Genomic DNA, 72,089 nt, shown 5'->3' with positions numbered 1-72,089 from the left:
TGACCCCAGTCTGCATATCGTTGTTTGATTCTCTGCTGCCTGCCCCGACCTGAGCCCGTGAAACCGTATTGTGATCGTTAGCCGCCTGCCCAGACCTTAGCCTGTCCCTGTTTACCGCTCTGTTTTGCCTCCTCTTCCTCTTCTGCTTTGTCTCTACCCTTTACTGTTCCTACTGAAATAATAAATAAATGGATCCTCACTCGGCTGAGTCCTCTTTACAATAATATGGATTAGTATAATATACTAATCACCATTTTAGAATAATATCGATGTATAATTGCAATTCAAGTCTCTATCCTTTAAGCATAATTGACTCAGAATTAATGTTAGTGCACACTGCACACAGGATGCCCTTTTTCATCCTCAGCTGTATGCAATGCTTGTGAAAGCAGCACTGTGGTTTCCTGCACCCTTATATGTCGCCACACAATATCCGTTTTAACGCTTGGGGTGCAAAGAAAAAGCCAACAATAAGAATCAGATGCATTAGAAACTAAACTTTAAAAAAAATAAGTAAATGCCTGGCAAGGTATGACATTGAAATTTACTAACTACAAGATATGGTGTTAACACTGAAAATAACCATACGAATGATCAAAGCCAAATAAGACAAAACAGAGAAATCCCACATTGCTAAATGTCACAAAATGAAACACCTTTGGCCTCATAAACCTGTCAAGACACAATAGTGTTGTTTTTTCCAGGTAAATACTCATGAATGGCTATATACTGTATGTGTATTTATGCTTTTGGGGTTTCTCAGATGTTTCTTTTTGTCTTCATATTTCGGCAGTCCATAGTATACAGATTTTTCTTTTCCTCATAGAGCTTCATGTCCGCCTGTCAGTTTGTGAAACAGCTCCTCGTTCAGGATTTCGCTCTGCTCTCGACCTCGTGTGGACATGAAGATGTAGCCGCCGATGTACTCGTGGACAATCTTACAGTCTGCAGTTACACAGCTAAATGCGATGTTCACATTGCCATCAAACTCAATGGCAACCTGGTAAAGATGGAAGGGATTTATTATTCGACAGTGATATTTATATAAATCAGAGAGATGTTGCACTTCAAAAATGGATCTCATAAAGACAGATTACCTGTTTGATGTCCCAGTTGACATTCCATTGCCTCATGGTGTTGTATCTCCAGGTTTTCACGACATCTCCAACACTCAGGTCAATACGGATTAAACGATTATTGGCAATCCCAAGCACCTCATCTTTGCGGCAACCCTTAAACCTGCATTTATGTGGACAGAAATTGTACATTTTGTTTCTGGTGTCACTTACAGTCTAATTGTAATTCATTATTTTGCTTAGATTCTTTTAGTCAGCAACATCATTAAAACATATGTGTGTAGTATATTAGATCCTAAAGCATTCGGGTGAATGCATTAAAGTGACAGCTGCCTAAAATACCTGTGTCATTAATGTTAATAAAACAACAAAAGACGATAAATAAATGTATACAAAATGATGTACCTGAATTTGTAACAATCATATTTGCCCTATAACTATATGATATATGTTGTTATAATGAAATAAACAGAATAGAGAATATTTGATCTGGCTGTAAAAGTTTCTTTGATTTTCTCAAAATGAGAAATACAATTTTAAACGGTTCACCCCAAAATTCTGTCATTAATTACTCTCATGTCGTTCCACCTGTAAGACTTTCAGTCTTCAGAACACAAATGAAGATATTTTTGATGAAATCTGAGAGCTTTCTGTCCCTTCATTGACAGCTATCCAAAGCAAGTGCTTTGCACAAAAAAATACTATTTACCACTTTATTGTATTAATCCCCAACGCATGTTCATGAGACCAGCACGAATCATGCATATTGTGTTGATGCGAGAGTAGACGTTGTTGCGCATGTTGGAGATTAATATTTTGTTTTAAAGAGGTAAAGAATTGTTTTGTCTTTACAATAAAGACATCATTAAAGTACTATCTTTCCAGGCCTTGAAAGTGGTAGCTGTTCAGCTTTTACTGGAGTGACAGAAAGCTCTCAGATTTCATCAAAAATATCTTCATTTGTGTTTCGAAGGTGAATGAAAGGTTTGGAACGACATGAGGGTGCGTAATTAATGACAGAAAGTTCATTTTGTGGGTGAACTATCCCTTTAAATGTTTCAAGATAGACCTACATTGAGGTTATAAATCGATGTTTCATGTTTCTGTTGAAGCCATTATTCAACGGGATTTTTTGTCATATTTTATATCATATGAGGATCTGAACCAAGCCCCCATATAAAATTACACCACTAGACTACCATAACTCACAGTCTTAAAAAGAAGTGCCTGTCACTGGTGCATGACAGGATCTGCCTACAAACAAGTTTTATTAAACTCACCTGACTACAATATAAGAGAGGCCAAAGTCAGGCAGAGCCTGCCAAATCTGAAGGAACTTCTGAATGGCGTCTGTTAATGAGAGCTGGGCTACATTCTGATAGGCCTCCAGGATTCTCGGCGTGAGCTGAACAATTAAAGAGAAACGGAGAGAGTGATAAAGATCAAGAGGAGCAAAAAAGCAGGGATGAAGTGTCACACTAAAGACTAATAATGCAATAATAAACCAGTTTGAGTGTCCAATGACCCAGAAACGTGGGTTTGTACCTGTTTGGGTTTGTACTTCTTCTGGTAGCGTGGAGAGACAAGGCTGTGTGTATTAATACTTTCATCTGTCTGAGCTGTGTTATTACTAGGTGTGGTTTTCTGCATGGCCAAGAATGACTGGATGCTCTGCACCTCACTAGAGAATGAGCTGTCAGCCAAAGTCTTGCCTTTCGAGGCCAAACGGCATGCTGCCATCCATCGACTGTACTGTTGCTCCTAAGAACAAGACAAAGTCAGATTTTTTTCTAGGTTTTTGGTACAAGAAAAAAAAAAGGATATCTTCTGATGGGATTTGGTGGAGACTTGAACCAATATTCCTGGCATGTCAGAAGTATCTAATGTTTTTGGTGCAGTTGGCAGGATCTATCAAAGCCACTGGCACCAAAGCTGTACAATCTAATAAGGCTCACAATGCTTTTAAGAAACACAGCCCTGGCAATTTTATACCGCATGTAAAGCGAGTCGACACAATTGTGGTTCACAGTTTTTTTTTAAAACAATAGAATGATGTATGTGACAACCAAAAATATCATCCACTACAGTTAAAGACATGGGTGTTATATTAGACAGCAACTTGTCTTTTGAAGATAATATTTCAGATGTTACAGCCTTCTTCCACCTCTGAAACATTGCTAAACTAAATGTTATCCATCTCTGATGCAGAAAAGTTAGCTCATGTATTCGTGACCTCTAGACTAGATTAATGCAGAGCAGAAGGCCCGATCTCCCATAGTACAGAGTTTGGTCATGGGAGTTTTAAGAAGATACATTGAAACAAAGCGAAGGTTACGTTTGTGTGGATGCTTGTGTGTGAGAAGTTCCTTTAGATAGGTGGGTGCGTCACCATGGATGCACTGGTGAGTAAGGAGGGAGATCTTACACTCGATCCTGAGCGAGACAGGAAGCCAGTGGAGTGATTTTAGAATGGGGGTAATATTCGCTGTTCAGCACTGTTCTGAATACACTGTAGCCTCTGGAGATTTTTGCCAAGGATGCCGATAAGGAACGCATTGCAGTAGTCCAGGCTGGAGGAGATAAAGGCGTGGACATGCTTCTCCGCATCTGCCAGAGTTAGTATGGGACGAAGTTTGGCAATGTTTCTGAGGTGGAAGGAGGAAGTCTTACACAGATGTTTGATGTTAGCTTCAAAAGTAAGCTGCGATTACATTCTGACCCCCAGGTTGTTGACTGAAGTGGAAAGTGGAATGTCCTGATCTGAGAAAGCAATGCTGGTGATAACGGACTTCCGGACCTGAAGTAGAGTGCTGACTAGGATAGCTGCAGTCTTGGAGCTGTTTAGCTGCAGAAAGTTTTGCTTCAGCCATACCTTTATCTCATCCAGTGATCAAAGTGGATGGTGTGATGTCAGCAGAGGTGGATGAACTTGTCCTAAGGTAAATTTCAGTATCATCAGCATAGTGAAAAGAAATCCCATGCTGGCTGATGACACGGCCAATGAGGAGCATGTAGAGGATGAACAGGGTGGGGCCGAGCCCTGAGCACTGAGGGCACTGACGCCGCAGGTGTTGTTGTGTGACTGGGATGTAGCTTCTCCTAACGTAACATATTCAGTTCTCCCAGTGAGATAAGAAGAGAACCAGTTGTGGACCGAGTCAGAGAGACAGACGGTGGAACGTTTGTTTAATTGTGCATTGTTAAAAGGTACACAAATCCCAGCTTGAGGAACATATTTCACTGGAAACTAAGAAATTTACATTAAAAAATGTTTTTTTAATTTTTATATTGAATATGTATATTTTGGAGTTACACTTAATTTGAAGATTTACATATAGAATTTGGATTTTAAATTTAGAATTAAATTGATTATTTAGATATAAGTCAAGACACTACAGGCAAAACTGTTGTTTTTTACAAGCACTGGTCAACAGTGTTGGGCAAAGTTACTTTTTAAATAATACATTACAATATCGCGTTACTCCCTAAAAAGTAACTAATTACGTTACTTGGTTACTTTTATGGAAAGTAATGCATTACGTTACTTTTTGCATTATTTGCATTACTCGGCTTATATATATATATATATATATATATATATATATATATATATATATATATATATATATATATATATATATATATATATATATATATATTTTAGGCAAATGTAAAGGTTCTTTCACACCAAAAGTGAAATGAATAAGTCTCAGGCTGAAGGAAATGCAAATTCACGGCAGTACAGTGGAGGGTTCCGCTCAAATCAGCTGTGCTGCCATTCTGTATTGCAGACGAATAGGACACAGGAGAAGCAAGTTCAGGACTTTTCAGCAATTAAAATAAATCAATAATATTTGTAATAATATTCATTTTGAGGAATATTTAATCTGTTTTTGGGCAAGTGAGATGAGTAAATGCCTGCTCACATTTAGTCTAGAACCACAATAAGCATCATGTTTACACAAGCACAATGCCTCTGGCTCTAAATTACAATTTCTCTCAACATGGGAACAGGACAGGTGTTACTCAATCAATGGGAAAACACAGTAACTTGCATTACTAATTTGAAAAAGTAACTCAAATATTGTAAATTTAAAAGTAATGTGTCCTTTACTAGTTCCTTTCTAAAAAAGAAATCTGAATACATAACTTGGGCTACATTACTCCCAACACCGCTGGTCAATTTTAAGATTTTGGGCTATGTTCAACAACTTCTTCATCTTTCACAACAGTGGAAAGAAAACCTTAAATTTACATTACATTGTTGTTGTTTTTTGATAACACTTTATTTTACAGTGTCCTTGTTACACAAGTTACATGTAGTTACTGTCGTAATAACTATAAATTATGCATAATTACACACAACTAACCCTGAACCAAACCCCAATCCTAACCATTAAGTAAGTACATGTAGTAAAAGGAAGTGTATGTAAGTGTGTTGCCAAAACTGGTACTGCAATCCCTATCCCCTCTCCTCCTCCCCCTGCCTCGAGGTTGCCAGATTGGCTGCAGGAACGTTTGTATCTGCAGCTGTGGTAACTAAAGCAGATCTGGCAACCAAGATGCCGAAACACTACTGACTTTGTGATTGGTCGATAGGTGGAGGGTGGAGCTTCAGGCCAAAACACAACATGTCAACATCAACATCAGTTGAGGACAATATCCCAGCCGGACTATGTTGTCAGTGATATATGTGTTTGAATTTACATGATTTCTTAATGTCTAGTGACATATAAGGGCCCTTTTATGATTAATTGAAATACATTTCTTACATACAGTTCCTTTAATTATTATTACTCAGTACTTGTATGCATACACAGTATGCATAATTACACCTTAAAACAAAGTGTTTTGTTTTTTTTCCCTGCACTGAGCCAGAAATCTCAACTTCAATACAAACACTTTTAGAAAAGGTTTCAGAACTATATAGAACCCTAGAGTTGTTAACTTCATTGAAAAGAACCCTTTTATGTTCAAAGGTTCTATTTAAGGAGAAATATTTCATGGTTATTTCAAATTTTCTAGTGTTAAAGTATGTTTACGAGCTTCTTAATTCATAAAGAAAATCGAAACACCATTAATGAATTAAAACTAAATCCATAAAAATCATCCCATGATGTGAACCCCTAAAAGATTCTATATCTGAAGCTCCTGATAGAACCCTTTAGGTTTCTATATATAGAACCTTTACTTTACATTTACATTACACTTAAGATCATCAAGGCTGAATGCCATGATGTGATGAGTTGCTGCCATCTAGTTGGCTCATTAGATTAGATAAACAGGACTAAATTGGCCATTCCCTAGCTGCTCCAGCCATAGGGAAAAAAACTACATTGGACAAATACTAAATACTGCTATCATAGATGAGCAGTAGTACACAGATTCTCATTGACTTACCTGTTCACAGCGCAAGTAGACCTCATTCATGCCCTCTGGCCCGGGTATCAGCAACCTGATACAAAACTTCTGCCCAGCAACACTTACATCAGGGGCCACCTCACAACCTGTTGATGAAAGACTTGTTGTGCGTCTGTGTGATGTCTACATACATGTTTTAATAGATGAGAGTGTGTGTGTGTGTGATCACCTTTAAGGTTCATCTGTTGAATTGGTTCCTTACAGCTTTCCTCTTTACTCTTGTAGTAGGAGATGGTCGTATCCTTAAATGTAAACCAGTATTGTTTATATCCTTTCAGTGTCAGCCTCTTCGGTCTGAGAGGAGGTAAAACCACAGGGATATTAGTCATAAAATGTGAGGGGAAAATTTCCATGGATGCAGGAGGAGAGAAAAAATTCTCTGGCTACACAGTTTAAGCATAATATCACAAGTATCTAGCTATGTTACTATATTGGGACCCACTTTATATTAGGTGGCCTTAACTACTATGTACTAACATTGTAATTAATCATTTGATACAATGCACTTGTTGTGTACATACATGTTTTTACATTGTACTTACATTTTTAAAAATACCTGCATGTAATTACGTCTGTAAATCATTTCTGTAGTTACATTTGTAATTACACCGTTGGCACATCCCTCACACCTAACCATACCCTTAAACTGACCCATACCACCACACCTGTCCCTAACTCTACCCTTATCCACCTCAATATCAGCAAAGGTGTTTTGCAATTCAATTGGAACACAGTTAGTACATTGTACTTATTTTTTGATGTAAGTACATAGTACTTAAGGCCACCTAATATAAAGTGGGGCCCCATATTGTTAGAACTGTAAAAATTGTGTGTCTTTGAATTGAATTGAATTGAGTTTCTCAATGTATGTATGTTAGCGGGGGGCTGGGATTTGTGTTTTACCTGAATATTTTCAAGTAGTCATGTAGTTCTGGTGCTGTCATTGTTTCCTGTATGGACATTTGAAATGTTAGAGATAACCATGTAAGTGACTATCACAAAAATAGTGATTTTGGGCTGGTTTAAAATTTTCAACTCAAATACCATCTTATTTTATGATAATATTTCTTGGGTAAACAAAAAATAAATTAAACCACACTGGTGAAGCAAGTCAACCATTAAATACAGTACACGTAGATTTTACCTAAAGTTTGTGTTCTTACTACGAGTATTCAAAAATATTTGATTGGGTCAAGTTTTCATTTTTCCTGATTTTTTTTTTCATTGTAGTTGTTTCATATATGTTTATTTGTTTGTTTTCATATTGGTTGTATGCTTAAATTATGTTCTTATTTTTTGTTAAGTTATTGTAAGGACTTGGGGTTTTTGTTCCTATCCGCTTGTTAAAGGGGTACTTCAGCACTGGGATGATGAATCTGTATTTAAACTGGGCCATCAATGTAGTAAAAATGTGATTTTTTTTTTAATTTGGTGCCTTCTAGACTGAGAAAAGACAGAAAATGTATTTTTGTCTCATGGGGATGAAAGACTACAATTCCCAGAATGCTTCGCTGCCCTGTGAGGCCATGCCCAAAGCCACCAACTTGATTACTGTGACTGAGTTAGAGAAGACACTACAATTAAAAACTGAACGTGTCTGTTCAATATAATGAGTGAGTCACCGCGCGAGTATCACAGCACTGAGCACTAACTGCAGGAGTCAGATAAATGAGCTGAATGAGCTCTCGTGATGAGAGCTGAGGTAATCGCGACTACACTCGCGGCATACATTCACAACGCGAGTTCAGTCTGGCGCGTTTCAGTTCATGCCTTTGCAAGCTTAACTTTCATAGAAATTAATTTGAGAAGTTAAAAGACTTACATTGCACACCATAGCTCCGTTTAAATGAGTGCCTGTAGCCGAGCTGAGCTCTGAGTGTGATCTCCATCCCCCATGCGCGGGTTCAAAACATGCGGAAATGGCTCCCTCTGCTGGCTGTAGTCTTTAGCCTTTGGCCAAACATTCCTCCTATGATGCAAATATCGTCAATTTGCATCATAGGAGGAATTTTTTCAGAAACAAAATGCATAAATCTCTTGTCTCAGGGGGATATGAAGGGGGAAAGCACAATAATTTGAATATACTAGGGTTTCTACTGATACAAAGCCATATGCTAATCGCTGAAGTAACCCTTTAAGACGTGACGTAAGGAACGCCGTTTCTGGGTCCAAGCCTCAACTTGTTTCACTTGAGAATGCCATCGACGCTGTTTATGAGCGCCATTTTTTCATATTAAACATCAAACATTAAAAAAAGTTAAACATTTTAAATACTTACAGTCTACACAACAGTCTTTATGGTCACAGCGTTACAGACATTAATATTTTAACGATTTATAAAAGATGAATCATTGTCTGGCCATCTGGAACTTTGATATGGAGAAAAAGGTCATGATTATAACTTTTTTTTCGTATTACACCACATTGTGTGTGTATATTAGCACCGTTTGTAGTTTTTCTTGTGGTGTAAGATAGAGCGTTTGGACCCATGAGCGCTGCCGCACGATGTCAGCCTTAACAACCGGATTTCTTAGCTTTGTTTTTGTTTTCCTTTCTCTCGTGGAGGCATAACACAGCTGATTCTCAGCCCCTGTTCTTCCTTCTCTTATTATTAGTTGCTCAATATCTATGACTGCTCTGTGTTTCTCCAGTGCTAGTTTTTCTCTGGTGCTTATCCTGAGTCTGCCTGTCCTCTCATTGTTTATGACCTGTTCACTCCTGGTATTGAGATGCATTTTGGTCGATCAGATCACAAGTAGATGAGGGAGACACAAAACCATTTACATCTGGTGTTTAAATCCGTCTCTTTTGTCCACTTTCAATCACTTCTGTCCTGATTTTTTTGAGGGGAGGGTCTATAGGTGGGTAAATGTATGGGCTTTTGGGACAAAATCAGCTTGCGCAATTTACATAAGACCAAGACAGGAGACGACGGAAAAACGCACAGAGAGCATCAGCTTTAGTTTCTGTTGTGACAACTGTGAGACCACACCGAATCCAGTGTGTGTTAGAAATCAGGAATGGTTAGAGAAAATTGTGCTTGGGACATCTCGTCTGGCTAGTGCGCTTCCCAAATGTTTTCGCATTAAGTCAGTATAGGCGGAGAGTAAGCGGTCTTGTCTGTCTGTTTGAACACATTTGACCACATGAGGGTTTACACAACGAAAGCAATCCGGTCGAATGCTTTTTCGACTACCTCTGGAAATGGTCGAAAGTGGACAAGCTCAAAACATTTTATACTCCGTTTACACATGTATTTAGCATCATCCACATGTGATTATATTGACCAAACCTCAGAAGTAAACAGGGCCTCAGTCTGTTATAACAAGCTTGTGCTTTGTCTCTGCTCAGTTTGCTGGTGGTATCCTAGTCTCCTGCCTGTCCTGATGTCATCATCTGATCATCCCTTGGATTCGGTCGGACTGGTGGACTGTTTTCTGGTATGGCTCTCTCTGTAATGAGGAGGCGATTGCTTCTGCACACCTGACTGTTAATACTCTAGTTTCTGTGTGTGCCGAGCTCTCTGGCCAGCCCCTCCGACTCCATCCTGAGCAGGATTTTGGGCCACCAAATGCCACCGCCAATCTTCACTCCCACGAGTCTTGGATTAACAGCTCCTGTTAATTCTGGAGAGCCTGCTAATCAGTGCTATCTTATTATCTGCAGATGGTCTTCAGTCAGTCCCAAGCTGCCTCTCTTGCCCCCCACATGACTGTGCAATCTATCTTCTCTCAGGCACTTGAGTGCACATCTTTTCCATATTTGTTCCATATAGTCTCTAGCCAGGATTATCTGTCACTCAGTTCCCAGATGGGTTCTTCTTTGTGTAGCTGGATGATATTCTCATACTTCTCCCTATCACCAGGTGCACATCCAGCACGTCAGGTGTGTGTTCCAGAGGCTGCTGGAAGTAATCATTCTGTTCAAGGGTGAATCACTTCTCCGAGATGGCCAACTTCATTACTTTTCTCAAACTCCCTTATGCCACAGCAGTGGTTCTTAAGTCTGGTCCTGTGGACCCACAGAACTACACAGAACTATCACAAAGCTTTTTAACGTTTCCTTAGTAATTGCCCAAGAAATGCAAATATAGTTAATTTAACACACACAATGTTACTGGTATACCCCCTAGGGTTTATACAGAATCTCTGGATGAAAACACATGAAAAAAAGAAACAGAAACACGCAATAAAAGCATTGCTTTTGCAAATTGCATTCTTTAAATAAATAAAAAATAATTCTCAGCTTTCGTTTGCTATAGTGTATGTTCAGATATTCATACAACAAAATATCCTGAGAGCCATCAAAACTGTTGCCGTTGGCTGGCAACTTTTATAAATAAATAAAAAACTCTGGAAAGAGTTAAAATATTAAAATAAAAGTTTTATTTTAGCTATTGTGTATAGAAGCCAGTAGAAGATTGTAGAAAAAAATGTTAGCATGCAATTGGTTTGGTGCAGTCTTGTCTTTTTGGTTTGCATTTATTTTATATATATATATATATATATATATATATATATATATATATATATATATATATACAGTCTTGTTCAAAATAATAGCAGTACAATGTGACTAACCAGAATAATCAAGGTTTTTAGTATATTTTTTATTGCTACATGGCAAACAAGTTACCAGTAGGTTCAGTAGATTGTCAGAAAACAAACAAGACCCAGCATTCATGATATGCACGCTCTTAAGGCTGTGCAATTGGGCAATTAGTTGAAAGGGGTGTGTTCAAAAAAATAGCAGTGTCTACCTTTGACTGTACAAACTCAAAACTATTTTGTACAAACATTTTTTTTTCTGGGATTTAGCAATCCTGTGAATCACTAAACTAATATTTAGTTGTATGACCACAGTTTTTTAAAACTGCTTGACATCTGTGTGGCATGGAGTCAACCAACTTGTGGCACCTCTCAGCTGTTATTCCACTCCATGATTCTTTAACAACATTCCACAATTCATTCACATTTCTTGGTTTTGCTTCAGAAACAGCATTTTTGATATCACCCCACAAGTTCTCAATTGGATTAAGGTCTGGAGATTGGGCTGGCCACTCCATAACATTAATTTTATTGGTTTGGAACCAAGACTTTGCCCGTTTACTAGTGTGTTTTGGGTCATTGTCTTGTTGAAACAACCGTTTCAAGGGCATGTCCTCTTCAGCATAGGGCAACATGACCTCTTCAAGTATTTTAACATATGCAAACTGATCCATGATCCCTGGTATGCGATAAATAGGCCCAACACCATAGTAGGAGAAACATGCCCATATCATGATGCTTGCACCTCCATGCTTCACTGTCTTCACTGTGTACTGTGGCTTGAATTCAGAGTTTGGGGGTCGTCTCACAAACTGCCTGTGGCCCTTGGACCCAAAAAGAACAATTTTACTCTCATCAGTCCACAAAATGTTCCTCCATTTCTCTTTAGGCCAGTTGATGTGTTCTTTGGCAAATTGTAACCTCTTCTGCACATGCCTTTTTTTTAACAGAGGGACTTTGCGGGGGATTCTTGAAAATAGATTAGCTTCACACAGACGTCTTCTAACTGTCACAGTACTTACAGGTAACTCCAGACTGTCTTTGATCATCCTGGAGGTGATCATTGGCTGAGCCTTTGCCATTCTGGTTATTCTTCTATCCATTTTAATGGTTCTCTTCCGTTTTCTTCCACGTCTCTCTGGTTTTGCTCTCCATTTTAAGGCATTGAAGATCATTTTAGCTGAACAGCCTATCATTTTTTGCACCTCTTTATAGGTTTTCCCCTCTCTAATCAACTTTTTAATCAAAGTACGCTGTTCTTCTGAACAATGTCTTGAACGACCCATTTTCCTCAGCTTTCAAATGCATGTTCAACAAGTGTTGGCTTCATCCTTAAATAGGGGCCACCTGATTCACACCTGTTTCTTCACAAAATTGATGACCTCAGTGATTGAATGCCACACTGCTATTTTTTTGAACACACCCCTTTCAACTAATTCAACTAATTGCCCAATTGCACAGCCTTAAGAGCGTGCATATCATGAATGCTGGGTCTCATTTGTTTTCTGAGAATCTACTGAACCTACTGGTAACTTGTTTGCCACGTAGCAATAAAAAAATATACTAAAAACCTTGATTATTCTGGTTAGTCACATTGTACTGCTATTACTTTGAACAAGACTGTATATATATATATATATATATATATCCTGTAGGTAGACGTGATCAGTTGACAGTTGATATTATATATATATATATATATATATATATATATATATATATCCTGAAGGTTTTGTTGAAAGAGTGAGTGTATCTCATGAAACTGACCAGCATGTCATCTGCACTGCTCTCTCCTTCCATTTTCACCTCCAGGCACTGTAGAGCTGAATCTAGATCGTCCATTGCCGGACAAGAAGCTGCCACCACAAACTGCTCTGTTAGAGACACTTTCCCAATGTGGTACTGATGTCATCACACACACACAAATCACAAAAACATAACTTTTACTTAAGCTTCAGTTGTTTTTAGATAGATAATTGTTCATGTATACGATGAATGTATATCTGCTCTCCATCACCTATACCTGTAAGGCAGCGAAGACCATCATCTCCTCTTCAGTGCATTCAATGTCCTCCAGCAGGATGGCCCACCTCGCCTGCTCATACAGCTGTGTCAGACGCACCGCATCAGCCTGACAGGCACATTCATTTTTTATTTTTATGGGGAAGAAAGATAAGACAAAAGAAGCATTATTTAGATTTTACTATTTATAAAAAAAATTGCTGATTGTACTGTCTAAATGCAATTTTTAAAATACTGTTCATATAAGGTAGTGACATTAAAGTCTGACCCCTGTAAGTTCAAACAAAAGTAAGTCTCTCAGTTTAAGTTTATTTGGTAACACTTTATTTTACAGTATCATTGTTACATGTAGTTACTATAGTTATAACTATACATTATGCATTATTACATGCAGCTAACCCAAAACCAAACACTAATCCTAACCTTATAGTAAGTAAATGTAGTTATTTAATATTAGGATGTACTTAAATGTGTAATTACAGTGTAACAACGAAACCATAAAATAAAGTGTAAATGTTTATTCTTATATTTTAATTAGTTGGTGACAAATGTGAGTGATCACTGTTTTACAGATTATTGTGCAAACATATTTCATGTAAATAATGTGATCAGTTGTAATGATATTTACTGGTTAAAGGGATAGTTCACCCAAAAATGAAAATTACCTCATAATTTACTCACCTTCAAACCATCCTAGGTGTATATGACATTCTGCTTTCACATGAATACAATCGGAGTTATATTAAAAAATGTCCTGGCCACTTTCTTCGTAAGTTGAATACAGAAGGCGGTCTGGTGGAAGCTAGATATTTTACTTTGTATAGTTTTAAATATGGATAATTTTCTTAAAGAAGCGCATCGATTCGCTTCAGAAGGCCTTTATTAACCCCCCCAGAGCCATGTGGAGTACTTTTATAATGGATGGATGCACTTTTTTGGGATTCAAATTTTGGGATTCATTATAAAGCTTTTGTTTTTTAAAATATAACTGGGCTTGTATTCGTCTGAAAGAAGAAAGTCTTATGCACCTAGGATGGCTTGAGGATGAGTAAATTATGTGATAATTTTCATTTTTGGGTGAACTATTTTCTCATTTTGCACTTACAGTATTTGCACATTTTTGAACAAACACCAGACTAAACAACAAATGCAAAAAAAGAAAAACCTTAAATACTACAAACATAAATCTGCTTTCGAATTGAGAAACACATCAAGAACAGACTGATGGCGTCATGCTTACCTGTGGCATAATGTCGTGAAAGCTGTAGTATTTGAAACGCAGTTGGAGTTTATCATTTTCTTTGAGTCCCTGTTGTAGAAGGGAACGGGACGAATCCAACCACCTGAGCAGAGATTATATTACCATTACAGCATCTTCTCAGTGATTTTTACAGCAGACTCAATGCATTGTTTGCAACCGTAGCTGGGGTCATTTATGTACTGATAAAACCCAACTGTCTAACTGGTACTGTGTGGTGATATCACACTGATGGCATCACATTGATGAATGGAATGAATAAATACCAAATTCATGTACCATGGTATGTACATGTTACCAATAATACCTTAAAAAAGAACTGCCATGGTAAATGTATGAGAATTATTATATTACCAATGGACCAGCTGGACTGAGTGGCAGAAGAGCTGCGGCATGACAGTATTTAATAGGAGAAACTGCGAAAACCCGAGTAAAGCTAACGATTGTCAGTTTAAACTAAATGTTAGACTCGATATAGTGTTCCTTACAACTTACCAAAGATCCAGTGATTCATGGATATGTGCCTATTTTGACACCGGGGAAATATATAAAGCAAAATTGCCTGTGAACTTTTTATATAAATACAATATAGGTGGGTCTAAATCCAGAAGATTACTTATATCAATGTTATTGTAATTTTGTCCAGACCTAAAACATTTAGTCAGTGTTTACTTATAAACACCCAGTTTTGCAGAATATACGATGGTAAATATTTAATTGATGAGTTGTCAATACAATATATACAATACAAAATATAGGATATAATTTTACCCCACAATTCAAAATATTTAAACAAAATTATTAATGCAAATCCACATTTTGCTGCCTGTTTCTGTGTATTTTAGCGATCCATTTGCTTTTCGTTTCTGTAGCTTTCCACAATCTGTACAAGAAATCTGAAGTATAGCCACTGATCTATATGTTGATCAATGGGTATACTTCAGATTTCTTGTTAAATCTGTTAGTACAGTCAATATCAATGCATTTTCCCATTTTTCTTGTGTTTTTTTTTTCTTTTTCTTTTCTGGCATTCACGCTGGAAATCAATCCGCCACTCTGGCTGACGGTGGCGTCACACGTATATTTGCAAACCCTCTATATTAAAACAGTGAGCAGTCCAAGTCTGGAGAATCTACAGTGGATTCAGAAATTATTCAGAATAATTTTTTGTTTCACTATTTGTTATGCTGCAGCCTAATTCCATAATGTTTTCGAATAGCAATGCACAGACCTGGGCCTAAAAAAATTCTGCTGCAATAGTTTCCCAAAAACACAGTGACATCCATAAGTAATAATGTCACCCAGCCAAACTGCCAAAGGCGTTAAATAGATGTTCAGTTCATATGATATGTATTTTTTTAAAATACATTTGCAAAGTTATCACAAATCTGTTTTTGCTGTCATTATATGGTAAAGAGTGTTTTAGCACAAGGCTGCACAAAACAATATTCAGTATTTTATTGAATTTAGTGGCCCTGCACACTGCATGTTGTCTTAAGTGTATTACCCTACCTGCTGTTAATTTGTGCTTTCTCCATTACATTAGTTGGCCGGTAAATTTTAGCAATGGTCTCTGGGGCTGGGGCAGGCTGACTGACTGCCAGCATCTTGTACACAGCCTCAGTTTCAGGTGATTCAGCATAGAAAGCAGGCATGCCATTGGCAAGCTTCAGGATGGTGCCTGCAATTGTACAAATTAGCAAATATCTTTAAACGAAAAAAAAAAAAAAGTTCAATCAAATAACTAAACATGTACAAATTGTTAAATTTTAGAGCAGCTTTATATGAACTTGTGTTAATATATTATTTGTTCAGGCATTATATTGATGAAAGGTGTTTGTATTCTAAAAAGCAATATGCACATAAAATGTAATTATTTTGTCTTATTTTGACTGAAAAAACTGTTTTGGTGTAATAAAGGTCATTCTGTTTTCATTTCTGATGCTAGCAACAAATACATAGGCTAAATAAGTCCTAGCACAATGGGTCATATTTTATGTAAATTGATTTGGAATTAATATTTTATGAATAAGTATTGCTCACTTGAAGGAAGTGGTGCGCATGTGATGTCATACACCTCTGCCTCGACATCTTTATCTTTCTTTTTCTTTTTCCCTTCTGCTGGCCAAAGTAGGGATAGTTCCTCTGGGTGGCGAATGTCTAAAGGAGAGAAAATGAACAGTAATGTACAGGTGTCGTGCAGTAGTTCACAGAAATGTTGAAGCATCCTTAAAACTATTTTCTAAATAGTTTAAATAAAAGTTTGGTCTGGAACTGTTGTAAAGCTTTCATCTATTGCCTTTGCTATGTTTCACCCGTTTCAAGTGACCGAAGGGGCCACCGTCCACTTGCCATCAAAAAAGCCCCCATCACGGAAATGAATGGGGGCTTGGGAGAAAAATGCCACCCAAAAATCAATATATATAAGGCATACATTTCCCTGTATGATATAGAGTGCTGTTTTACTGAATATCAGCACAATTGTAAATGTGATAGTCTATTGATTTCATTCAACAGTTCAATAAACAAGACGTTAATGTTAGGCGACTTTCATTTTAGACTTAGAACCTTGTCTGTTTTTGCTCCATTTCACATTTCCATTAGCCTAGAAATCTAGACGCACCCTAGCGGCAGCAAATTTAATCTGCCCGCAAGTGTCGTCTAGCAACTCTAAATACCCTTCGGAGCTGTATTCCTCTCAATCTGGACGGGCCAATCACATCGTGTATAGAGTCAGCGGGCGGGGCCATAATGACGACGGCTGAGTTGCGTTTGCGTGCTTCTAGTAAACACAGAAACTGGCGAATGGCGGCGGTCTTTCGAATCAGCTTTGACCGCAACTCTGGAAGACTTGGAGTTAAGCTTTTCTCTGAGAAAAGAACAAAGAACGGCACTGAAGTCATTCTTAAAAAGGGAAGATGTGTTCGGAGTTTAGCCGACCGAATACGGCGAATGTTCAATCTATCTACAAGCTCTGTTTCACCTTCGTTGCTCTGGTTGGTGTAGCGCTATCCCATCGCGTGCAGAGGGAGTTTGAAAGAGAACCGTTAATCCCGCCCCTCGGATTGAGCCCTGTCAATGGTGATTTTCCAGACCAAACATCTTGATGTGGGTCTGGCTTGTCAGGCTACATTTCCATTGCTTGTCTCTGAAAAACTGAACGAGTCCGCATTTTGAAGGAATCGTTTGAATGGATGATTGAATGACTCCCTCGTTAACACACTGATTTGCCGCATGCCTCTTACTGACAGGTTTAGTTTCATTGCATTTTTTTCATTGTTTCATTTTCTATATTTATATCTCACACCTGCAGCTGATGAAATCACACCTGCCGTCCACCATGCACCAAAAAATACTCTCCGCACTTGCCCAGATGTAAATAGAACACATCATTTTGAGATCACTGGACACGGATAAACTTGTCAGAGCTTTTTGTGTGTGTTCAAGAATGTTTTGCAGTCACACTTTAGTTTAGGGTCCTATTAACTAAATATTAACTTTTACATTTGCCTCAGTAAACTCCTAATTACTACTTATTAATAGTTAGTAAGGTAGTAGTTAAGTTTAGGATTAAGGGATCTACCATATGATCAAGCAGAATAAGGCAATCATATGTGCTGTAAGTACAATAAACAGCCAATATCCTAGTAATATGCTGTCACGGTTTGCAGGCTTATGGATTCGTCCTTGTCGTCTGTGTGTGTGTGTGTGTGTGTGTGTTGCTGGGCAACCTATAATTGCTATTCAGCAATCATGGGTTGCCCAGCAATCAGGATTTATGGGTTGCCCAGTAACACAGTTGACAAACACACACACACACACACACACGAATCCACAGACCTGCAAACCGTGGCACATGCATGCTAATAATAACCAGCTTGTTATTAGTGTGAATCAGTCCCTAAACTAAAGTGTAACCAATAATTCTTACAAATTTGTCCAAAAATCTTTTAAGCATCCTAGATACATTTCTGTGAGAATTTAACTCTAAACTAAATTGCTACCCGCTTTGCTGTCATTCCCAGTAATGAAAACATTATTATTATGGATATTTCAATCAAAAAAACGTACATAGTGTGTATTTAACAGAAGGCTCATTTAAAGTTAGCTGGTCTTTAATAATATTCTCAAATTGTTAGCACAAAACTGATCATTGTTATAAAGCGCAACGCGGTTACTCTTATTGTTTGAATCGCTTGTTTTCTTGATTTACAACAAGTACAATGGTTTCCATGCCTCAGAGACAACACTATTTTATCAAGTGGCTAACAACTCCCATGATTCCATGCTCATTCACGGAGTCATCAAGCTATCAAGCCTTTGTTTTGAATAAACAGCAAAAATTACATATTGTGCCTTTAAAGGGTTAGTTCACCCCAAAATGACATTTCTTTCATTGATGACTCACCCCAATGTCATTCCACACCCCTAAGACCTCCGTTCATCCTCGGAACACAGTTTAAGATATTTTAGATTTAGTCCGAGAGCTTTCTGTCCTTTGAATATAAGTGCATGCCCACTTGCCGTCCACGTCCAGAAGGTAATGAAAACATCATCAAAGTAGTCCATATGTGACATCAGTTGGTTAGTTAGACTCTTTTAAAGCGTTGACAATACATTTTGGTCCAAAAATAAAAAAAAATATGACTTTATTCAGCATTGTCTTCTCTTCCACGTTTGTTTTCAAACCTCAAATAAAGAATCAAACGGCTGCGAATCAGCGGATTGATTTGCGATTCATATCACCAATGTCACGTGATTTCAGCAGTTTGCCACGCGATCCGAATCTTGAATCATGATCGTTTGAATCTTTATTTGAGGAACACAGAAGAGAAGACAATGCTGAATAAAGTCATATTTTTTGTTATTTTTGGACCAAAATGTATTGTCGACACTTCTAAAGAATCTAACTAACCAACTGATATCACATATGGACTACTTTGATGATGTTTTCATTACCTTCTGGACGTGGACGGCAAGTGGGCATACACTTACATTCAAAGGACAGAAAGCCCTCGGACTAAATCTAAAATATCTTAAACTGTGTTCCGAGGATGAACGGAGGTCTTAGGGGTGTGGAATGACATTGGGGTGAGTCATCAATGAAAGAAATTTCATTTTTGGGTGAACTAACCCTTTAAGTTGAATGTTTGTTCACAACTTTGCGGAAACCTTGCCAGAACGTTAGCCAAGGTTCTGAGAGCATTCCCTGTTAGCTGGGTAAATGACCTCAAAGCCAGGAGCTAGAAGAGCTAAAACCAATCTCAACTCATCACTCACTCAGGAGCTTGCAAATGCCCATGACAGTGCGAAACACAGGGCTGGAGAAGCAGACCCTCAGGCGGAGGGTGAGGCCGTTGGGTATTAGCAACCGCAGGGGCTTGTGCTGGGGCGTGAGACAGAGTCGGGCGTCTGCATGAATTCCACATTTATCCAGCGTCCAAGACGGTTTCAGCAACCACTGCTGCTTCTGTTCCCACCACAGAGCATGATCGGACCAATCCTGCTTTATTTCTACAGAAGAAAAGAAAAGTCTGCATCACCCTCATCTTGTTTCAAACACATATGGTTTTATTGCTTTTGTGGAACACAAACGAAGATGCAGAACGTCTCCAAAAAATGAGAGCATTTGGTGATGTCAAATGTGTGATGTTTGAATATGTGCAAACACTAATGGGTAGGGGTTATTTATTTTATTTTGGGTTAGAATTTATTTTAAGGTATACTGTATTTTTAGTACTGGGCAATATTTCTTAGCAACATACTTACACACACACATCAACCAGAGCGAGAGCAAGAGCGCATCAACGAGCTTCATTTGGGTTACGGAAGCCGTTGGCAGTGCTGCCATTTAGTTTTTAGACCACAAAATCAACAATGTCAGTAAAGAAGTGTGTTTCTGGTTGTGAGGGAAAGACAACCTTGTTCAGCTTCCTAAAGAACCCAGCATTAAAGGGTTAGTTCTCCCAAAAATGAAAATGATTTCATTAATTAATCCCCCTCATGTCGTTGGAGACCTGTAAGACCTTCGTTCATCTTCGGAACACAAATGAAAATATTTTTGTTGAAAGCTGATGGCTGAGAAAGGCCTCAGAAAGGCCTCCATTGGCATTCAGTATATTTCCACTGACAACTAATAAAGGCACTAAACACACCGATACAAAGTCCGTCTCACTACAGTGGCTTTACAATAATTTTACAAGGCGACAAAAATAGTTATTGTGTGCACAAAAATCAAAATAACGACTTTATCCACCAAGTTATTGAAGTGAACTTGACGCATGCACGAGAATATGACGTCGATCCACCGTTTCAATACATGGCGCGGAAGAGGAGGAGCGCCGCTATCACGTTAGTTCCAGGTGAGTTCATGTCCGAGACCTACACGGAAGACAATAACTTGGTGGATAAAGTCATTATTTCGATTTTTTTGCGCACAAAAACTATTCTCGTCGCTTCATAAAATTATTGTACAACCACTGTAGTGAGATGGACTTTGTAACGTAGTCTTTAGTGCCTTTTATGGGTCTTGTGAGTGGGTCAGTGGAAATATACTGAATGGCTATGGAGGCCTTTCTGAAGCCTTTCTCAGCCATCAGCTTTCAACAAAAATATCTTCATTTGTGTTCGGAAGATGAACGAAGGTCTTACAGGTGTCCAATGACATGAGGGTGAGTAATTAATGAAATAATTGAACTAACCCTTTAAGGAAACAGGGGATGCAGTTTGTTTTTCCAGAGCAGCAACGGAATTCTGCAAGTGTGTTTGTTTGTTCCCGACCATTAGTTAAAATCGCAGTTGTGTGTGTGTGTGTGTGTGTGTGTGTGTGTGTGTGTGTGTGTGTGTGTGTGTGTGAGCTCGTAACTATTTAGCTCCACCCACTGAATACCTCCATGAGTTTGGATGTCTTTCGTAAATTGATAAAACTAAAGAGTCTTTGGAGATATGAAGGATGCATTACTACTCTATGTACTCAAGATTGATATGAGACTGGCAGAAACTGTGTGTGTTATGTACACTTTAAATATATTATTTTGTGTTCCACAGAAGATAGAAGTGCATACAGGTTTGGAACAACATGATGGATGAGTAAATGCTAAATGATGGCATTTATTGGCTCAGCTGTTTCTTTAAAAATTTAATTTCTCAATCTGTTTCTCACACAAAGCTACTGTACTGCTTCAGAAGACTGGATTTAGCACAGGATGATATGGACTCTATTGTGTGTGTATATATATATATATATATATATATATATATATATATATATATATACGATAAACTTAATATATACTCTTTTGTCCATTTGCTTGAGTATTCCAATCCAGTCGTTCTGTAAAGGAGTAGCCTGAAAATTGATTTGGACTGTGTCAGAGACTTGCGTCTGGAATCAACAATCCTTAATGCCCTTAGCAATTGCAAAAACATCTTTTAATAAATCGGACATCAAAAACTCACGTGACTTTTCCACAACTTTAAGGATGACTCCACCAATATGTAAATCCGAGGTGACACTGATTTTAAGAGGTGGTGCCTCCAATCCGAGTTCTTCTACATTGATGGACAGGTCCCACACTGCCATTCTGATTTGAATAGAAATGCCATGAGATATTTTGCTTCCACAAATCTTAGCTATTTCTCTTTTCTATAGATTTCCATGTAATCTGTTTAACCAGCTTTCAGTTTAGGCTAGCTTTAATCAGCACACAATTACATACAATTCAGAAGTTGACAAATAACATGTTCATTCATCTCTAAAAGCCATCTGGGTCAAAAACTACATAATAATAAATGAATGCTCTCTGCACATAGTATAAGTTTGTCAAGTACTTTCACGTCAAACCCGTTAAATCCCAGGCTCAGCCCATTCAGAAGTACATGTACTTGAGTAGGAGTCTGACAAAAAAGACAGACGTAGAGGCTTTTGTGTATATACACACACACACACACACACACACACACACACACACACACACACACACACACACACACACACACACACACACACACACACACACACATATATATATAGTCTTGTGTGAAAGTACTTTGCATAAGGGCTTTTTTAACTTTCTCAGCATTCTTGTTCTTCTCTAAAATTTGCTTGATAGTTTTATTCTGTGTGCAAAGAAATAAAGTCAACTTTACATTATATAAAGTTACATCATTTTCAAAAACATTAATCAGTGATAAAATGTTTTTAAATAAACATGCAGTGTGGATTTAATTTGATCAGTGCCCTTTGTTAATCTTTTCAATACAAACAAGATCTACAAAAAATACATTCAAACTTTGATTAATGTAGTAGGGTGCACCACTTGACACTATATTTAAAAAGCAAAAACAAAGATACTTAAGAAACCATCATGACACAAAACAAACGTAGCACGTCTACGGAACCCATCTAGGCCTGAAGGCCCATGCGTGCCCACCCCTCTTCGTTTCTATACCTCACAACAGCCGTCCGTCACACAAAACATCCCACTTTCTCTTTGGTTTCATTTTTTTTTTTTCCTTTTCTTTCTTACCTTGTGTGGTTATGGTTCCAAAAATGTTAAACGATGGACAGGCTACACCCTTGGTCTCTTAACACTTTCTATCTCTCTGTCTCTCAAGTACTTATGAGACATGTGCTGTTACTTCCTCCCTCCTCTCTTTCTGTCTTTCGTTTTCTGCTGAAGTTTCACCCCGTCTGTGTGAGTGAATAGCGGTTCTCTTTTTTAGACTGATTTCTTAAGGGTTTAGCTGACCATAAAAAGGTTTCTCTTCCTCTTCCTGTGATGGAGACTGGAAATTATCTTCTAAAATGGAACAAAGCCCAGTATTAGTCTCCTTTCTGCCCTTATATTCATATTGATATAACGATACAATAAGGTTTCATTTCAGTCAACATGAACTATGACATACTTTTACAACATTTATTAATCTTATAGCTAATAAATATGAGCATGACTATTTTAACAAAGGTTAATAAATGCTGCAAAAAATATTCATGTCAATGCATTAACTAATGCTAACCAATGAGATCTTATTGTACAGTGTCACCAATATAACTCTAGATTCTCGGTTGAGCTCATTACATGTCAATGGGATATTGAAACGTCTGCTCCACCGACTTTCTTAAGATTATGTACTTATACATCAACAGTTCTGGTATACGGTAACTATATAGTGCTCCCTGCTGGGTAGATTTTGAAGCACTGCTATACAAATAGATGACCATAATGCGGGCTTGTGCACCATATTTTTGTACTTCAAGGGTGAGATGGCATGACAATGATTTGCAATGCCAGTTAATAAAAATCAATGGAACCATGTCAATGGCTATAAACATTACTTTTGTTGTATCTAGGGTGACCAGACGTCCCGAAAAATTTGGGACAGTCCTGAAATCTAATCCGAATCTGGCCCTAACTGTCCCGAAAATTATACTAAAGCAAAAGCTTGAGAAGTTATTGTCTGATAAACATTAAAAATAATAATTATTTAATAAACTGAATTGAAAAAAAAACTGTCTGTGGAGGTTGAGCCATCCTGCAACCATCCCCTGCCAGCTGCTCAATGGCTGCAGCATAAGTAAAAATAGTAATAAAAAAATAAAAAAATAAATTATGCGCAAATTTAGATATGCATTGATAAGGTAATTTTCATTAATTCCGTTGGCTTGTATCAGTTGTTTAGGAAGACGAACAAGCAGGGGTGGTAAGTAATCAAGTAAAAATACTTTTATACTTTACTTAAGTATTTTTTTCGGGGATCTGTACTTTACTTGAGTATATTTTATTTGCATCTACTTTTACTCTTACTCCACTACAATATTAAAGGCAAAGTTTACTTTTTACTCCAATACATTTCCCCATGCCCGCTCCAAGTATTAAGTATTTATTACACTTGATTTCCAAACCGGTCTGGTCATTCATGGATGATATCCAGTCGGGTATAGACTTGGAAAAGCTGACAAGTCAGGTTTGCCACACTAACGTTAGCTCAGTGTTTCCCCAACTTTTTTATTTTGCGGCACACAATTTACTATGAAAACATCAGTAACATTTTACAATACAGGTGCACTATTATAATTCATGCCTAACTAAAGCAGATAATCATGAGTTAATGCATTACTAATGAAGAACTAAACCATTTATTAATGATTACTGCATCAGCAACTAATGAACATTCTCTTTGATTAAAAGATTAAGTAATATATGAATTGTAATTAATTAAATATGACATCATTAATTCCCTAATAACATATTACATTAACTAATAATGTAAATTCATGCATTCAAAGCCATGCATTCCGACTCTCAGTTCTCTGTTTAATGAATCATTAATCATAACAATTGGCAAAATTATAGTATGACTTTACTTGTTGAGGCACATGACTATTAACTAATTGTTACGTAATATGTCATTGTGGTTATGGCTTTTGAATTAATTTTGAATTAGTTAATAGTATCTTGCCCCTCATCTGTTTTATGGAGCTAATGTTATGGAACATGTCTATTTTAAGTTTAACCCCTATACTGCCTTAAGGTGCTTCATTGTCTCTTATTAATTGCAAATCAAACAAATTCTTAATTGCAGTATCTAATCTTATCATTTGTTCATTTAAAGCATTGCATATCAGTCCCAAAAGATTTTATCTGCGTAATTATTGATATTTACAGTTAATTTTGATATTTACTTTTTACTTTCGGTACTTGAGTACGTTTTAAATCTGATACTTTTGTACTTTTACTCAAGTGATGTTTGAATGGAGGACTTTCTACTTTTACTGGAGTATTTTTTTATTTAGGTATATATACTTTCACTCGAGTATAACTTTTGAGTACTTTTACCACCTCTGAGGACTTTCTACTTTTACTGGAGTATTTTATTATTTAGGTATATATACTTTCACTCGAGTATAACTTTTGAGTACTTTTACCACCTCTGCGAACAAGCAACATTTAAAATAAATAAATAAATAAGTACTGTACCTTTAAAGCTCGTGCAGTTGAACACAGCCATTACCATTTATCATCACAGCGGATGGACAAATAAACAACGTGTTTTTGTTTTTTACTCCCGGTGATTCTGCGGAGGTTTGCCGTGAAGGAAAAATCTGCTTTCTCACAAGCTGTGACAACAAACCTTCAGCTATTTCTCTGTGGACTGACATGATTTGACGCACAGGCGAATGAGATTTATGCAATTTCCCGCGAAATCCTTCCCGACAGCTCTAAAATGTAAATCGCTTTTATATGAACCCTTTCATGCATGAATTATGACAAACCCAGTCATGATTTATTGCCCTGAAATGTAATATTTTTATATATATTTTTTTTTCAAAGAGATTGACATGCATGGTTTTAACTGCAGCAATAGGCCAACTCATAATAACTCAGAAATATTGTGCATTTAACAAACCAATGGATATTTTACAATTATATAAAATCATGTGAAAACTACAAAATAGCCTATATATTTTATAAACTAATAATTCGGGTTATGTTCAAGCTTGGACACATCTATTGCTCTCTGCTGAAAAATAAATAAATAAAAATAAATAAAACAGTGATTACGTGTTCTCAATTTCCGGATGTGGACAGTAAAAGTACATTTACTTGAGTACTGTACTTAACCACTTTTTGAGTATCTGTACTGTACTTGAGGATTATTTTTTTCTGGAAACTTATGACTTTTACTTCACTACATTTAAAAGACAAATATTGTAGGATTTTACTCCACTACATTTATAACTAGGTCTGAAAGTCGGTGGAAGATTTTTTCCTTCTTTTAAAGGTTTTGTTGTTGTTGTTGTTGCAGACAGTTTATCGGGAATCACTCTTATATGATTTTCCCAACTTTTTTTGAACACTGATCAGTTCAATGGAAGACGGTTCTTAGGCACAGTGTGTGCACTCATAGCCATACTTTGAAAGTATGTTTCAGTTTTTAAAAAAAATTCAAGATTAGTTTAGTTGGTATACATTTGGTGCATGCCTTATAAAATATTAAAACTATAAATGGGAGAAAGAGAAGAGTAAATCTGGGAGAATATCGGAAGAGTATCAGTGTATTGGATCCGTGCGTTCGGCCTTAAAGTGACAGCAGCTTCATAAAGAGCTTTGTAACTTGTAAACAAGTATTTAAATGAGTTTAAGTTAGTCGTATGCTAGTATGTCAGATGGAGCATCACTGACTGGCTTAAACCATGATGACAGTTTGCATTTATACAACAATAATAAAATAATGCATTGGCATAAAAAAAGGAAATTTAAGTACTTAAGTACTTTTTAAAAACAAATACTTCTGTACTTTTACTTGAGTAAAAATCTGTTTTTACAACTTGCACTTGTAACGGAGTAATATTTGACCAGTAGTACTTTTACTTTTACTCAAGTAATAGAGTTGTGTACTTTGTCCACCTCTGTCAATTTCGTATGACCTGAGCAGTTTTGGGGTAACAAGTAACATGCATAATGAAAGTAAAGATTACTTTTTGATATAAGGAGTAAAGTAACACATTACAAGCAACATGCATTACGTAATCAATTACTTTTTGAGTTAACAAGTAACATAAGTAACATACCTACAATTTGTAATCATTAAAGTACCCATTCTTTGCATGTTTTCGAAGCTTTGATTATGTTTACAGTGTGCAATATAACATGAGTTCATGTTTCGTGTGTAAAAAAACACAGTATTTTTCACACAATTGACTTATCTATACACCGCTGTTTTCTCTGCCCTAAAAACGGCCTGATGATTTCCTTGTTCTATGAAGTCCCTCCTTCAGAAACACATAACGAGTTCTGATTGGGCCAGTGGTTCCCGTGTTGTGATTGGACAGCATCTTAGCGCACTTTGCCTGGAAAGGTCCCGCCTCTTACCATAACGGGGAGATGCAAGCGCTGAATGCGCGCTCTTCTCCACGTGGGAGAGCAATGAGATCACGCCCCCTATTTTGCGTGTTCTTGTGGGCGGAGGGTTAGTCAACAAACGGTTCTAGTGACGTCATTCCTGGAGGAAGTGCAGCGGTGTAGTCCAAACCGGCCGTTCGCTGTAGGCTTTGAAAGGGAACTTCTGTTAAATAAAATATCTCGCTTGGCATTGAACTTTGAGCTTTATAATTTTACAGGTATTATTTATGCTCTAACAGTAACATCTCACACTAACTAAAGTTTAAAGATGGAATCACGAAGAACAGGACCTTTAAATGTTTTATACAAATAACATTCTAATAACACAAATACGTTTATTTACAGTCCAAAAAAAGTTACTGCAGATGAAGTATTTTCAAAAACAACAGTCACTTTAATACTATGAATTGTAGATGAACCCCATGATTGTAGGTATGAGTCCACTGTAGAGGTTGATGTTCTACTACGCTATCACAACCCAGCAAGAAAATGCTTTTTGAATAGATGTGCACTGTAGTGACCTATATGAATGAAGGGATTAATAACATTTTATAATTAAAGAACAAGTTATAGCTTTAATTGTCCTAAATGTAATTTACAAAGCATCTGTGAAATATGTTTCGTTCTACAGTCGGAAGCCATTGATTACTTCCTTTTCAAGTAAACCAATGCCCAGATTGTCTAGAATGTTGTTTCGGTTTTGCTGGTCAAAAGTTTGAAATCATTAAGATTGCGTTTTTTTTTAAAAAAAAGTTTCTTATGCTCACGAAGTCTGAATTTATTTATTTTTGATGATGAAAATTACAGTAAAAACATCTTTTTTTTATTTTTATTTTTTTTATTAATTAAGTGCACTTGTACTTGAAAAAGTATACACTATATCAACACTATAGATATTTTTTTTTTAAATGAACAAAAATCTTTTTCATCTGTTTGTTGTGTTTATTTCCTAACAGAAAAAGTATGTTAACCCGCTTGCAAAATATGTGAAATATGAATAATAGCTGTTCATAATAAAAGTAAATAATAAAAATTAAATATTTTTATCTAGTGCTGTCCTGAATAAGATATTTATTAAAAACAATTTTATATATATATATATATATATATATATATATATATACAGTGCCTTGCGAAAGTATTCGGCCCCCTTTAACTTTGCGACCTTTTGCAACATTTCAGTGAAGAATCAAGTGGGACACAATCGTGAAGTGGAATGAAATTTATTGGATATTTCAAACTTTTTTAACAAATTAAAAACTGAAAAATTGGGCGTGCAAAATATTCGGCCCCCTTAAGTTAATACTTTGTAGTGCCACCTTTTGCTGCGATTACAGCTGTAAGTCGCTTGGGTTATGTCTCTATCAGTTTTGCACATCGAGAAACTGAAATTTTTGCCCATTCCTCCTTGCAGAACAGCTCGAGCTCAGTGAGGTTGGATGGAGAGCGTTTGTGAACAGCAGTTTTCAGTTCTTTCCACAGATTCTCGATTGGATTCAGGTCTGGACTTTGACTTGGTCATTCTAACACCTGGATATGTTTATTTTTGAACCATTCCATTGTAGATTTTGCTTTATGTTTTGGATCATTGTCTTGTTGGAAGACAAATCTCCGTCCCAGTCTCAGGTCTTTTGCAGACTCCATCAGGTTTTCTTCCAGAATGGTCCTGTATTTGGCTCCATCCATCTTCCCATCAATTTTAACCATCTTCCCGGTTCCTGCTGAAGAAAAGCAGGTCCAAACCATGATGCTGCCGCCACCACGTTTGACAGTGGGGTTGGTGTGTTCAGGGTGATGAGCTGTGATGCTTTTACACCAAACATAACGTTGTGCATTGTTGCCAAAAAGTTCAATTTTGGTTTCATCTGACCAGAGCACCTTCTTCCACGTTTGGTGTGTCTCCCAGGTGGCTGGTGGCAAACTTTAAACAACACTTTTTATGGATATCTTTAAGAAATGGCTTCCTTCTTGCCATTCTTCCAGAAAGACCAGATTTGTGCAGTATACAACTGATTGTTGTCCTATGGACAGAGTCTCCCACCTCAGCTGTAGATCTCTGCAGTTCATCCAGAGTGATCATGGGCCTCTTCGCTGCATCTCTGATCAGTCTTCTCCTTGTATGAGCTGAAAGTTTAGAGGGACAGCCAGGTCTTGGTAGATTTGCAGTGGTCTGATACTCCTTGCACAGTGCTCCTTGGGATGTTTAAAGCTTGGGAAATATTTTTGTATCTAAATCCAGCTTTAAACTTCTCCACAACAGTATCTCGGACCTGCCTGGTGTGTTCCTTGTTCTTCATGATGCTCTCTCCTCTGAGACTTTCACAGTGCAGGTGCATTTATACGGAGACTTGATTACACACAGGTGGATTCTATTTATCATCATTAGTCATTTAGGTCAACATTGGATCACTCAGAGATCCTCACTGAACTTCTGGAGAGAGTTTGCTGCACTGAAAGTAAAGGGGACGAATAATTTGCACGCCCAGTTTTTCAGTTTTTGATTTGTTAAAAAAGTTTAAAATATCCAATAAATTTCGTTCCACTTCATGATTGTGTCCCACTTGTTGATTCTTCACAAAAATTTACAGTTTCATATCATTATGTTAGAAGCCTGAAATGTGGCAAAAGGTTGTAAAGTTCAAGGGGGCCGAATACTTTGCCAAGGCACTGTATGTTGGTCATATCTGGGCGCAGGTCCACCATCCGATCCGGACACGGCCTGGATCCGGCCGAATGCAGTAAACCTCGGGATAAACAGAGAGACTAACATTAGCATAGATGCCACTCTTTTTTATGATGTAACGAGTACATCAGGTGTTATGGAAAGTGTTCCCAGTTTCCGCTGACCTAGTTAATGCAGCCTAACAATCAGTTAATTGATTTGAATAATGTAAGTAAAAAAAAAAAAAACTATGTGTATGCCATAGTAAAGAGATGCATTTTTAGTCTAGATTTAAACTGACAGAGTGTGTCTGCTTCACGAACAATACCAGGAAGAATGTTCTAGAGTTCAGGTGCTAAATAGGAAAGGATCGACCGCCTGCAGATGATTTAGATATTCTTGATATATATATGTATGTATATATATATAATTGTTTTTAATAAATATGCGCTTGTACATATATATACAAACAAAAATAAAAAAGCTGAATTTATTAAAAGACCCGTTTAAAAGTTTACAAACGCGGTTCTTAATACCGTGTGTCGTTCCCTGGATGATCCATGGTGCGTGTTTTGTGATGTTTGCTCTCAAGGCTCTTCCCCTCGTTTGTCCTGAGGAGTTAAACTGTCCAACGTTCTTCAGAAAAATCATCCAGGTCCTGCTGGAGAGGGTTCAAATATGCAAAAGATGCTGGAAAACTGAAGAATGTGCCGGACCTGGAAGATTTTTCTGAAGAACGTTGGCTAGTGTAACTGCTCAGGACAAACAAGAGACTCAAGAACAACCATCACACAACATGGCCCATCCAGGGAACAACACAGTATTGAGAATCAATGATTCATAAACTTTTGAATGGGGAAATTTGAATAAATTCAGCTATTTGTTTTCTCGTAGACAATATGTAAAAAAGGGTTTATGTAAAATATCTTCTTCAATGCAGTACACCTTTAGGCGTCTTTATAGAGTCCATGCCTCTGAACGGATTTGGCAGGACGAGGACAAACAGCATATTACCCATTGTTTAGGCATGGTTTTGGCATGGTTTTTGGTTCAAATAATGTGCACAATATGCATACTAAAAAAAAAATCATGCAAGTCATATGGTAGCGTACAATTCCAAACAAACACATTGAATGCATGTTGAGTTACACAAACATCACACAACTTCGTGGATCCAGAACTTTATTAAACTGATGTTGCATTTCAATATGGTGATGCTGTAATCACAGTCAGTTAATCGATCGCAAAGTATGAACTGAAGCGAAGCAGGTGGGAGGCAGTTTACCTTGAACAAGCCCTCAGAGCTATAAACCTCTCCCCCTCAGATAGAAGTGCATTATATAATACAGTAATAGCAAAGCATTCGGATTCAGAGACAGACAGATTTCTAACAGGCCTACTATGTGAAAATTAATCACTGATGGCAAGCTAATGTCATATCGCTCCCCTCTCTCCTCTTCTCCTCCAAAGCAGAGAAAAAAAACCCCACATACAAAAATCATAAGAGGACAGATTCAGAATGACATATCTGCATTAAACATTACAAAACAATACTCAGGAAAAAAAAAGAAAAGCAAAAAAAAAAAGACTAATATTAAGATGTAAAAAATAAATAGCAAAAAAAGGGCTTTTTAATATGAAGGCTCAAATCCACTCCTTTAACACTCTGACGTCACTAAGGCTAGATCTTTCTGTTCCATGAATACTGTAATACCTGAAAACCACGACACTAATGCATGAAGTGTGGAGGAAAGACTGTTGCATTTTCAATCCAATTAAGGCTTTAAAAAAAAAATACATTCCTTTTGGAAAGAGTGGGAGGAGAAGGGGTAGGGTGCCTGTTAAATTTGGTGTTAAGTAGTAAATAATTTGTTTGGAATGCCGCCATCCTTCGTATTCTTCTGTTGTTGTCCTGTAGATGAAAAATGTCCTGGTTTTCTTCTGGTTCCTTGGATCACCGAATAGCTATTAGCCCAACATCTATCAGTTTCTGAATTTTCTGAGCGATGACAGGGTTCTTTAGATGACTGGATAGACAGAAGAAATTGCAGAAGAAATATGATTTAATTTTTATAAACAATTATATTTGTGCAAATTCCACAAAATCAAGAACATGTCTGGTATGTATAACATTTTTATTTTTGTACATTAATTTGAATGTTTATAAGTACAGACTTCTGGAAAGCTTTTTTTAAATAACAGGGAAAAAAGCACCTCAAAAGTAAAACTTCTGTGCAGCGGATCTATATCTGTAAAATTCTCAAAGTTAGATATAGACCGAGAAGACTGCTTTAAATGTCTATCTGTTTCACAGTTATTCTTAAACCCTATGGTCTATATCCATAAATCTGGTCTTATTTTAAACTAGACACTTGAAATTGTGTTGTGTTACCCAAAAGTTTTAACTCAAAGTAGTATAGAAACAGAGTAAAAAAGGGAGAAATGTGCATGCAAGTGACTCACATTTTTTTTTATTCCCTTATGGAAAAACCATAGGCCCTGAAAATAACCTAATAAAACTGAATGTCTGATCATGTTTTGATTCAAAACTGGAGGACGATTCTCTCAAAAATGTATCTTCTGTAAGCTTTTAAGTAAGAAAAGTAGATTTTTATTAAAATAAATCAGCAATAAACTGCTCATTTTAATGGATATACAGTTCCTGAACAATTAAAGCAACTATTTACAGAATTAACTAAGTGTAAAAAACTACTTTAGTTGATATAAACGTATTAAAAAAGTCTGTCATAAGTACTATTCGCACAGGATTAGTATTATCTATGGACCTCTGTGATTTAGAAATGACTCCCCATCATCTGAGTTTTGCGTGGCACATTCGCACGGGATAAGCAAAGTTTGTGATTTTACTTGAATTTAATGACTTCTCCCAGATATGATGTCAAGACTTGTAAATGTTTTTTTCGTTATAGATATAGCTAGGGCTGGGCGATATGACGAAATATATCGTCTGGACGATAGAAAATGTCTATCGTTTTATATAAGGCTCTATCGCTTACGCCACGATAAGGCGTTTATGGCAGAATTTTACGTCAAGATGCACCTCACGCCACGGCTTGCCCATGCACGCTGCAATACATAAACAAACATGGAGGAAGACGGTAGTAGACGTAGTTCAGACCAGGGTAATTCTCAGAGTAATTATGCCAGAATAGTGGCATAAGCGCTCAAAACAAACTTCAGACACAGACGATGCAACGGGCTTTTACGCGTGGCACACTATAGCCATATATTGAAATATTTTAATGGCAGGTGTAGGGATGGCGAAAACTAAACATTTTCTTGACCGACCACCGAGCCTCATTAGCCGGTTGAAACCGGTTAACCCGATTAGTTTAAAATATGCTGCGCTATTTGAAATAACAGCCGCGAGCCGCGCTCCCTCTGTCTCTCTCTCGCTCTCTCACTCACAAACACACGCGCTGCCGCCTCCCTTCCACTCACGTCACTTTTTTAAAATCCCCCACAGCGCGAAACACGAGTCCCGCAAACGCGCCGCCGAGGAGCTTGTTTGTAATCTGAGGACAAATGGCTCCTTAGTTTCGAAATGGTTTGGGTACAAGGTGATCGCGTTGAAAATAAAGGCGTTTGTCCAGCGTTAGAAGCTCATTTGAAACATTGCCGCGGCTCATTTAAGAAAATGACAGCTCCGAAGAGACACCGCTTTAGTTCGAGGTAGTGCTAACAATAATAAAGAAAGAAGATCAACACCTTATGTTTTACCACTGAAATGAAGATGTAATATATTTCCAAATGTAAGCCCATCTTAAGCGAATTGCACGCTTCTTACTGTCGTCTGCTCTGGCTCTAACCTCGAGTGTTTAGTCTGTTTACTTTTTGCAAACCTTGTGAGCGCGCAAACCCAAACGCTGTGACCTCGCGCCAAATGTTTTTATTGGTTTATTAAGTACAAACAGGCGAGTTATGAAAAATTGAGTGCGAGGGATGTGTTCAATCACACAAAAAGATTTTGGAATGAGACGGCTAACTAGCGTTTAGTCCACTGTCTATAATAGCCTAATTTAGAGATCACTTTTTTATTTATTTTAACCGACAACTTTGATCGGTTAACGTTGATACGGTCAGCCATCGGTCAAACGGTCATCGGTTAACATTCCTAGGCAGGTGTTAACTTTACCAACAGTCTTGCTTTAAAAAAAGGTTCTAAATAAAATAAAAATGTAGTCCATACTACCTTTATTTGTTTTGTATATCATTTCAAACTGCATTTCCACATTGCAATTTTGTATAGACTATTCATAAACTGAATTAACAGAAACATTGCTATATCGTTATGCATATCGTTATCGGGATATGAAATTTTGGCCATATCGCCCAACCCTAGATATAGCTGTACAAAAATCATAAACAGGCATCAATGTCGTTTTGATTATTATAGTAATAATTTCGTTCAGTTAGACAACAGACGCCATGAACTGAGCACAGACCAGCGGAAGGAGTAGGATTTCATTTATCACGAGTGAGAAGCTGACAATATGGCGGAAGATTCAGTTTCAAAGCTAAATGTAAAGGCGCCCATTTAAACGAGCTTGTCATTGTAACCTACTGTTATGTTTTTCATTAAGAATATTATTGATGTTAATATTAAACGCACCATTCAAGCAATTTGCTCCTAAATTGGTACTCATTCTAAAGTGAAAGTATAATCCGTGGGGCGGCACGGGAATTCATAACGGTGCGCATTATTACGGAGCCTCCATTCTTCGTGAAAAATAAAGATAGAAATGTGCACAGGAAAAAAAAAACTTGCAAAAATGATATACGATCCGCCTAATCATGCCAATTCACAGAGATGTCAATTCACACGGGACTAATATTATCACAGGACCTCGGTGTGCGGCGAAATATGCTAGGTAATTTGCGGGGGAATTTTTACTTTACAGATTACAGACATGGCCGATTTGCACAGGATTAACATCACAGAGAATTTTAAATAAATTAATGTTTAAGTTGATATTTACAAGAAATATTGTAACTTTTACTAACTTTTAACTGCTGTAAAAAGCACCTTATTTGTTTTAAGTGTTTGCAAACCATATGTTATTGCACTTTTGTTCATATAGCAGCACTTTTGTATTCCTGATTTTTGCGCATACTGCGATTAATCGTTTTAATCGTTGACCAGCAATAAAAACTAGATCATCATATCAAGTTTGAAAAATTTTATATAGACACAGCAAATAGTAGAAAACGTGTATGGATTCAGTATCTCAGTGGATATTACTCTTGCCAAGCTCTGATTTCTGAGAGACGCATGGAGACGATAATGTGGCTATTTGGTTTGCGCTTATTAATAGTGTTTACTCATTCACTTCACACACTCATTATCGAGTAATGATTTAAGAGGTTTATGCATAATATCATGCATCCCACTGGCTCACCACCTGTTATCTACGAGTGAGTGTGCCTGGCAAATCTTTTTTTTCTATTATTCAGGCAGAATTGGTTATGCGTTTCGAAGCCATAGACTTTCCGAGTAAGATATCCGGCTTTGGGGACTTCCTTAATCTGGACAGAATGTGGAGGGAAATCCTTTTTTTTTTTTTTAACCTTAATTGGTTTTGAGATTCACCAATTTATATTTTATAAAACAAGGTTTATCAATGCACCCCCTTTCCACACTACACAGTTTATACTTCTCACTAATTGGACACACCCAGCTCAGTTCATACACAGGGATGAAGCTCCGTGGAATCAGTAGCGCTAGGACAGACTAAGCCGATCAAAAAAAAAAAAAAGATTCAAAATATGATCTTACTCGCTGAGGGCCTGTGGGTCTTTCTGCATCTGCTCTAGGATCATGCGCATGGCAGGATCACTCATGATCTGCTGCACCTCTGGGTCGGACATGGCCCTCCGTTTCACATCCTCTGGACTGTCGTTACGGCTTGCGTGGCTCATCATACATCGTTGGATACCCTCTGTGGCCTCCTGTAGCGACGGAGAAAATATTAGCTGTGTGGGGCCATCTTTACCAGAACAATCCTATTATAATTCTGAGAGATGCATTAGTTGTGCCATCACAGAACAGAGCTTGCATACCTTTGAGCTGGAATCAAGATCTAGAGCTTTCTGGTACACATCCATTGCTTTTGAGAAGTCCTTCATGGCCTCTAGTGCAGCTCCCTTGCGTGTGTAACCCTTAACTAAATAAAGGGAGTGGATAGCGTAAGGTTTTTTTGCACAAAATAACCTGTCACTGGGAAGTTAAGCAAACATAATGTAAAGCACTTACTGAAGTTGGGGTCCAGTTTGATGCACTCCTCACAGTCCTGATAAACAGACAAATGGTTGAGCGTTAAAAGAAAGAGGACAGAATGGAAAACAAGTCATCTAGTTGACTTCACTAATTCTAGAATGTATTTATTTTCTTTTTATTGACAGTGCCGGAATGCGAATGTGACTTTCTTCTTTCTGATGAACACAATTGGAGTTATGTTAATAAACGTACTGATGTTTCCAAGCATTATAATGGCAGTGAAAGGACGAGTTTGAAGGTCAAAAAAAATAAAAATAAAAATAAAGAGCATCCATCCATCATTCCATCATAAACGTACTCCACACAGCTCCGGGGGTTAGTAAAACGCTCGTCACTTCAAGAGGAGGCGTGCTTTTTTTTGCGCATGCGCCAACTGCGGTGGCAGCAAGTCTGAGTAGCTCCGTGTGTGTTTGTGTTGCGATTGTATTAATAGTTAACGCTAATAGTATGGGCGCGATAATGTATTCGCGGGAAGAGCTCCTTCACCTGCGGGGAAGTGGAAAGTCCAAAGGTATTATTCATCCTATCCCGCGTGAACTCAAGAAACCTTTCCGTGGACGCCGTGCGGGTGTCAAGTTTAGGACCAGGAAGTGGAGATATAAGCCTTTCCTACCAGCGATCATCATGGGGAATATAAACTCTCTACCCAATAAAAGCGATGAGATGGAGGCCCTGGTGAGAATGGACAGAACTTATCGTGAGTGCAGCCTGTATTGTTTTACTGAGACGTGGCTAACTGATAGCATTCCTGATACTGCTGTTAGTATACCGGGTTTTACCATGGTACGGGCGGATAGGGATCCTAGATCGAGTGGTAAAACCAAAGGAGGTGGACTCGCACTGTTTGTGAATAATAAATGGTGCTGTCCCAGTCACATAACTGTGAAATGCAAGGTTTGCTGTCGGGACATAGAGGTGTTAGTGGTGAGCTTGAGACCATATTATGTGCCACGGGAATTTTCCCACATTGTCGCCATTGTTGTTTACATCCCTCCGCGCGCTGATCCTATAGTAGCGGGTGACGTCATTCAGGACACAGTGGCAAAAAGTCAGTTGCAACATTCGGAGGCAATGTATGTTATTTCGGGGGATTTTAATCATGTGGACATCAGTACTCATCTGGGTGGCTTTATGCAGTATGTAAACTGTCCTACAAGACACAACAACACACTGGACCTGTGCTATATTAACGTTAAGGATGCTTATAATGCACTGGCCCTGCCCCCACTTGGAAAGTCAGATCATAACTTGATTTTCCTTAAATCATCGTACAGACCCTGTGTGAGGAGGCTGCCTACAACCAGCAGATCATACAGGAAATGGACTCCAGAGACTAGCGAAGCTCTGAGGGACTGTTTTCAGTCTACGGACTGGAACACACTTATGAATACACAGGGGACTGACGATAATATTGATAGGGTAGTGGACTGTGTTACTGATTACATAAATTTTTGCACGGATGTGGTAGTCCCTGTAAGAACAGTGAAGTGTTTCCCGAATAATACGCCTTGGATTACGAGTAGCATTAAGAACCTGCTGAATCAGAAAAAGGAGGCATTTAAGGCTGGTGACAGGGACAGGGCCAGGACTATTCAACATGATCTGAAAAGAAACATAAGGAAGGCCAGAGGGGAATATAAAAGGAAGTTGGAGAGGAAACTTCAGAACGGCAGTACAAGGGAAGTGTGGAAGGGCATGAGAGCCATTACTGGCTTCAAGGGGAAAGGGGATGTGATGTCAGGGGATACTTTAATGGCCAATGAGTTCAACTGCTTTTACAGCAGGTTCGATCCTGCATGCACTCCCTTACCATCTCTAACCAACAGCTGCACCATCCCTGCTGCTGTCTCTTGTTCTATCCCACCAAGCGGCTCTATCACTGATACTTCCGCCTCCTGCTCTGTTCCATCCAGCGGCTTGACCGTCTATACTGCTGCCTCCGGCTCTGTTCCATCCAGCAGCTCTGCCACCTATACTGCTGCCAACTGCTCTGTTCCATTCCGCAGCCCTACCATCTATAATGCTGCCAACTGCTCTGTCCCATCCTGCGGCTCTACCATCTCTACTGCTGCCTCCGGCTCTGTTCCATCCAGCAGCTCTACCATCTCTACTGCTGCCTCCGGCTCTGTTCCATCCAGCAGCTCTACCATCTCTACTGCTGCCTCATGCTCTGTTCCATCCAGCGGCTCTACCATCTATACTGCTGCCTCCTGCTTTGTTCCATCCTGCGGCTCTAACATCTATACTGCTGCCTCCTGCTCTGATCCACCCAGCGGCTTTACCATCTATACTGCTGCCTCCTGCTCTGATCCACCCAGCGGCTCTACCATCTCTACTGCTGCCTCCTGCTCTGTTCCATCCAGCGGCTCTACCATCTCTACTGCTGCCTCCTGCTCTGTTCCATCCAGCAGCTCTACAATCTCTACTGCCGCCTCATGCTCTGTTCCATCCAGCAGCTCTACAGTCTCTACTGCTGCCTCCTGCTCTGTGCCATCCAGCGGCTCTACCATCTATACTGCTGCCTCATGCTCTGATCCACCCAGCGGCTCTACCATCTCTACTGCTGCCTCCTGCTCTGATCCACCCAGCGGCTCTACCATCTCTACTGCTGCCTCCTGCTCTGATCCACCCAGCGGCTCTACCATCTATAATGCTGCCCCCTGCTCTGTTACACCCAGCGGCTCTACCATCTATAATGCTGCCAACTACTCTTTTCCACCCAGCAGCTCTACCATCTATACTGCTGCCTCCTGCTCTGTTCCACCCAGCAGCTCTACCATCTATACTGCTGCCTCCTGCTCTGTTACACCCAGCGGCTCTACCCTCTATACTGCTGCCTCCTGCTCTGTTCCACCTAGCGGCTCTACCATCTATAATGCTGCCAACTGCTCTGCTTTTGTTGGCTATTTCAGTGTTGATGAGGTGCGGATGGAGATGAGAAGAGTGCGCCCTTATAAATCTGCGGGCCCGGATGGAATTTTACCTCGGGTCATAAAGGATTGTGCGTCAGAGTTGGCTGTGCCGTTACACGCCATTTTTAACACGAGTCTACAAACTGGGCAGGTTCCAGTTAGGTGGAAGACATCATGCATTGTCCCGGTGCCCAAAGTAGGGAGACCGGCGGGGGTCAAGGACTATAGACCAGTGGCTCTGACATCTGTGATTATGAAGACCTTTGAGAGGCTTCTGCTACGGATATTGAAACCCCAAGTTCAGCAAGCACTTGATCCACTACAGTTCGCATATCAAGGAAATGTGGGAGTGGAGGACGCGGTCTTGTATATGCTCCATCGGACTCTGTCTTTCTTAGAAGGATCTGGGGGATATGTCAGAATAATGTTCTTTGACTTCTCAAGTGCATTTAACACTATTCAGCCCTTGATCCTTAGAGAGAAACTCGAGGGATTAGGTTTGGATTCTACATTCATTGAGTGGATATCGAATTACTTAGAAAACCGGCCACAGTATGTCAGACTGGGAAATGCTGTCTCGGGAACTGTTATGACAAACATCGGAGTTCCACAGGGAACAGTGCTTTCCCCTTTCCTCTTCACCCTATATACAACTGACTTCGCATATAAGTCTAGTTCTTGCCACATCCAAAAATATTCAGATGATACAGCAGTGGTGGCATGTGTGAAGGGAGGGGACGAGGTGGAGTACAGGAGGGTACTTGAGGATTTCACACACTGGAGCAGGTGCAATGGCCTCAACCTTGATATAACTAAAACAAAGGAGATGATTGTAGACTTTAGAAGGCAGAAGACTCATCATCCGTCTGTGTTGATCGGTGGAGAAAGCATCGAGGTGGTCCCCACCTATAAATATCTGGGTGTCCATCTCGATAACAAACTTGACTGGTCCGTTCATGCTAATGTAGCATATAAGAAAGGTCAGAGCAGACTCTTCTTTCTCAGAAGACTCAAATCATTCGATGTCTGCAATGATATGTTGTACCTTTTTTATCAGTCTGTTGTTGCCAGTGCTATATTCTTCAGTGTTGTGTGCTGGGGGAACTGCCTGACTGTCAGAGACAGTAAACGGCTAGATAAACTGGTCAAAAAATGTGGGCCGGTCCTGGGGAGAGGCGTGGACTCTGTGGGAGTTTTGGCAGAGAGAAGAATGATGAGCATGACACAGGCCATCCTCAACAACAGCAGTCATCCTTTACATGACTTTTTGGTAGCTCAGAAGAGCACACGTAGCGATCGGCTTCTCTCTCTGTGCTGTAGGACTGAACGATTCCGGAGATCTTTTGTACCGGCTGCTATAAGACTTTACAATGAATGCCGATGATTTGCTCTTTATTACTATTGATAGTAACTCTTAACTAAATTTATGTATTTATTTATTATTTGTCGTTATTTATTTATTGCTTGGGCAGAATGTGTTTTTGTTTTTATTTTTATCTGTTTTTAATTCTTGTACTTACTGTGTCTGTTTCTTATGGAATGCTACTCGACACCTGAATTTCCCCTGCTGGGGATGAATAAAGTATTTATCTATCTATCTATCTATCTATCTATCTATCTATCTATCTAAAGGCCTTCTGACGCAAAGCGATGTGTGTGCTTGAGAAAACATCCATATTTAAAGGTGCACTATGTAGTACTTAAAGGTGCACTATGCAGTAAAATATCCAAAAACCACCAGGCCAGTGTTCTACATGTTGTTCAGTTGAGCTCTTACAATATCCCAAATGTTTCCAACTATTTGTAAATTGTGAGAAAATTGCCATTTTAACCAAGGAGCCGGGATGTCTAAAGGAGTCGCCTGTCAATTGCATCATATCGTTTTCTAACCGTGCGTTCACACCGCCGCCGGCGAGAGCGTCAAAATTCGCTCTTGCCGCCCTGACAACGACGCTGTAGAAAGCTCCGTGGACGTGCTGCCGCTCTGACGTAGATCGAATGTTTTTTCTTTTTTTAAACTGTATTTAAAGAGGCCGCAGATCAAACAAGCATGTTGATGGATATACTGCCCACAAGTAGGGTATAAATTAACTTCATGAAATCGTTTAAATGTGAAAGTAAGAATTAATTGCACACCCGCTGAACAACGAGCGTTCTAGCGCCCATTTCTAGCGCCTATAAAATAGTGTTGCGCGACTTCTTAACAAATTACACATCACTATGAATGATCTTGTCATAAATGATAGGGAAACCCGCACAGCAATGATCAACCTCTCCTACAAATCGCTTGGGAACTAATGTGGTCAGAACCAAAGTTTACAAGCCTGCGTTCTCTCGATTTCTCTCAAGCGGAGCACTTCTACATTCTGACTGGTTGCCGCCTGTTGCCGCCGAACCGCGTCATAGCTCATTACCATAAAGTTGAGCTGATTTCAACTCTCCTCGACGCCCAAATCGTCCAAGACGCGCCGCACCGCGCCGCTCTCGCCGGAGCTCGCCGCCCGGCTCCCATTGAAAATGAATGACTTCCGGCCAGCTTGACGCTCTCGCCGCCGGCGGTGTGAACGCACAGTAAGGGTAACCGCTTTACTCAGGGCTCTACGCTAACTTTTTTCTTGAGGAGGACTTGTGCTCCTAATTAAAAAAATTTAGGAGCACAGTCAAAAATTTAGGAGCACGTTCTAATCGATCAAACACATTCCAATTATAACTTTCCTATTACAGGACGATATTTGTCCTTTAATGTCCAGGGTCATTTTTACCATTTTAAGAGCAATGTTTTCTAATCTTATTAAATGTATGCATCATCTGTCAATTTCTTAAATTCAACATAATTCTGACATAATATTATCATTAACTTCTGAGAGTACAGCACAAATACACACACACACACACACACACACACACACACAAAGCAGAACTGAACTTCATACAATCAAACACCTATGCATTTAATGCATGAGTTAATGTTGTATGAATGTTTTACATATACGTTTTTGAATTTAGAAATATGTATAAATTAAACTTTAAAAGTTTAATATTTTAAATAAAAAAGTCCATGCAAAGTATAAATATGAAAATAAAAACCGCCAGTAGGTGGCGGCAAGTCATTCAGTCAATAATTCAAAACACAAGATTCATTTGAATCGAATCGCTTGGAGATGCGAATCAGTTCTGGTGTGGCTTTGATTTTCACAAATAGGCAGTGACAGTGTTGTGGCTAAAACGTTTGTTACTTAATATCAACTTGTCTATTAGATTTTTGTACGAGATCAGTATCACACATGCAATCATGCCAATACTCGGAGCTTTAGCAAGCTGTAACTTTTGGCGCTCTGGCGCTTCATAAACAGAACCGCATGCGTCTCGCGGGAGAACATTGCTACCGGATCTACTTCTCTCTGTTTGTGGTGAGTCACGCAGATATTGTGCTAATCCGCAGCGGGAATAATTTATTTTGTGTGTACAATGATTCAGAATGAGACAAAAACCCGGTTTGGAAAAAATCTTCCATGATATACTCGCTCATTATATACATTGCATGAATCACAGCATGATTCACACATGCTGTTTAAAAAAAAAAAAAATACTAATGTGATAAAGATTAACTCAAGGGCTTTTTAAATGTATTAATACATTATTGTTTGATGGCATTTATGCCCCAAGCATCCGCTAATTTCTGGGCTTCTTTATGATAATCCAAATGTGGTATCTCCTGTGGTAGTTAATTTTGATTTGGCTGTAAATAAACAGCGCGAGGCGTCTGGTAAAGTGCGCATGGCTGCGTCGTCACACGTTTCACTTCAATCGTTGTAAACAATCGTTGTTCGAAGTGCTGCCTAGTCCGTCGCACACGTTTTTGCACTTCTTCTGCTGAATGAAGGCATGCAAAGCAGTTGATTGCAGTAGGAAACATAGCCTAACAGTTTCTCAGTTTTGTTGATTCACTCAGTGTTTTAGTTTTTATTCCGATTGAACACATCCATTCATGAGAATCGATCGGGTCACTCGCACCGGTGCGCCTAAATATTTTTTCACAGTCGCACGCAGTAATTTTTAGGCGTAAATGCGCCCAAAATGGGCGTTATGTAGAGCCCTGTTACTCTTAGCAGTGTGAACAAGTGTCACAGCAGCCGCTGAGCGAATGCACAGAGTAACGTCATATTTTAAACACACTTAAATGTATCTAATATGATAAACAGAGCAGCGTTACCTCATACAAATGACCAAAAATGTGGAAATGGCGCTGGCGACTGTCCCGTCATAATAAAAGTTTCTGGCAGAAGTTCTTTATTCACCCCTGGATAAGTGTGGAGTATGTTTATAATGGATGGATGCACTTTTGGAGCTTCAAACCTGTGAGCCCCATCATTGCCATGTTAAAGCTTGAAAGCATCTGGGTATTTAATAACATAACTCCGACTGTGTTCATCAGAAAGAAGAAAATCATATACACATGGGATGTTTAGAGGGTAAGTAAATCATGGGGTAATTTTCATTTTAAAGTGAACTACTCTTTTAATAAGCAGAGTTCTAACTCTAAATTTTACAGGTGTTACTGCTTTTGTTAATGAAAATAAATTTACACCCGCATCCCAACAAGCTCAAGCTACTGTCAAATGTTTATTTCCAATAGGGCTGCACGATTAATCGAAATCTAACCGTAATCGCGATTTGGCTTGTGTACGATTATGAAAGCTCAAAGGCTGCGATTTAAATAAAATAAATAAATGCCCAGTGTGTTAGCGAAGAGCGGCTCTGTGATGAACGCTGCTCCGTCTGAAAGACTGCGAGTTTGAGTCGCTTATAACGTGCGTTTGAAAAAGCAACACGAGTCAAACATCTTCACAAACTAGTGAAGCGTTCATAAACCTGTTTAACAAAAGACAACGTTTAATAACATGTTTTACCTCACTTTATATCGTCAGTCGAGTGTGTGTGAGTTGATGTGGCTTCTCATCACAGTGAGGCAGACGATGCGTTATTTTATAGTATTCTGTACAGTGATGAAGTCTATGTTAATCAGCACTACATTATAATACACTTTATTATTATGAAAATACCCTTGACGGCTTGAAGAACTGAAATACACCATATTTTGCTGCAGTCGTGTTTATTGTCGTCATGTTTAATCAAAGCGTCTCTAACTTCTGTTTACACCTCGTCAGCTTCACATCATGGTGATTTCCTGAAAACTAACGTCAATTACTTCTCTGAGGCAAATGCGGCGGTTTCCACTCGAGGGCGCCCTCTGGCTTTCAGTATGAATTAAAAACTTTTGGGTAATCAATAATAATAAAATAATACTTAATCAGGGTATATGCAGGAATCCTGAAGTTAATTTTAATACCTTTTTAAGACTTTTTAAAGACCTTCTCAAAATATTTCAAGACCTCATCGCACTTCAAGTTCTAATCGGCAACAAACCTTTAATTAACAGTTGTAGTCAAATGTAGACTTAAAATCTCTATCGTAGGCCAATTTTGTATTGTTTATATTGCTTATCTGTTTTACAACGTATGGAGGGCGACACATTACCTAACTGCGCATTCCGCAAAATACATGACGTCACCCGTAGACGGCGCGCGCCAGGGATGGAAATAAACTTTTTTTAAAGTCTACCACTCAATGTTTTTACCAGCCACTTTTTTGTTTTTAACAAATTAATACTACAAGCTCTACGATACTTGGGCAGTTTATTTAATCTCAAGTCTCAAGTCAATACTGACATTTTCACGATGATTTGTGGTCTTTTATGGCTTCCAGTTTTATGGTTTTTAGTCCCAAGAATGAAACTATTCATTCTGGCATCTTTGAAGCGTGTTGACAACACACCGAGCAGAACATGTCAGTAGGGAAGCACCGAAATCAAAATTCTTGGCCGAAACAAAAAAGAAGAAACCAAAGCCGAAAGCCAAAAAATAAAATTCAAACTAAAATGTTTAACTCGACCTCACTCATGTGTTCATTAAATAACAATGCACAGGCCTAACTGGCCTGCAGAAAGGTACAGAAATTGAATAAAGTAATCAAATGTAAAATAACTGCATATTTAACTGTTTAAATGAAAGAGTAATCCTTATCAAACTTACAAAAGCTATTCAATCAAGAGCATTGTTTAATGTCAAACTAAATATAAGGACATCACTCAGGCAGCAGTAAAGGCTACTGCCCCTTTAAGACCTGAGGCAGGGATATGCTCGTCTTTCTCGACTGTGCACACTATACAGTTCACTTAAGGCATATTCAGACTATGTCTGCTAGGATACTCATCAAGATGGACATGTTGACATACTTCTTGTGTGAGTTTGTCCGTTTAAGCGTAAGACTTGAAAGAGAACTCAATATTTGCGCGCTGTGAGACGAGTGCGCGCTCTCGGATGATGCATAGCGTCAGCTCTCACAGAGCGCGCGAGTCTCACAGCGCGTCTTCACGCGAGTGATGACGGAGAAAACGACTGGTCATATGCGCACATACGGCAGCACTCGCATGCATTGAACAAAGTTTACAAAGAGGTGAAACAGCTCGGTAGGTGAAGCTTGTTTTCCCACCACAACTCTAAATCAGCCGCATTTGGCTGGTGGCGGTGCTAATTTTTATCTCTGCCGCGCGCGCTCCGAGCCGATCTCAGACTGAGCGCACCGTTGTTTTTTAATACTTATGGGGATGAAAAGAAGTATATTCATAAATACTTTTTGGAGTCAAACTCTTTTGACAAAGCTTGAACAAAATACTTTCAAAATTTAAGACTTTATAAAGCCGTGATAAGACTTTTTAATACTTTATAAGGGTCTTAATTTTCCCAAAATTGATTTATCACCTTTTAAGACTTTTCAAGACCCCGCGGATACCCTGTTAATACATTTTAAAACTTATTAAACTTAAAAAAATTATAAATTTAAAGGACAATCCATGTTTTTCTTCAATGTACAGGAGTTTTTTCCCCCACAGTGGATGCACAAGGTTCATATTTCATATTAAAGACAGACTTTAAAGGGGGGGTGAAATGCTGTTTCATGCATACTGATCTTTTTACACTGTTAAAGACTTGGAATCCCATACTAAACATGGACAAAGTTTCAAAAGTTAAGGTGGAAGTTTGATGGGAGTATTTCTTTGTCAAAAATACTACTTCCGGTTAGTCATAAGTTTCGGCAAGTTTTTTGCGATCATGCGTCCCCTTTGACGTTAATGGGGGCGGAATTTCCTTGTATGGGCCTTACGGACAATTCTACCGGAAGAGCGTGAGAGAGAGAGAGAGGGAGAGAGCGAAAGTAACAGGCTACCCCCATCAAAGCGCTGGCTTGTAGGATGCGCTGCACAGGTGATGTGCACAATTAACAATGTCACCAAAAAAGTGCGTTTTTGGTTGCCAGACCAAGACAGTCCTGCACAGATTCCCCAAAAACCCCGCGGTAAGGCAACAGTGGATGGAATTTGCTTTTCCAGATCAGCAACTGAGTTGCGCGAATGTTTATATCTGTTCACTGCATTTCGGTGCCGACTGTTTCATAAACAAGGCCCAGCTCGACGCCGGGTTTTCCAATCGCCTAATGCTGAAGGATGGAGCAGTCCCAACGATAAAGGTCCCAACGTTAGAACCGCAGGCGGTGAGTGAGACTGCTTCAAATGTCTGTGTTTTTGCCTATGCTCATCAAGTAGCCCAAACATGATCGCGTATAGTTAATTGATCAATGGAGCATGCGATGTGTAGTGCGTGTACATTTGTTTAGCTGGCCACTATATGTGTAACTTTATGTTTGTGTATTGTAAAAGCACTCCAAACAACAATACACAAAGAGTTGGGAAATATGTTGAACTAAATAAGCGCGCTTCTTCATTCAAATGCGCTACTATTCCGTGTCTTTCTATGTAAACACTAGCCTGCCGTGCAAAACCAGTCCGCTTACTAACGTTACAATTGTCTACACAAACCACGCGTAAACACACACACACACGTGCACAACTGCACTTCCCACATGTACACCTTCAAAGACAAAAATACGACGATATAATTCAAGTATAAATATGTAAATAACACAAGTCGCTAAGCATATTATATAGTTAGTGTATAACTTGTACCACATAGAGACGTCCTGCTCTAGTCGTTTTTGCTGCTGCTCCTGTTCAAAGACTCGGAACAGCACATCTTTCTTATATAATTATGAAAAATAAAGACTTTTCGGAGATATGCAGGATGCAATGCTACTCTATAGGTACTCAAGATTGACATGACACTGACTGAAACTGAGTGTTTCACCCCCCCTTTAAGAAATTGATATCACAGATAAACAACACAACACACACACACATTTTTTATTTTTTTATTTTTTTACAATAACTACAATAACTTAGGCTTAGACCTTTCTAATGTGTTTTAGTCGTAGGCTGTCTGCATATTAATAGGTAACCCAGTAGTTTTTTTTTTTTTTTTTGTAAAATAAGTTTTCTGTAAAATAATAATAATAATTAGTATTATATTGTTATATTTATTCTGACATAGTCTTTTTTTATTTGTAATTATGAAAATGTTATTGTAATGGTAATATTTCTTATTTTTAAAAATATTTTTAGCAGTTATAATAATCATAATAATTATTATTAGTCACGTTAATATAAAAACAAAATGTTATATACACACATACACTTTTCATTTGTAAAAAATAATAATAACAATAATCGCATTTTAAATCGCAATTGCAATTTTACCCAGAATAATCGCAATTATATATTTTCCCCAAATCGTGCAGCCCTAATTTCCAAGTGACAAAACGTAATATAATTGACATTATATGTGCGGTGCTATCAAATCAGTCATGTGCTGGTGCCACTATCTGTAGAGCTTCGTGGCCCCCGTTCCTCTTAAATGTTAGCCTAGAGCCCTGATGTGTGATTGTACCTTAAGGGCCAGCTGGAACTCCAGTAGTTTAGTGTAGCACGCAGCTCTGTTGCTGAAGAGTTTTGCATCGTAAGGGTTTCTCTTGATGGCCTCGGAGTAATGTTTCATGGCCAAAGGATAGTCACCTACAAAATACACACAAACAGAACAATTCAAATCGCAACCTTCAAGATTACAAAAAAATATCTCATTTTCAAATGGGAATCTTCTGTGTGGATTCACAGCAATGTGTGTATATGGTTCATATACACACCCTTCTGGAAGGCATCATTGCCCTTGCTTTTCTCTTCCAGAGCCATATCTGGATTGATGTAGGCCTGCTTCTCCTGTTCCTTTAAAAATTTCTCAGCCTGCAAAAGACCAATAAAATATGAAAACAAATCCCAAAAGAAAATGATATTTCATGTCTAGCATAAACAAGCAACTATTGGGTGCAAATAAATGACTATTTATCTGTGATTTTTTTTTAGATCGTTTCAAAAGTTCAGAAAGAGCTTTCAAACACATACATTCACAGTCAGATATTTTGAGTTTAGGTCTCAGTTTCACTCATCTAATTTGTAATACAAAAATGTAATGCAAATTGAGGGGAATTATGACCAGGACACCAGAGTCGAAGAGGATTTTTTCAACAAATCTCAATGACCTGTTGGCATTTCTTGAGGACATCAGGTGTGCGATGCTCTGTCAGACTCTTGTTAAAGAACTGGATGGCCTCTTTGTACTTCTCCTGCTTATAGTATGAGTTACCAATCCTGGCATACACCCTGCAAAAGGACAGGAAGAAAGAGATTGTGTAAATACTGTAAAGCAACCAAAGGGGAAAGTTTCAAGTAGATGTAAAACACTTTCACAACTTCAGCATTAGACCATAAACGCAAATAAATTAACACTTATTTTCCAGGTACAGAAAACGAACTTACTTGGCAATTTGTCTGTAGTCTTCTCGGTTCTCTCTGCCCACCTCTATGGCCTTCTCACAAAGCTCTCTGCACTTATCAAAATCCCCCTTTTCAAAATGTACAGCTGAGAGAGTAAAAACAAATTTAAATCAGAAGTATCCACTTATGGCAGTGGGATGTTAGTGAGAATAGTTAAGCTGGCTTCATAGACTTTAAAATAAACTCATCACAAAACTGAACTGCACACTTGAACCAGAGCTAAATGGAAGGACAAAGGCTTACAAACACAACATGTACACCTGCTGTGCTCGCTGTTGTTCTAAAGGGGTTAAATGGTCATTCACAGATTGTGTTTTGCATTCTACTGTGCTGCTTATCCAATTTTTTGTTAGGTAAACATCAGGGTTAAGGTCCTTTCACACCGGACACATAACGTAAAAGCGTAACGAATAAGCGAATATTTCGCATGTGAATATTTCGCGTCAAAACCATTCACATCAGCCGCGACACGAATTTGCGACGTTTCAGAGCTCCAACATTCCAAAACATTCACGGCGACAGCCGAGAAAACACGGGCACTTCATCATTCAGTGAAGACGAGCTTTTCATTTTATTTAAAGGACCGAGAGGAAGGTTTTGAGTGCAGCCAGTCTTATAGAGCAGAGAGTCTGAAGGGGAGGATGCTAATCTTGTACAGGAGCTAAAACTTTATCATGGCCGGTTCAACACTTACTTTCTAAAGTCTGTGGGACAATTTGAGGATCTCCTCCAGAGACGGCAGCGCATCTGACGAGACAAACCGCGCACTTCAATCGATCCGAGCAGATGTTTCCAGTCGAGTCACATGTAAACATTTCAGTGCCACAGCATAGCCTACTGATGGCAACATGTTCACTTTCCATAATCGCGGACACAATGTTTAAAAAAAAAAAAAAAGACGTCGAAACGGAAAAAACAAATGATGTTTTTTCGCCTTAGCACATTCGCGTTCGGTGTGGAAGCGCTCATTACACAAACAGCTGATCGAAGAAAAAAAAACATCGCGCAAATTTTTCGCACGTCAAAATCGCGTCCAGTGTGAAAGGGCCTTTGTGGTTACATTTAGTCATTTAGCAAACGCTTTTATCCAAAGTGACTTACAAAAAGGGGAGAGCAACAGAAGCAACGGAACAAACAAGGGCAACAACCTGCAAGTGCTGTAAGAAGTCTCAGTAAATCGAGCACAGCACACAAACATTTTAATTTTTTTTTACAGAAAATTGAATTGGATAGTTAAGTGCTAGTCTTTATTGATCAGGTGCAGTTGGATTATTAAGTAAAACTTAACAATTCAATGATTTATTAATTGAAATATATAAAACAGAAATTAAATATAGGCAACACTTCACAATACTTATAGCATTTATTAGTCTTAGTTCATGTTAATTTCCACATTTACTAGTATGTTATTTCAATCAAAAGTTGCATTTATTAAAATTTGTACCAAATATATTGCTCATTGTTTGTTAATGTTAGTTAATAAATTAGCTAATGTCAACAAATGAGACCTTACTGTAAAGTGTTACCAAAATATATATGATACTTAAATTAAAACTTGAATTAGAAAGGTTGGCTTTGACAACTAAAAATAGTTTTAAACATAACCTCTAAAACTATAACTGAAATTAAGAAACAAAAAACAAATAATAAATGCTTAAAATCTATAATAAAAAAGACAAAAGCACATAAAAAAAGATTACACAAAAAATAAAATGAGTAATAACTATTATAAATAAAAATAAAAGCCAATTTGTTTCAAAACTATATAAATAATCCTAAAAGAACATCTGAAAACATGCAGTGTACTAAAAATGTGCCACTCAAATTAAGATATTTTACAAACACATATTGAGACCTTTTTATCATTATTTATTTATGTATTTTTGTAATCCACTGCCCTGTTTCTCATGTTTTAAATGTAAAAATACATTTTGTGAGAATGGCCTCTAAGTGCATACGAGTTAATAATTAAACACTTGGTACGAATCAGCATCCGTTTTGACATGATTGACCAATCAGAAGCAGCTAAGGGTGAGAGGAAGATGTCTTTACAGATGCAACTAAAAAATTTAGTTTCAGTTGCAAGGTTATTCCTGCACTGAAAATATTTCAGCAGCTGCCACACATATAATTTTCTTACCTGCTTGGTTTGACAGATAAGTCATGTTGCTGGGATCGTGCTTTAAAGCTTCTTCATAGTGCTTTAGAGCAGTAGCAAAATCTTTCTTCTTGTACGCCTCGTTCCCCAGCTCCTTCTCCTTCAAGGCCTGGTCAGGGTTAGGGTCAGACACAAGCATTAAGCCACTTCAGTCAGAGCACTACAAGTACAGCGATGCTACGCCAAACCATGGGCTTTGACAGAGTACCATTCTCTTGTTCTCTGGCAGGTCTTCCTCTTTAGGAGGGGGCGGAGCTGTCTCTTTGGGTTTAGGAGGAGGGGGCGGAGTCGGTTCCTCCTCTTCATCCATGCCAGACAGATCCAGCCCTAGCAGCACTGAGAGAGTGGTCATCACACGAGGGTCCTGCAGTTTCCTACAGTTCAAAACAGTTGGGAAAAAGGTGATGACCGTCACTAACGATTATTTTGGTAATCAAGTAATCTGTCAATGTTGGCAATTAATCGAGTAATCAGATATATGTTTTGGTGATAATAAAAATAGACCCAAGCAAACAATAGCCATGGATTAAAATAAATATACAATAACAACGAGGCAGTAACATTTGATATTGAAAACAAGTGATCAGGGATGGAAATTAGCACCCGCCACCAGCCAAATGCGGGTGATTTTGAGTTGTGGCGGGTAAACTCGCTTCACCTACAGGCCACCGTGGCGGGTAAATAAAAATAGCATACTATTTCCCCTCTTTGTAAACTTTGTTCAATGCATGTGAGTGCGGCCGTATGTCCGAATATGACCAGTCGTTTTCGCCGTCATTACCCGGATGTAGTACCAGAAGACGCGAATACGAACTCGCGCGCGCTGAAAGAAGATCCGTCACTGCGCATCATCCGAGAACGCGCACCCGTCTCACAGCGCGCAAATATTGAGTTCTCTTTCAAGTCTTGCGCTTAAATGGACAAACTCACACAAAAAGTATGTCAACATGTCCATCTTGATTAGTATCCAAGCAGACATAGTCTGAATATGCCTCAAGTGAACGTTATACAGTCGAGAAAGAAGAGCATATCCCTGCACTAGGTCTTAAAGGGGCAGTAGTCTTTACTGCTGTCTGTTTAATGTCAAACAAAAGGACATCACTCACTGCTCTTGAATAGCTTTTGTAAGTTTAATAAGGATTAATCTTTAATTTAAACAGTTAAAATATGCAGTTATTTTACATTTGATTACTTTATTAAATTTCTGTACCTTTCTGCAGGCCATTAGGCCTGTACATTAGCTATTATTAAATGTACACATGAGTGAGGTCAAGTTAAACATTTTAGTTTGAATTGTATTTTATACTGTGGATTGTTGCAATGTGCTAAATAAATATTTGCATAATTTGTAATTGATTAATATTTGAAACTTTAATATTAATTTATGCAATCGCAATGCCTTGATTTTTAGTAAAGTTACACAGTCACAGCATTAGCCATAAATGCAATGGTACTAATAGTTGGCATAATTTCTTTTGGTGTTTCGGTTTCGGCCAAGAATTTTTATTTCTGTGCATCCCTTCTGACAATGTTCTGCTCGGTGTGTCGTCAACACGCTTCAGAAGATGCCAAAACTAGTCGTTTCATTGTTGGGACTAAAAAACTAAAACTGGAAGCCATAAAAGATCACGAATCATCCAAATGCCACATCCAGGTAAAAAAAAAAAGCGCACAGAGCACAGAGCCCTACTCATTTAATGAAATGTATATCAGTTCATGGTTTGTGTGTGTATAAGAGAGATAGAGAAAATGTCAGTATTTCATTGAGATTTGAGATTAAATAAACTGCTTAAGTATTGTAGAGCTTGTAGTATTAATTTTTCACATGCAGTAACACATTGTCGGTTAAAAACAAGAAAGTGGCTGGTAAAAACATGTAGTGGCTGGTAGATTTTGAAATCCACCAGCCACAGTGGCCGGTGGACAAAAAAGTTAATTTCCATCCCTGCAAGTGATCATTTGGTTTTATAAAATAACACTGATAAAATACATAAGATATAATATAAACATATTCTACCTATCTATCTGTATGTGGAACAGTATTGACTGTGAACGGAGCGGCTCTGACACACACATAACCTACATGCATGTAAATAATTCAAGTGCATACCCTGCAGGGCATATATTTATTTAATTGAATCCCAGCCTTCGTGAATTCACAATAGCACTGCTATAGTATGAATTTTAAGAGGTTTTAAGATATCGTGCAGCCTTAGAAAATGGCTTTATAATGCGTTTCATGGATTCTCGTCCATGGAATGCACCACTTTCTGTATTTTCTGTATATATTTTTTCTAAATCGAGTATTCAAATTTAATGAAGGAATCATGAAAAGCCCTACAACAAATTATAAAAAAAAATGCTAGAAAAGACATATTACTCACATTTACAGGAAAATATGGTATGTACGGAGTGTGATAATTTACTACTATATAACCAGATAACATTAGATAACCTAATATTTGCCAAAAAGCATAGTACATAGGGTCACTGTGTGGGATCTTGTATCCCATAATGTAATTTATAGTCAACCACTATACAAAAGACCTTCACTTAGGTGTTGCAGATTATTCTGTGATAATGACCAGATAACTGTACAATCCACTAAAACAGATGAAGAGAAAGCGAGCAGCGGAAAGGTATATAGATCACCTACGTGCCAAGCTCTGAGGGCTTGTTCCTGAGCTGCTCCAGGAGCTCCCTGTAGCTGGGGTCAGAGAGCAGAGCTCGGGTTCGAGAGTCACCCTCCAGCTTTTCATACAAGTTGGGAATGGAAAATGGGTTCATCATCTTCCTCTCTGAAAGTGCATGATATCATCACAGTCAGCACAGTAAACATGAGGATTGATCGGTTTCTTATCAAACACCTCCACACACTACAAATGACCTTTTAATCTTATGAGAGAAAAAGAAAAAAATCCAAAAAATGGCAGCTGCCAAAATATTTCCAGTGCAGGAAAAACTCAGGTTTTGTGGCAGTTTTACTAAAACATTATTTACCTGCTAACCGTGCTTCCATGTTCTGAAGTCCCTCCTTGAGTTGCTGATTGGTCGGCTCCTGACGTAACCCCTCCTGATAGGTCGTTTTGGCATCCTCTAGTCGCCCAAGAAACTCCAAAGCAGCAGCTTTTCTTGAGTAACCCTTAAAAAAGGCAAATTACAACATGGAAAATGAAGTACAAGAAGAGAACTACAATTAAACATGGTTTTCCTTTAGGGCCAAAGAAGAACTCACCTTGCCCCAGTCCGGCTTGATCTTTATGGTTTGGCAGGCATCTTTCAGGGCATTGTCATAATCTCCCTTCTTGGCATAAGCAGCAGACCGGTTGCTGAAGAGGACGTGATTGGAAGGGTCTAACGTCAGCGCCTCCGTGTAGCACCTAACCGCCTCGTCAACATTTCCTGCGCTCAGCGCTTTGTTACCTTGATCTTTCAGTTGTGATACCTGGGACAAGGATGGATATAAACAAAAGTAAGCATTACATTTAATAAAGTTTTTCAATATGTCAGGTTAAGAACAGCAGCTACATTTTGCATTTTTCATTTAACTAGAAACATGCCAGCTGCGCTTGAGTTGCAACATAGCCTAGTTTTGTTGTTAATGAGCACTAAGTTACATCTTAAGGCTTAAGCAATACTAAATATTTTGCATTATACTTAGTTGAAATATGACACTACGTATAAACGATTACCAGGAGTAACAGCTGGAATTAAATAGCAATTGAATTGTGCTCAATCAATAAGCAATTATTTTACCTGACAGACTACAAACATGAAACATAATTAATTGTGTAATGAGACGAGAGCATTGTGAATAAATTACTTTTACTATAAGTGTGAATGTAACACTTTTAAAAAAATAATGTCTGTAAAAAAATATGATCCTTGGGTTTTTTTTTTTGTATCAGTATTTCTTTACTAATCCTTATTCATTTCAAATACAGTTTCTGAATGTTATAGAGTCTGGGAAACTAATGTGCATTGCATTATGGGCAGTCGCCGCTATGTTTTAGGACACGCTCAGGAGGTGAAAAGTACGAATGTTAGATATGTGAGGCGAAATAAGTCTGAATCAAGGATAAACTGAAGTTCATGGCATTTCAAAACTTTCTTTTTCACATTCTTTTTTAAAAGTCTGAAACAAAGTTGCAACCATCTTTTCTTCCCTATTGTGATACATTTCTGAACGTAAAAAGCTTCACGAACAAGAAACATGTAGGGACAGACTTGATGTTGTCCATCAGGAATTAATAGGATTGTTGTGGTTTGCTATTTGTTGATCTCATGCGTGACAGGTAAATAATGCAATATCCCTAGCCTGACAAGCTAGACCCACATCAAGATGTTAGGTCTGGGAACACATCTTTGGCAGGGCTCAATCCGAGAGGCGGGATAAACAGTTGTCTTTCTAATTTTCTCAACACGCAATTGGATAGCACTACGACTAGCCAGAGCAACGTGAAGCGGAGCTCGTTTATATTAAACTTTCACTGCATCCAGTTGGCAAAACTCAGAACACGTCTTCCTTTCTTAAGAATGATTTCAGTGCTGTTCTTTGTTCTTTTCTCAAATGCCACGTTTCCACCGCAGAAACTTTCCCCAGGAACTAGGAACTTTGGGGTGGTACTCGTATGTTTCGACCACATGAACTAGGGTCTAAATTAAGGTTCCGTGTAAATATTTCCCCCTCCAGACGGCCCTGCTCGGGAGGTAGTACTTTTTCAAAGATCAGGAACTTTCGAGGGCAGGACTTGGGTGCTCAACATGCTGATTGGTTGAGCTCACGCAGCATTTTATTTTCAGCATTTTTACCTCTTTAGTAAACCAATACCAGCAAAAGCAGCACAGCTTGAATCTCCTAGTTCCTGGAAAATAAAAAGTTCCTGGTGCAAATTGTTCTGGGTAATTTCGGTGGAAACAGGGCTAAAGAAAAGCTTAACTACAAGTCTTCAAGAGTAGCGGCCAAAGCCGATTCATAAGACCGCAAGTTTACAAGAAGCACGCAGAACTGTCGCAACTCTGCTGTCATTATGTTAAGCCCACCGACTCTATACACAATGGCCCTCATTTATCAAAAGTGCGTACACCAAATTTCCAGCGTACACCTTGCGTACACCCAAACCCACGGTGACTTTGAGATTTATCAATATGGACGTTGGCGTACTGCACGCTCAAATCCTACGCCAGCTCAGGAGGTGGTGTACGCACGTTTGAGTTAGTGGGAAAATGCGCAGAAAAGCAATTCCTAACACCACAAAACGCACTGACAAGATATGCTATATGACCCACTGTTAAAAACAACAACAACATTCAGTGTTTATTATTGTGCAACATGAACGTCAATGTTTAATTTGTGTGACTTTACCAAAGCGTTTGATCTGTATGCATATGTATTCCTCCAGTCGCGAGCCTGTGCGCTTTATCTGACGTTTCAGGCCCGCCTGGCCCGGCAGCTGCGCACGGACTGAGACTAAAATAATTCAGACTGACAAATAATAAAAATGACCTTCTTCTTTTAAATAATAATAAAATCAATAAAAATTACATTCTACTTCTAAATAACAAGCGTCATTAAGAATAAAAATTCATAATAATATAATAAAAATAATCTTACAAATTGTCATGTAATTATTAACCCTTTAACTGTCACCGTCCCACAGGTGGGACGCTTGGCGCACTTTTTTTGATTGCCTTTTTTTCGTATCATATATTTTAGTAATTATCATAAATTAGGTATCATTCGAAAGCTTACGAACTCAAAATTCATCCTGTGAAAACCGTTTTGAAATCAGACGTTGCGTTACCATGGAAACGGTACTCTAATTTCTTCTAGCGGGTTCCTCCCCTAGTGGGCAGTGTCATGTTTCATATTACGAAATGTATTTTAACTACTTTATAATCAAAATCTTTTCTAATCTTGACAAAACACATATCATTGGAAAGGTCTGAGTCTCAAGGTTCCATATGTGGTGACTGTTTTGTGATGGAAGTGATATTTGGACAGAAATTTACAGGAAAATGCATCAAAAAAACAATCAATGGAAATTGAATGACACCCGGTGGCTATTTTTGGTATAGCGCCTAAACAAAATCTCATGGGGACTTCAATTTTTGTGATATCAACTTCAAATTTGGAACACAACTTGGTTAGACATATGCCTTTGATTTTATAGTAATTTTATAGTAAAACATTTTTTGTAAAATATATATTTTATATAAAATAAAAAATATTTAGTACTGTATTTTTCATTTTCAGTAAATTTAAACTTCCATAACTTTTTCATTCTTTCATATTTTGAAATGCTTTCACTTCAGCAATAATCTGCTGATTGTCTTCTTTATATCAAGACCAAACTTAAGTCTATATTCCAAACCATTCTTGAATTACAGCCTTTTAAGTTTGGATAGTGCATTTTCATGACTATTCTCAAAAACGGGGGTGACAGTTAAAGGGTTAATGTGAATGAATCTTACTCCACATCACATCAGCATCACTATTGTACACCCCAATACATGTGCCATGATACGAAATTAAATGCTAATTGTTTCAAAACGTGCTGTAAAATAATGCAGTGATGGTAATTTATCATCCAAACAGCTAACTGCTGGAGTGCGCTTCTCAACCTCCACACTATTAACAGTACGTAATTTGGGTCCATATTTTGTTTTTGTAGGTGCCTTTAATTCCCCTCTTTAAACTCCCAAATAAAACAATTTCAGGGGGGTTTTTCCACTTCCCTGGTGATCTTGGTGGGCGCGTCTCAATCATCTCACTAGTTCAGAATTCAGGGCACTGATCAGGGAGTCAGCCCATTGACTTATGTCCTAATCAGTGCCCTGACTAGTGGACTAGTGAGATGATTGAGCGCGCCCGATCTCCACGTCGGAGAAGTTTCGCTTCTTTGCCGTCTTCTGTTTGTCCATGACGTAAAATGAGGGCGTGGGGGAGGCGGAGACTTGAATATATAGGGGCGTGTTATTCTAATGACGATCGTTTTCAGCCGCCGCATTTATCAAGGGCAAGTACTGCGTACACCTGGATTGCAGAGGTGCGCACAGCTTCATAAATCAGGCGATGAGAGGAGTGTAAGCATAATCTTACGCCAACATATACGCCCGTTTCTACGCAAGATTGATAAATGAGGGCCAATGTGATTGGCCTGACCAGTGTGTGTTTTTTCCAGCACGTCTATGAAGAGTTGCTAGACCACACACTGGCTGAAAAATTTGATTTCCTGCCGCTAGTGCGCATCTAGATTTCTAGGCTACAACATTCCATAAAAAAAAGTCAAACTACAGAGTTAGTTACAAACTAACTAGTAGTTCTTAAGACTGTAGTGTATATTTTAATTAATATTACCAGTTGTTATTAACAACAAATTATTCATTGTTTAGTTTATATTTGTTTCTTTCATTTTCTTCTGCTTTGATAATTCTGCAACTGTCAGTTGTTGTTATTTGACAAACATTTGTGTCTTGTAGATGTAAACAATAATAATAATAATGAATAAGCTGTGGCTCGATATGTAGGGGGAGGAGAATTAATGCTTGCGTCACATTTAGTCGATAAAGCACTTCTGCAAAGGATCTACCTGTGTATCCTCGCTCATGACTCCTCAGAAGCCTCCTCACTCCTCACGGTGCAATTAGAGAATTAAGATCTCCTACAAGATGGCTGAGCTCCATCTGTTTCCGGGTCATAGGATGGAGGACGGAGGAGTGAGGAAACGAGGAGGGATATTGAGAAGCACCTTATATTAACCCTTAAATACATGACCATTTCGCCAAACATTCTTACATATGTGGGTCGTTAGTGACCCGGATCTATACCTAACATGGATAGATCTCTACCTCGCGATAATATACAAACCTTCTCATGTTAAAGTAACAATTACACAGCAATAATAAAACGCTCACACATATTCTTCAAACTCATTTTCAACGTCTTCAAAATCAATATTTTGATCACTGACAGCTTCTTGACGACATCCATCATCAAGTGACATTGACACTAATATTTGATTGTGTTTAGTACTTGCTCTCTGCAGTAAATCACTAAGCCATTTCAAGTTTTGCAGATTATAATAATTATTAGTTTCGTTTTCTGTCTGAGGTAACCGAGTAAAACGTCACTTCATCATTGTGTTTCAGACATTGCCACCTTGTGGAATAGAGGTGAATTGCACGTTAATCATTATAGATTAATTTATCATTGTGCAACAAAAAAATATATGTACAATCTTACACACCTGGGGTCGTTAGCGACCGTATACAATTTTGATTAAAAGAAATAAAGGGAAAAACAGGCATTCAGTTATAATGCTATTTTTTTGTTTTTGTTATATTGTTTAAAATTGATTGATTGAGGAATACTAAGAAGGTTGCTGTCTAACTTTAAAAAATAAATGAGGAGGAGGGTAGTGAATGACAAGGTATGCATTTAAGGGTTAAAGTGTGTTCCCATGTTTCTACAGAAATCAAGGGTAGCGTGGATATGAAGTCATTGACAGGCGACGCAAAGACACATCCGTAACACTGGGTATAAATAATAGCTGATTTCTCTGGATTTAAACATTGTTGGAAACATTTAGGATAATTTAAGTACACTGGTACTTAATATTATATATATATATATATATATATATATATATATATATATATATATATATATATATATATATATATATATATATATATATTAGGGCGGGGACTTTAACGCGTAAATTAAGATTAATTAACTACGGGACTTTAACGCGTTAATTAATTACGCAAAAAAAATAACTAACATAATTTTAACCACACTTATTTTTGCACCGCGGAACGTTTTTCAATAAATGAGTTGACGGACCGATTATACTGGAACACCAACTAGCGCTCCGGTGTCACGACTACAAACAAACCATGAGTGAACATGAACGAAGAAGCTGATGAGACTGCTTTGCTTGGCCCCGTGTTGTTTAAAAAAAAACGAAAGGATGGAACCGTCGACAAGAGCATGGTTGTGTGCAAGCTATACAACAAGGAATTTGTGTATCACCGCAGCACATCGAGCCTCAAATATCACAAATATGCTTTTGCTACACTTAATGGCAAACATTGCACTGGTCTGCTGGACTGAAATAAATAAACAATATTATGTTGATTAAGCTTATGTATTCAGTCATTATTCAATGGTATACTAAAAATTCATGTGAAAAATTACTTCTCATTGTTCCAGGTCAAATATGTATATGCAAATAAAATGTGATTAATTTTGATTAATTAATTATAAAGCTTCTAATTAATTAGATTAATTTTTTTAATCGAGTCCCGGCCCTAATATATATATATATATATATATATATATATATATATATATATATATATATATATATATATATATATATATATATACTGTTCTAGTGGTTTTGGGATATTTGAAATTAAAATGTTTAAAGAAAGAACTTATGGTGCAACCCTAAGGAGTTTTTTTTATGATTTGAAACCAATTTGAGTGTCATTTTTGCATTAACTAAGCCTTTAATTGTAGTATAACTGATCGTGCATGAATTTGCGCTTGCATGCAGTGGTTTTTTAAGCAGAATCTCTTAGAAACGGTGAGCTGTGAGAGATGGACACATTTGGTGTGTTCAGCAGTAGAGCATCTGTTGTGGAGATTTGATACATAAACGTCAGTGACAGCTGATGCCCCCGCTTACATTCAGGCACTTCCATAAGAATTGCATAATACCAATAAAGAAGGAATAAAGAAAAAAAACTAGGGGATAAACAGAAATATTTGTACTACCCTTAAATTAGATTCCAAAATATATCCCAAAAATGACAATTGTCATCATTTGCTCACCCTCAAGTTGTTCCAAACCTCTTACCTCTGCTAAACATATATGATATTTTTAATAATTGTCAGTAACCAAACAGTTGATGGCACCCCCACTGACTTCAAATAGTATGGGGGGAAATGCAATGGGTCCCCATCAACTGAAGTTCGTTATATTATTAAATATATTATTTTGTGTTCAGCAGAGGAAAGAAATTTACACAGGCTTAAGGGTGAGTAAATGATGACAGAATATTCATCTTTGGGTGAACTAGTCCTTTAAGCACAATAAAAACATTTTAATTCGTTTTATGATAGAATCCTATAAGAAATGTCCCGTTATGATGACCATTCGGTATTAAATTATAAAGAATTCACAAACATACACATTTCCAAATAATGCCTTAATTGGAGTGCCAAATGAATAATAATCCTTTAATATAAAAGAGTTTAGTCTTCGCACGAGTAACTGAATGAAATGACGTTGCGCCCTTCACACACACAGACGTCTCTAGAAACTGACATGAGCTTAGGCTAACTTGCTAACTGATGTAAGAGATCGACCAGATGAATAAACCGGCATTATTCACACAGAAAAGCATCTGTATTTATAATGATCACCTTCTTTGAAATAACAATTGCAGAGGAATCTCGTTCGCACAGATTGCAGGTAAAGCACAGCGTGACATATCCAGCTGCTAACGCGTTGTTAGCAAACTAGCCCTTACTATCATTGATGCGGTTTATATTGAGCTACACGGAGTAACGTTACGTTTTGTTTTTTTTAAATAAATGAATACTCTTATATCACTTTTAACCTAGTTTATTTGGCACAATGGTTTAAAAAGCCAACATCTTCTTAATAATATGTAATACAAGTTACTTACTTTCTCCATAGCGTGGGCATGAGGTTCCAGAATCTACCAAGACACTAGCGTCGCCCCGCCTCTCTGTCTATTATCAATGTAGCCGAGAGATGGGTTGCCAGGTATATTAGTTTAACCCCATTAGTTTATGCTTTTTATGTAATGTCATGATGCACATAATTTAAAGGAATTTACATTATAAAACGTATGCATATGCACACATTCTTATTTATAAGTAATTGTTAATTTATTCATATTAATATATCATAAAATATTACATTTGTAATTATGAAACAAAATTAGTTTCTAGAAAATTCTGGCACGGATGTACGAATCGATGATAAATGCATGGCAACCGAATGAAAGCGACTTTTTGAAGGACCTTTTTGGTTGGACTTTTCCCACCGTAGTCGCAGCGCTGCCGTTTGTGATTGGTTCAACGGTTGATTGTTGAAGAAACGAGCGCCGGTGTTGATGAGAAAAGTAATGATGAATGTTCCAGAGCCATTCTAGAATTATCTTCGTTTCAAAATGCCATCTATCTATATATAAACATATTTTTTAATATATGTATATATATATATATATATATATATATATATATATATATATATATATATATATATATATATATATATATATATATATGAATATAAATAGTTTATAAATATGGTGGGGAAACCAGGGCTGGGTTCAGCCCCGACAAAACGTTACAAAACGTTTTTTAGACGGAAACAGTGGCGAGCATGCTTAAAGGACAACTCCGGCGAGAAATGAACCTAGGAGTCATTAACACGTTCTGCGTTCCACTCCACTTTAAGACATGCACTTGCAAACTTCCCTAAGCACTTACCCTTGGGGGAATCCCCGCCACCATTTTGAAGTGCGTTCCACTTCCTGAAGTGGACAAGGGAAGTTTATATGGACAGACCCTTGCTCCCTCGATTTTGACCGAGTGAGCAAGTCTACTTCATATGTACACTTCAGGCAGCTTCATATACCACAATGCAAAGCGATTGTGACGTCACCACATATCGCGTTTAATTTACCCCTCCACAAACAAATCTATGATATTTTTAAAAACATTTAAAACTACCAAAACACATCCATATACATATAGAATGCTGCATTAAACAATTTCGTAAAGGAAAAAAATAAATAATAAATCAACTCCTAGTGGATTCCAAGTGATCAAGGCCTTAGGGCGTTCCAGTTCAGTCCATTGCAAAGTTTCCGCCAGTAGTGGGCACTCATGCAACGTAAGTAATGACGCACATCCGAGTGAACGAGACTGAGGGAAGTTTGCAAGTGAAGGGCATGATAAAAATGAACTGGAGCAATGGTTACCGAGTAGATCGTTCTCTGGGATGCGTTTTCATGAAAATCGAATGTAAAGAGTTTTATCTCTAAAAACAGATTAGCTTATAACGCTTGTCTATGGGGCACATGTTAAGTGAAATTAAATCGCTATTTAATACAACTAACAAGGCTCAAAATAGCCTCACACTAACAAGGTAGCATAATGAGGGTCCCAACATGCAAACCAAAGCATTGAGAACTTTGTAAGTGGACAAACAGTTTAATAAGAAGATACTTTATAAACATAGTGCCTTACGCGTTCACGGACAGGCACCATCTTGGAAAACGTCTCGACTCATCGATCCACGAGCGCTGTTCTAAGTGAGCTGGTCGATAGGAATTAAGTTTAAGTAGTCCGGCTAGGATATTGTCATTTAAAAGTGTTGTTGCAGCCCTCAACTGATGTTGATGTTGACATGTTGTGTTTTGGTCTGAAGCTCCGCCCTCCACCTATCGACCAATCATGAAGTCAGTAGTGTTTTTCGGCATCCGGGTTGCCAGATCTGCGCTAGTTACCACAGCAGCAGATACAAATGTTTCTTCTTATCCTGCAGCCTATCTGGCAACCTCGAGTCAGGGGGAGGGGATAGGGATTGCGGTTCCAGTTTTGGCAACAATCTTAAATACACTTCCTTAAAGCTTTTCTTTGAGAAAAGATCAAATGCAAAAAAAAAAGAAGCAAAAAAAGAAGATGTGTTCGGAATTTTGCAGACCAGATACGGCAAAAGTTGAATCTATCAGCTAGCTTCAGCTGCTTCACCTTCTTCGTTGCTCTGGCTGATTGTAGCGCTATCCTATTGCATGAAGAGGGAATTTCAAAGACAACCATTTATCTCACCTCTCGGATTGAGCTCTGCCAACGGTGTGTTCCCAGCAAGCGTAGCACTCCTCTCAGAAACTAAAGCCTCCATGCCTCGATCGCCCCCAGGTGGCTGGTCCCAGTACAGGTCATTTTCATCACACTGTATCAATATTTATATATTTACAGCCACGATTCGTGGCTTTGTGTTCGGTTTAAACCACAGACTGTATAACACCCAACCAATAGATGGCAGTGTTATCTCAGAACGTATAACTGACGTGGAGCTGGAGAAGCACAAGGTGAAAGTGCGTGCATCGCTAGTGTTTGCATTAGCAAACTCAACTCTCAAGACGAGCCAAGTTAAAATCTAATACTCGGGAAACACATTGAAACTGAGAGCTCACTTAACATCCTGACGTCACCCGCGCTGCTGAGAAGCGTTTCGATAGAATGTACAGAACTTTTTCCTTTCAGTAACGAAATAAACACACAACAATTTTTCCTTTCTGGAAATGGACAGTATAGTGTGCATACACTTGGATACGCTCTCGGACTAAATATAAAATATCTTAAAGTGTGTTCTGAAGATGAACGGAGGTCTTACGGGTGTGGAACGACATTAGGGTGAGTAATTAATTACATTAATTTCATTTTTGGGTGAACTAACCCTTTAAGGAAATAACAGTTTAATATGAAAAAGCGGTGGAGTATCCCTTTAACATCTCAACCGGCTTGAATTGATCTCTATCAACAATGTAAAAAAGTAATGTTTAGTTAGCCAGAAAAGTTCAATGAGAACAAACATTTATGTCTTCACTTTTACACATTTTAAGTCATTATTTTATGGCATACAAACCCGTTGTCATCTCTCTGAAAAGTGCAGGTGCTGTCCTGTGATTGAATCAGTCCTGCTTCTTGCACTGTGCAGTTATTGACGGGAGGGGAAGGGGCAGTGAAACAGCTACTCTGGCGGCACCAATCAATCTACAATATTTTTTGATGGTTGCAGCAGGTGCTGCTTTTTCTTTTCTTTCACCTCATGAACTATTGTGAATTTACATTGTGCATTTAAATGAATAGAACCCACTGCAAAATCATACTAGGGGTGGCCAGAGTTTATACGGACTCAACTGGCCACCCCTTGGGGGTGCCCCTGTCCAAAGGCTGCGGGTTTTATTTATTTTATTTATTTATTTATTTATTAGCAAATGGCTGCCAGCTGTTCCTGGTGTGTATCCCCAGCCTGCAGTGTATGTGTGTGTATGTTTCCTACTCACTGCTCCTAATCTGTGTACACTAATCTGGATGGGTTAAATTGAGAAAACAAATTCTGAGTATGGGTTGCCATACATAATAATTCATTACATTACATTTTTACATTTATATAGCGCTTTTCTAGACACCCAAAGCGCTTTTACATATAGAAGGGGGAATCTCCTCAACCACCACCAATGTGCAGCATCCCCCTGGATGATGCGACGGCAGCCATATTGCGCCAGAACGCTCACCACACACCAGCTGATTGGTGGAGAGGAGACCTAGTGATGAAGCCAATCATTATATGGGGATTATTAGGAGGCCATGATGGACAGGGGCCAGTGGGCAAATTTGGCCAGAATGCCGGGGTTACACCCCTACTCTTTATCGAAGGACCTCCTGGGATTTTTAATGACCACAGAGAGTCGGGACCTCGGTTGAACGTCTCATCCGAAGGACAGTGCTCTTTGACTGTACAGTGTCCCCATCACTATTCTGGGGCATTAGGACCCACACAGAGAGCGCAGGGTGAGTGCCCCCTGCTGGCCTCACTAACACCTCTACCAGCAGCCTAGTTTTTCTCAGTTGGTCTCCCATCCAGGTACTGACCAGGCTCAACCCTGCTTAGCTTCAGTGGGAAACCAGTCTTGGGCTACAGGGTGATCTGCTGGTACAAAGCCTTTACGTGACTTCACTTCATAACTATGCTCTTGGTTATTTCCCTCATGTGATTCCTTTTGACTCAATATTTATGGTGTATTTGACTTGAATTGGTTTATTCTAGTTATGTATTTCTCTGTTGTGTTTGGTCATTGGCTCATTGTGTGATTAGCCCATGTGTATTTACAGCCTTCAGGTTTAATTGTTCTTGGTCTAACTTTGTTCATGCAACCCGCTCTTCTTGAGTCCAAGTTCATGTGTGCTCAAATTCATTGTCCAGTCAAGCCATGTTTTAAGTCAAGTTATTTCAGGTCTAAATTTGGTTTAAGTTTGATATAGGTATATCAAACTTATAGGTTACAATTGCCATGTTTGGGGAGATTTTGTCCCCACAACGTAGGAAATACCTGAACACCGCACACACACGTTGGGTTTTCATGTTTTATATGGGCCTTCCATAGACATAATGATTTTTATACTATACATTATATACCATAACCCTAAAACTAGCCTTAAACAACACTCACAGAAAGCTTTCTGCATTTTTACATTTTTAAAAACTATCATAACAACATGATTTTTTTCCTCATGGGAACAAAAGTTTTTCCACAAGATAAAAGATTTCTTATTAGCCTACTATTCTTGTGGGGACATTTAGTCCCCATAACATAGGCAATACTGAACACCCCGACCCACCCTCAAACACACACATACACATCTATTAGTGTGGATGATTAAAGGCCAGCTTTCATTCACAGGCACTTTAGACAGTTTCATCAGTTTCAGCACTGCATAGTCAGGCAGCAATCAATACTGTGGAATCAGTCTGTCTACACTACTCAGTGCCTGTCACCACCTTTTTGTCTGTCTGACCTCCTGCCTGTCTGTCTCACATAAGCTTGGATTTCTTGGTTTCTGAAGTTCTTTTTTAGCTCTAACTTTGGTGTGAAAATCTCTCTTTCCTAAAGAAAAGTAGGTGCAGTAAACCAATTTGATCTAATCATCTATGAAACCTCGAGGCCTCTGGATTCATGATCCGCTGTATTTTGATCAGTGTCTACCACTACTGAGTCAGTTACTTCTCTTATGCTTTGATATTCGCCATGAATTTAAAAAACCTAAGAGCATTTTTGTTAATGTAGCCCAAGACTATCCAAAAATGTGAATCCATCCAAAAATAGTCTTGATCATTTTAAGCACCAGCTCCTTCCTTATCCTGACTCCTGAGGAGATCAGCTGATAACTCAAGCCTAGGTATGATTGCAACCCTTGCCTTTGACTATGATCAGTGCACTTTGTCTTTACTCAACACTCGTACGTATGAGCACTGACCATATGGCTACTTGCATGTGAAAAGTAAGAGTTCATTGTGCAAATTATTTGCACGTCAAAATGGCATCCAGTGTGAAAGGATATTTAGGGCTTTTTTACACCTACCTTGTTTGGTCCGGATTTTAAGACTTTTCAGTTTTGTCAGAATCAAAATGACAGGTGTGAAACCTCTCTCGGACCACGGCCCGGACCAAACAGACGAAATTTGGTCAGACTAAAAGAAATAGTCTCGGTCCGGATCATTACATTCCTATTTGTAATATTTTTGAAAGAAGTTTTTTTCTGCTCATCAAATAAATGCAGAATTGATCAAAAATACAGAAAAAATTGTAATATTGTGATATACACTCACCTAAAGGATTATTAGAAACACCTGTTCAATTTCTCTTTAATGCAATTATCTAAATAACTAATCACATGGCAGTTGGTTCAATGCATTTAGGGGTGTGGTCCTGGTCAAGACAATCTCCTGAACTCCAAACTGAATGTCACAATGGGAAAAAAAGGTGATTTAAGCAATTTTGAGCGTGGCATGGTTGTTGCTGCCAGACGGGCCGGTCTGAGTATTTCACAATCTGCTCAGTTACTGGGATTTTCACACACAACCATTTCTAGGGTTTACAAAGAATGGTGTGAAAAGGGAAAAAACATCCAGTATGCATTAGTCCTGTGGGCGAAAATTCCTTGCTGATGCTAGAGGTCAGAGGAGAATTAGCCGACTGATTCAAGCTGATAGAAGAGCAACTTTGACTGAAATAACCACTTGTTACAACCGAGGTATGCAGCAAAGCATTTGTGAAGCCACAACACGCACATTCTTGAGGCAGATGGGCCTCAACAGCAGAAGACCCCACCGGGTACCACTCATCTCCACTACAAATAGGAAAAAGAGGCTACAATTCGCACAAGCTCACCAAAATTGGACAGTTGAAGACTGGAAAAATGTTGCCTGGTCTGACGAGGCTCGATTTCTGTTGAGACATTCAGATGGTAGAGTCAGAATTTGGCGTAAACAGAATGAGAACATGGATCCATCATGCCTTGTTACCACTGTGCAGGCTGGTGGTGGTGGTGTAATGGTGTGGGGTATGTTTTCTTGGCACACTTTAGGCCCCTTAGTGCTAACTGGGCATCGTTTAAATGCCATGGCCTACCTGAGCATTGTTTCTGACATGTCCATCCCTTTATGACCACCATGTACCCATCCTCTGATGGCTACTTGCAGGATAATGCACCATGTCACAAAGCTTAAATCATTTTAAATTGGTTTCTTGAACATGACAATGAGTTCACTGTACTTAAATGGCCCCCACACTCAACAGATCTCATCCCAATAGAGCATCTTTGGGATGTGGTGGAACGGATGCAAATTGAGCAAATCTAATCTGCCCGCGAGTGTCGTCTAGCAACTCTCAATAACTCTCTGAGCTGTAAACACCAAACTCTTGTCGGGCCAATCACATCGGGTGGGCGAGGCTATAATGATGACGGCCGAGTTGCATTTGCGTGCTTCTAGTAAACACAGAAACTGGCGAACGGCGGTCTTTCGAATCAGCTTTGACCGCGACTCTGAAAGACATGGAGTTAATCTTTTCTCTGAGAAAAGAACAAAGGATGGCACTGAAGTCATTCTTAAGAAGGGAAGATGTGTTCAGAGTTTTGCTGACCGGATACGGCGAATGTTCAATCTATCAACAAGCTCTGTTTCTCCTTCATTGCTCTATTTGGTTATAGCGCTATCCTATCGCGTGCAGAGGGAGTTTTGAATGACAACCGTTTATCCCGCCCCTCGGATTGAGCCCTGTCTATGGTGAGTTTCCAGACCAAACATCTTGACGTGTGTCTGCCTTGTCGGGCTACAAATCAACTGCAAGATGCTATCCTATCAATATGGGCCAACATTTCTAAAGAATGCTTTCAGCTCCTTGTTGAATCAATGCCACGTAGAATTAAGGCAGTTCGGAAGGTGAAAGGGGGTCAAACACAGTATGAGTATGGTGTTCCTAATAATCCTTTAGGCAAGTGTATTATTACAATTTAACATATTTAGTTTTCAATTTATTATACTTTAAATGATCATTTTTTTATGTGACGCAAAGCTGAATTTTCAGGATTTTTACTCCAGTCTTCAGTGTCACATGATCCTTCAGAAATCATTCTAATATTCTGATTTATTATGAGTGTTGGAAACAGTTCTGCTGCCTAATATATTGGATGAACAAAAGGTTCAAAAGATAATATAAATCTCATTTACTATCAATTTTGATCAATTTAACACATCCTTGCTGAATAAAATGATTGATTTATTTAAAAAAAAAGAAAGAAAATGACTGACCCCAAATTACTGACCAGTAGTGTATACAGGGAGTGCAGAATTATTAGGCAAATGAGTATTTTGACCACATCTTCCTCGTTATGCATGTTGTCTTACTCCAAGCTGTATAGGCTGGAAAGCCTACTACCAATTAACAGAGGTGGTAAAAGTACTCAAAAGTTATACTCGAGTGAAAGTATACCTAAATAAAAAAATACTCCAGTAAAAGTAGAAAGTCCTCCATTCAAACATCACTTGAGTAAAAGTACAAAAGTATCAGATTTAAAACGTACTCAAGTACCGAAAGTAAAAAGTAAATATTCAAATTAACTGTAAATATCAATAAGCAGATAAAATCTTTTGGGACTGATATGCAATGCTTTAATTGAACAAATGATAAGATTAGATACTGCAATTAAGAATTTGTTAGATTTGCAATTAATAGGAGACAATGAAGCACCTTAACGCAGTATAGGGGTTAAACTTAAAATAGACATGTTCCATAACATTAGCTCCATAAAACAGATGAGGAGCAAGATACTATTAACTAATTCAAAATTAATTCAAAAGCCATAATCACAATGACATATTACGTAACAATTAGTTAATAGTCATGTGCCTCAACAAGTAAAGTCATATTATAATTTTGCCAATTGTTATGATTAATGATTAATTAAACAGACAACTGAGAGTCGGAATGCATGCTTTGAATACATGAATTTACATTATTAGTTAATGTAATATGTTATTAGGGAATTAATGATGTCATATTTAATTAATAGCAATTCATATATTACTTAATCTATTAATCATATAGAATGTTCATTAGTTGCTGAGGCATTAATCATTAATAAATGGTTTAGTTTTTCATTAGTAATACATTAACTCATGGTTATCTGTGCATTAGTTAGGCATGAATTATAATAGTGCACCTGTATTGTAAAATGTTACTGATGTTTTCATAGTAAATAGTGTGCCGCAAAATAAAAAAGTTGGGGAAACACTGAGCTAACGTCAGTGTGGCAAACCTGACTTCTCAGCTTTTCCAAGTCTATACCCGACTGGATCATCCATGACCGACCAGTCCGGTTTGGAAATCAAGTGTAATAAATACTTAATACTTGGAGCGGGCATGGGGTAATGTACTGGAGTAAAAAGTACACTTTGCCTTTAATATTGTAGTGGAGTAAGAGTAAAAGTAGATGCAAAAAAAATATACTCAAGTAAAGTACAGATCCCCGAAAAAAATACTTAAGTAAAGTATCAAAGTATTTTTACTTGATTACTTACCACCCCTGCCAATTAAGCATATTAGGTGATGTGCATCTCTGTAATGAGAAGGGGTGTGGTCTAATGACATCAACACCCTATATCAGGTGTGCATAATTATTAGGCAACTTCCTTTCCTTTGGCAAAATGGGTCAAAAGAAGGACTTGACAGGCTCAGAAAAGTCAAAAATAGTGAGATATATTGCAGAGGGATGCAGCAGTCTTAAAATAGCCAAGCTTCTGAAGCGTGATCATCGAACAATCAAGCGTTTCATTCAAAATAGTCAACAGGGTCGCAAGAAGCGTGTGGAAAAACCAAGGAGCAAAATAACTGCCCGTGAACTGAGAAAAGTCAAGCGTGCAGCTGCCAAGATGCCACTTGCCACCAGTTTGGCCATATTTCAGAGCTGCAACATCACTGGAGTGCCCAAAAGCACAAAGTGTGCAATACTCAGAGACATGGCCAAGGTAAGAAAGGCAGAAAGTCGACCACCACTGAACAAGACACACAAGCTGAAACGTCAAGACTGGGCCAAGAAATATCTCAAGACTGATTTTTCTAAGGTTTTATGGACTGATGAAATGAGAGTGAGTCTTGATGGGCCAGATGGATGGGCCCGTGGCTGGATTGGTAAAGGGCAGAGAGCTCCAGTCCGACTCAGACGCCAGCAAGGTGGAGGTGGAGTACTGGTTTGGGCTGGTATCATCAAAGATGAGCTTGTGGGGCCTTTTCGGGTTGAGGATGGAGTCAAGCTCAACTCCCAGTCCTACTGCCAGTTTCTGGAAGACACCTTCTTCAAGCAGTGGTACAGGAAGAAGTCTGCATCCTTCAAGAAAAACATGATTTTCATGCAGGACAATGCTCCATCACACCAAGTACTCCACAGCGTGGCTGGCAAGAAAGGGTATAAAAGAAGAAAATCTAATGATATGGCCTCCTTGTTCATCTGATCTGAACCCCATTGAGAACCTGTGGTCCATCATCAAATGTGTGATTTACAAGGAGGGAAAACAGTACACCTCTCTGAACAGTGTCTGGGAGGCTGTGGTTGCTGCTGCACGCAATGTTGATGGTGAACAGATCAAAACACTGACAGAATCCATGGATGGCAGGCTTTTGAGTGTCCTTCCAAAGAAAGGTGGCTATATTGGTCACTGATTTGTTTTTGTTTGGTTTTTAAATGTCAGAAATGTATATTTGTGAATGTTGAGATGTTATATTGGTTTCACTGGTAAAAATAAATAATTGAAATGGGTATACATTTGTTTTTTGTTAAGTTGCCTAATAATTATGCACAGTAATAGTCACCTGC

General features: G+C 38.4%; 2 protein-coding genes across 2 annotated transcripts; both read right to left on the bottom strand.

Annotated features, from left to right (window-relative positions):
* Positions 1 to 530: 530 nt before the first annotated feature.
* Positions 531 to 23,113, bottom strand: fermt3a (FERM domain containing kindlin 3a). Its single transcript, XM_067437717.1, has 15 exons — positions 22,853 to 23,113; positions 21,783 to 21,907; positions 19,605 to 19,838; positions 16,368 to 16,484; positions 15,837 to 16,005; positions 14,307 to 14,409; positions 13,068 to 13,175; positions 12,812 to 12,946; positions 7,401 to 7,447; positions 6,667 to 6,791; positions 6,477 to 6,583; positions 2,622 to 2,837; positions 2,357 to 2,481; positions 1,098 to 1,239; positions 531 to 1,000 (listed from the first exon to the last, which is right to left on the bottom strand). The coding sequence occupies exons 2-15, from the start codon at positions 21,904 to 21,906 to the stop codon at positions 821 to 823; spliced, it is 1,932 nt and encodes a 643-aa protein (XP_067293818.1). The 5' UTR covers position 21,907; positions 22,853 to 23,113; the 3' UTR covers positions 531 to 820.
* A 7,943-nt stretch (positions 23,114 to 31,056) lies between these two features.
* On the bottom strand, positions 31,057 to 61,914 carry stip1 (stress-induced phosphoprotein 1). The gene is made up of 14 exons (XM_067437716.1): positions 61,805 to 61,914; positions 54,336 to 54,545; positions 54,101 to 54,242; positions 53,757 to 53,898; positions 51,309 to 51,474; positions 51,083 to 51,209; positions 48,925 to 49,027; positions 48,648 to 48,768; positions 48,255 to 48,351; positions 48,002 to 48,126; positions 36,166 to 36,202; positions 35,973 to 36,076; positions 35,689 to 35,861; positions 31,057 to 31,918 (listed from the first exon to the last, which is right to left on the bottom strand). The coding sequence occupies exons 1-14, from the start codon at positions 61,811 to 61,813 to the stop codon at positions 31,846 to 31,848; spliced, it is 1,629 nt and encodes a 542-aa protein (XP_067293817.1). The 5' UTR covers positions 61,814 to 61,914; the 3' UTR covers positions 31,057 to 31,845.
* Positions 61,915 to 72,089: the final 10,175 nt, after the last annotated feature.

This window comes from Pseudorasbora parva, chromosome 3 (assembly GCF_024679245.1).
Source record: "Pseudorasbora parva isolate DD20220531a chromosome 3, ASM2467924v1, whole genome shotgun sequence".
Classification (NCBI taxonomy): domain Eukaryota; kingdom Metazoa; phylum Chordata; class Actinopteri; order Cypriniformes; family Gobionidae; genus Pseudorasbora; species Pseudorasbora parva.
This window is presented reverse-complemented; position numbering and strand designations above follow the sequence as displayed.

What these genes read in the sequence shown, in the direction of transcription:
- fermt3a (XM_067437717.1), bottom strand. Translation starts at nt 21,906, where the DNA reads ATGGCAGTGTGGGACCTGTCCATCAATGTAGAAGAACTCGGATTGGAG. An exon ending in AAAGCACAAATTAACAGCAG is followed by an intron (nt 14,410 to 15,836) that starts GTAGGGTAATAC and finishes ATCTCTGCTCAG; the next exon opens with GTGGTTGGATTCGTCCCGTT. An exon ending in TTCACGACATTATGCCACAG is followed by an intron (nt 13,176 to 14,306) that starts GTAAGCATGACG and finishes TGTGCCTGTCAG; the next exon opens with GCTGATGCGGTGCGTCTGAC.
- stip1 (XM_067437716.1), bottom strand. An exon ending in TGCCAGAGAACAAGAGAATG is followed by an intron (nt 51,210 to 51,308) that starts GTACTCTGTCAA and finishes AACCCTGACCAG; the next exon opens with GCCTTGAAGGAGAAGGAGCT. An exon ending in ATCTTGATTCCAGCTCAAAG is followed by an intron (nt 35,862 to 35,972) that starts GTATGCAAGCTC and finishes CCGTCGCTACAG; the next exon opens with GAGGCCACAGAGGGTATCCA.